The 72,089-nt window shown below is 36.3% G+C and overlaps 1 protein-coding gene across 2 annotated transcripts; it reads left to right on the top strand.

Moving 5' to 3' along the window:
• Nucleotides 1-12,053: 12,053 nt before the first annotated feature.
• Nucleotides 12,054-47,667, top strand: LOC131435224 (DNA-binding protein D-ETS-4). 2 transcript variants are annotated; one of them, XM_058602888.1, is made up of 5 exons: nucleotides 12,054-12,762; nucleotides 39,697-40,528; nucleotides 40,606-40,766; nucleotides 41,228-41,390; nucleotides 45,683-47,667. In XM_058602888.1, exons 1-5 carry the CDS (start codon nucleotides 12,727-12,729, stop codon nucleotides 46,078-46,080), a joined length of 1,590 nt encoding a protein of 529 aa, XP_058458871.1. In that variant the 5' UTR covers nucleotides 12,054-12,726; the 3' UTR covers nucleotides 46,081-47,667. The 2 variants fall into 2 exon arrangements, with proteins under 2 accessions (XP_058458871.1, XP_058458873.1); XM_058602890.1 differs by lacking the exon at nucleotides 12,054-12,762 and adding an exon at nucleotides 39,383-39,613.
• The last annotated feature ends 24,422 nt before the right edge of the window (nucleotides 47,668-72,089 follow it).

Below are 72,089 nucleotides of genomic sequence, written 5' to 3'. Positions count from 1 at the left end.
TGTGTGTGTGTGTGTGTGTGTGTGTGTGTGTGTGTGTGTGTGTGTGTGTGTGTGTGTGTGTGTGTGTGTGTATGCGTATGCATGTGGCTATCCTGGTTCTCGGTTTTCGATTAACGACGGAGGTAATAGTCATATGCTCTAAAGTTGATCTTACTTACATTTCTCAGAAATTGCAGAACCGATATTCCCAATCTTAAGGTCAAATGAAAGGTCTTATAGTCCTACCAAAAATTACTGCATATTTTCGGATTAACAAAAACTTTAAACCGTCGTTTTGAGTATTAATGAAATTACCAATAAGTTTTATAAAAATTTGCACCTCGTTCCGCCATCGCTTGTGAAAAAATATTCAAGAAATTGAGCGCGATTTTCCACTTATCGCGCTGTAATAATTCGTGAAAATCGGTTAAGAAAATTCCAATAAAATTGAATGCGCATTTTCTCATAGATTTGCACATATTAACTTCTGATTCCGGAATGGGTAGTCGGATGAAGATAAATTTAATAGCAAGTTCTGATGGGATCATAAGATCTTTCGTTTGAATAAGTTTTTGAAAATCGGTTCAGCCATCTCTGAGAAAAATTAGTGATATTTTTTCCATTTTTATGTGCATATCACCCGGAAGTCGGATCGGGAAAAAAATCAATGGCAATCTATGGAACCATAAGACCTTTCACATGGGACCATAAGACCACTCACAAATATTTTGTGATCTCGACGAACTGAGTTGAATGGTATATGAATGGCTCTCCAGACCTCCATTAAAAAGTAGATTTTTACAGTGATTGCAAATTGCAGTGATATATCAAATTGATCAGAAGACTTGTCTCAAGTGCGTAAATCTCAGATACCTTAAGAATGACAAAAACGAATCTAAACATACAAACATATATGCAAGAAAAACAAAGTTATTGCTTGCTGGTTTTATTAAAAAATTAATCATAAGATAATTACATTTTTATGCATTTCAGAGGATCACGAACTTTTCTGGTCTCTGTAAACCGCCACAATTTAGATGTAGCTGAGTATAAATCAACTATAACGATATTTTTTATCTAGCTTAAATTTTTCATACGCATTTTTCATGACCATGATTGCAACCGTACTTTTGAAAAGGGCTTAGAATTCTTGAAAATTTTCATGAAAAAATCGGAGCAAATCAAGGTACTACATTCCAAAGCGGAATTTCTCAACATTAAGTTTCTTAAACAATACAATACTTATTATATAAAAGAGCAAATAATTTAACAATTCATACTTCGTGCTCAGAATTTGTTTTACAGTGCCAATTTATTTTATAGTGCCAAATTTAATGACTCCTGCGCACGAGACTGCATCAACACAATCGGATCAAACGTTTCTTAGATATAATTTCTAGTAATATCTCAAGTGATTTTTGGCTAGACCCTTCTCAAAAGTAAGATTAGAGTCAAAATAGTGAACTGATGATGAAAATCGTTTTGACGCAAAATTTGAGCCAAATCTAAATATACAAAAATTTTGTTTGAAAAGTCTTTATTTCTGGTGGAACTGACGGTTAGTCATCAGATCATCATTTCGAGGTGACCATAACCAATCATAAAATTGGAATGAGTTTTCAGCAACGACATTTAAACTATAGTTCTCATAATCCTCCCTTTTCGGTCGTATATTTTCAAAACAGATTGTGTACACCCAGGCCCGTACCCAGAATTTCGTTTCGGGAGGGGGCCAAGGTAAAAAAATAATGTTTCTGAAAACTGCTTATGTACCTAATGCTCGGTGTGTCTTTTACTGGTGTTTTTAACAGACACTTTAAACTTTTCCACTGGATCTGTTATTGTATTTTACGTTTACTGTCTTGTTATTTCTGCAAGACATGCCTTAGACCTTCTAAATAATTATATATCTGTTCTTGATTTGGGTAGGGGCCCGGGCTATTAGTTGAAATTTGACAATCGAGCAGTTATTTTTGACAGTTCGATAGTTATTTTCCGACACATTGAAATAGGTTGAAGTTGTAGTTGAATTTAATTACACGGTTAAGAGTAACTGCTCGAATGTCATACTTAAACTTAAAATAATTCGCGAGATGGTCCACTGGATTAAATTGAGATCTGTCTCTGCTCGATCCATTGACTCTAAAGGTAAGATGAAAATAGGTGTTTTCGTTTCCGGTTTTTGTGTGGCTATAACGGTAATATCGCGTAGATGAATGCAGGTAGTGTGGGCATCCTAGTCTTTATCAAAAAGTGATTGTTTTCCTATTTGACACTTCAGGTAAATAACTTTGTTATTTTTTCTTATTCAAGACAGCTTTTCATTAGTTGATGTATTTTTCTATTCATTACGGTGACATGCGTTATACAAATGACGTGTCACAAGAAGTTGTCTATTGACATGCGGCGATTGGGTGAATAAATTTCATTGACCTAATATACGGACGGAGTTATCAAGACGTGTTAGACTAGACAGTGTGCAGAAAAGAAAAAAATTACAAAGTACAATCAGATTGATATCCGATCACCGAAACAATGTTCCAATGAAAATTTCGAGCGAAAATTGTCTTTTATTCTGTTATAAATAAATTATCTACAACGCAAAACCCATCCATTCACAGTCGTGGCCAATCTGGTATTCGATCAACCTGTGCATTCTTCATTTCACTAGCGAGTCATAAACCCCCCCCACACCCTTTTTTCCCCGCTTTCTTGTTTCCAATCTAGTTCTTGGACCTTAACTGCGGTACACCATCAGCTTGCGCATGTATTCTATAAATCCTATGGCTCTGCTGTATCTTATCGTTCAGCAACCATTTACCATTTTGGCATATTTTGGTTACGTACGTTCAATAGCGGAGTATGGATTTGACGAAAGCTATGAATGAACACGGATACGAGGAGCTGTGAAGTCTAAGGTAATTAAATTCATTGACAGAATGGTCCTATCATTATCAGGCCCGAAAATAGAATCGCGTCTTATCATGCCACGTCTTCGTATACACTGAAATACCCAAATAAACACAAAAGTTTTTTTTTATCAGAATCTTACCACAGGATTGGTTTATTTTTGTCCTGTTGGTGCTGATAATCGATTGTTCCGTCTGATTAGCATTATAAGGTAGATGTCTGCTTGCTTGATATATTGTAATTATTGTAGGTCGCAGTACTATTACAAAATAATATCAACGAAATTAATTAAGGTCGTAGATTTATTTTGACGATTGTAGGATTTACATGATTGCAAAGAAATAATAGATTACGGTGATGGTCAGATAGCTCTATAGTTTAGAATGCTACTCCATTCTTACACGTTATGGGTCTGTCAACTATAGATAATGCTACCCATGGGCTGTAATCTTTTCAAGCACTTGTGAAAATGTTGTAATAGGAGGATTTATGCTGTTGAACAAAATTCATTCATGAAAATACCAGCAAATGTCCACGTGATGCGATAGCAGCAGGTATCAATTGCGTCAGAGGAAATGGAATAATCAAAATTCAAAGTTTTGTTGTTTCATGATTGAGTATCTGGTGATCTGTTAGTATAACACAAACTAAGTCGATTACTTTCGCTTAGAGTAATTCGTAGTATTAACTACAAAAAATTTCAATTAATTTTGAACTAAAGCAATGAGTAAAATTTATTCTCAATTACGCTTTTCAATCACTAATACGACAATACATAATTGTAACGTTTGATATGCTTAGCGAAAGTGTAGTGACGTGACAGTGAAATAATAGAATGAAATGATGGCAAAAGGGTGTAATTAGAAATTATCAATCGTGGCGCCTTTTATCATTTTATAATTTATTCAACGTTGCATCTTCCTATTTGATTTTCTTATTTTATAAATAGAATCCAAATCTTAAATATGAGAAACTTTCTATTATATTTTAGTAGGTAGAACATCCTGGTTATCTATGCTTAACTAATCTTCATATTTTAGAAATATGGCCTATTCATAGCTTTTTATTGTGAAACGTAAATTTCATATTCAATTAACAAAACGCTTAATGTGAGCAAGAAGTAAATATTATTATCAGCGGTGGTTCATTTCTTCGATTTTTTCTTTTAAATTCTCACTGCACATTCCTGAGGCCTCTAGTGGTAAATAAACTTCAAACTAAAACCTTCTTAATCCACCTAGTCGTGTGATAATTATCCCGGGTTGGCGGTTCAATGCATAGGACGCTGGTCTTACAAGCCAGTTGTTGTATGTTCGAGCCCCGACCTGAAGGATTCTTAGTGTCAGTTGGATCCATAGTATGATGATGATACTGTACACTAAGAATCGGCTGCGAAGTCTGTTGAAACAGAAAGGCCAAATTCCACAAAAGGAATGTAAGGCCAGGACTTTGGCTTTGCTCGTGTGATAATGCCTTTCTTCTGTCATTCAAACAGCTTGATTAAAACGTGTGTCTCATTCAATCTGCGATTTATAGAATATGTCATTTATACCATTATTATCCGGAACCATTTGTCAGACGTTTGATTTTCGAACTCTCAATAGTTCTTTTAGCTTTTAAACCTAAGACTGTTGATATCGATTTGACCATCTTAGGCAAAATTGAACGGATAGAACGGATAACTTATACCATTGTATTTTTGGAAGCGAAAGTAACAGTCATTTGAGTCAACGAACTTCAGTTTTGTCATCTCTGAGCGGATAAACAAATTTTTGAATGGTGCATTCATATTCATACATAACAGTTCGGCTGAAAAGTTCGTATCGTTTAATAGAAACACACATTTTTTTGCCAAAATTCGTTTTTATTATTCAACATAATTGCCATCAGAGGCGATACAGCGATTATAGCGATCTTCCAACTTTTCGATACCATTTTTGTAGTACGATTTATCCTTTGCCTCAAAATAGGCCTCAGTTTCAGCGATTACCTCTTCATTGCTTCTAAATTTTCTACCAGCGAGCATTCTCTTGAGGTCTGAGAACAGGAAAAAGTCACTGGGGGCCAAATCTGGAGAATACGGTGGATGAGGGAGCAATTCGAAGCCCAATTCGTTCAATTTCAGCATGGTTTTCATCGACTTGTGACACGGTGCATTGTCTTGATGAAACAAAACTTTTTTCTTCTTCAAATGAGGCCGTTTTTTTTTAATTTCGTCCTTCAAACGCTCTAATAACGCTATATAATAGTCACTGTTGATGGTTTTCCCTTTTCAAGGTAGTCGATGAAAATTATACCATGCCAATCCCAAAATACAGACGCCATAACCTTACCGGCCGATTGTTGAGTCTTTCCACGCTTTGGGTTCGGTTCATCGCGTGCAGTCCACTCAGCTGACTGTCGATTGGACTCCGGAGTGAATTGATGGAGCCATGTTTCGTCCATTGTTATATATCGACGAAAAAAATCGGTTTTATTTCGATATAACAGCTCCAAACACTGCTCAGAATCATCAATTCGTTGTTGTTTTTGATCGATTGTGAGCTCACGCGGCAACCATTTTGCACAAAGCTTTCTCATATCCAAATATTCGTGAATAATATGTCCAACACGTTCCTTTGATATCTTTAGGGTGTCAGCTCTCTCGATCAACTTCACTTTACGGTCATTGAAAATCATTTTGTGGATTTTTTTCACGTTTTCATCGGTAACAGCCTCTTTTGGACGTCCACTGCGTTCATCGTCTTCGGTGCTCATATGACCAGTACGAAATTTTGCAAACCACTTACGAATTGTTGCTTCGCCCGGTGCAGAGTCTGGATAACACTCATCAAGCCATTTTTTGGTATCGGCGGCACTTTTTTTCATCAAAAAGTAGTGTTTCATCAACACACGAAATTCCTGTTTTTCCATTTTTTTCACAATAACAAAAGTAGCTTCCCTCAAAATGCAATATCTCACAAACTAATAATCAGACAGCTGTCAAATTTATACACGTATCTTTTGAAGGTTGGTACTAACTGAAAATGGTATGGATTTAATTCTAGTGGCGCCCTCTCATAGAAACGATACGAACTTTTCAGCCGATCTGTTACTAAGGTTGCTGTCAGAGTACCAGTGTCACGCGAAGCGTCAAGTCGCGCGGGTGTGCTAGTTCCATTCGATCAAAGCAAACATGTCAGAGTGAATGCGTCAACGTTTATGGCGTTTTTCATTGAAAAACACTGGTGGCGTGGATTGCTCTGGTTTTGCACTTTCGAGCAGAAATCGCAATGAAAAACCGTCAGAATGTTGCATTTCAGCTCGAAAGTGCAAAATCAGAGCAATCCACGCCACCAGTGTTTTTCAATGAAAAACGGCATAAATAAGTAAATTTTCTAGGTTCAATAAAGCAAGGGAGAGAGTTTTAGAGCGAGTGAGTCTTCGAGATGGCAAGTTTGAGGAATCCTCTTGAAATTTTGCATTTATATTTACTATTCACAAAACATGAGAACACTTCAAGTTGCCGTTTTTGCTTAATTGTGACTTTTTATTCATGCTTGATTTTCACGATTTTGAATTTCAATAGTGGTTTTATAACAGAGAAATCTTTTTAACGTAAATGGTAAACGTTTGTTGTGGTGAATCGAAACCGTTACTTCCATTTGATTACGAAACGTATCTCAAGTAACAAAGAAAGGGTGCACAAATAAATTTTATTACTGGATCTCGGCAAAAAAATGCCAAGATGCACACAGCCGAGTGCTCGGTAATTGCCTCGGCAAAATGTATAATTATTGAGAATCTCGGCAACCCTAATCTCGTCAACTGTCAGTTATTGCCGAACTTGTCAACAACAATTTTGCTGCTAGCTAGGCAAAAGCAATCAGGATTGAATCATTAATTGCCGAGTCATTAGTATTCTATCGTGGAAAGTATTTTGATTCATTTTCGAAAGCAATAATTATCACAAAAGCTAAGGTTGGGGAAATTGGTACTTTATTTAGGCTTATTTCAATTCAGAATATAACAGTGAATAGCAGACCCTGAAAGAAAGTACCACGGCTAAAAATATTTGTTTCTAGTGTTCCTCAACGCCTCTATCTGGAAATAAGCAGGTATTCATAAGTGAATATGAAAAGTAGATAGTTTTTTAATTCACTTGCCTTTTCACGGCGTATCGAGGTCTTTTTCCTTCATCCAATCCATATACGTTTCAACTCCACGAGAAATGGCGGTGCTTTGCAAAATCGACAGGTGACATTCGATGATAAGGATTTTGCCGAATTTCAGTAAAAGCCAACACTGTTCGAGATATCATAATATTACTTTAACGAATTTCTGGAAAGAGCATGTGGATTACTGAAAAATTAGTTAAATATCGGGTTGCCGATCTAATAGGGCACTTAATTATGCCGAGCTCGAGAATCGATTTTATGTATGTGAGTCGATAATTATCGCTACTTAGTTACTTCGAATTTATAAAACCAGTCCTGAGATCGACAAATCGTTTTTCAATGTAATCTTCTAACCATCCCAAGATAGATTCCGATATGAAAGTACTGGATTCTCTTGCCTCACAGTACTCATTTCGACAAACTGAATTCACCAGTACTAAACATAGAATAAAAGAAAATTGAAATTGAGTTCTGTTTTACAAACAAGTGATGCTGATTAATGCAAACCGAGTTGATTCATATTCAGCACATATTACACTCATCTGAAGGCTCTATTGAAGGATAACAGACTTCATTTCGCGGTCCTGAATTGTTTATTATTTATTTGGGTCTTGAATTATTTATTATTCCTACTAACAATAATCTTGAAAGATGAGAAATGACGAAAATAAGAACAAAATTTTTCAAATGATTTTATTATTAGAAGCTCTAAGAAATAGATTAGCAAAATTTCTTTCGAAAGACCAAAAATATATATTAAGAAAAAAGTTTATCTCCGGAGAAAGATAATAGGTACAATCAATCTTATAGTGGACCCCAGTCCTTACAAAACAAGATACTAGTCAGGTTTGTATACATACAAGGTTCAATACTTTTCACATTGGGATGAACAACAGCACAGTGTTGGGCTAACCATATTCAGAATGTTGAACAGGAAGCTATTGAGCAAGTACATCTGCAGAATTAAGGATATGAAACTGAATTATCAGCATCACTTGAATAACTTTCAGAATGGATATTAGAGGTATCCGAACTTGGTATCTTTGTTAGAGTTGTTCTTACAAGTAACACACTGCAACATTAAGTGAAGAAGTAGTGAAATAGTTCGAATTAATTGAAAATAGTTGAAAATTATGAGTCGATCATTTATAGGATCCACCTGGATTCAAGATTGCGCGGAATTTGCTGCGATGTTTGCGGTGTTGTGCAAGTGTTGAATATTACTCGAATGGTCGAAACAAGGATTCTTCCAGGCAAGTCCTCGAAACTTGTTTTTCAACCAGTAAATTTATTCATTTGTTCGATTTCGTAGTTAGCTCATATGCCAGAAATCAGAACAAATTGACTCGAATGATACGTTTCTCTGGTTATTTGCAAATTTGTGCCAAATTGTTTTAGAGTACATTTTTTTAAAAACGAAAGAATAAAGTGCCATTTACACAAGCGATTGTAACAATCCCGTGACTGAGAGTAAGGTATTGATAGAACACACCGAAAACATTAAATCTCATCTCATTATCAGTATCTCTATTAACTAATGTAGTTTCCCCAAGGATCCGATAATTTTCCATGGTGCTAAGATCCAACGTCACATATTAGTCAAGACGGCGTACTTTAGTCGTATTAGAACAAAATAATTTCCTCGAACGCGTGAGCCCCATCCAGTGTCGTGACGGTTGTAATTTGAATTTACATAAAAGTAACCTCAGGTCGTGGATCACCATAGAGTCTATTTTTATCCTACGCTGATCAACTTATAGTGAGCTCTCAGTACATAGGCGAACGTGATTACTCTTGATGACGTGATTGTCAGTGTGTCATGATAGCAAGTGTGACAAACGCTGGTTTCTCCAGTTTGTAGTGTTGTAATAGTTTGTGTAATAGTTGAGGTAGTTCAATATTATTGTAAAGAGAGCTTAGGTCATACTTATTCATGCAAACATTAGTGGTTTCTACTTTTAGCTTTCTCCATATTGGAAAAAAATTAATAATATAATTATTCACTTGTAACAGTTCGTTCTTCAAATAAGACATTCTACGGATGTGATATGTCTTGCAATGTACCGCTCCCTCCTGTGTTCGATACCATTGCAATGAATTAAACATGTATCGTGTATTGAAAATTCTCAGTAGAGTGGTTAATCTAAATACTTAGTCCTATAGTATGGTGATATTGCATTCCAGTTGAACAGGATTTTTATTAAAGTAACAATGATGTGTGGATTGATGTTCATAACGAAAGTGCATGTGAATACTTTCATTACAGCACAGTTAACATCATATAACGTTTCTGATTGTCTCCCACCCATTCATAAAAGAATATTTGGGAAAAGTAGAAAAACATTAAAATTATGTAGAATCAATATTTTTAACAATTTTTTATAATTATAAAAAGGTAATTTTAGAAAAAATTTTCGAGAACCGGAGGGCCGAGTCTCGTATACCAAACGATTCAACTCGACGAACAGAGCAAATGTCCGGATGTATGTATGTATGTGTGTATGTGTGTTGATAACAAAGATGATCAAAGAGGATTTCATTTGGATCCAACATCTGGTTCCGCAACTATAACGTGTAACGAAATTGAAATAATGTTACTCATTTTTTCATTGATTACTGAACCGATTTCCTCCATCTAAGATTCAAATGTAAGCTCTTGAGATTCCTTAAGAAGTTTGTTTTTTAATCAGATCAGACTTCCTGTTCAGGAGATACAGATATTAGTGAAAAAATGTCAAATTCACATAAAGTAGTAGACCAGTTTTGAAAGTCGATGACCAAATTAACTTATTTTAGTTTCACCGGTATTACACAGAAAGAAAAGATGAAACTTACACGACATGTAAACCAATAGTACTATTAAACAGGCATCGATTGAAACGAAAATCTGATTTAAAACCATGATTGATGTAAAATTACATTGAAATGCATTTACTTTTCCATTGAACAAGGCTGTATATTTACAAATCGCTTAGTTTTGCAATGTAACTTTCCATTCAATTACCTGCTCCAAATATGTGCATGAAAATAAATGTAAATTCACAAAATATTTTTATTTGTGTAGGTTTTCGATCCCTGAAGGTAACGTTCGCTTTAAAAAATGAACGTTTATTCGGATGGTTATAAAAAAACTAAGACATATAATTGCCTCTGATATATTTCCCGCATGGAAGGTAATTTTTGAAGCTCACTTGAAAAAAATCTACACCCTTGCGAGCGGCCTTCCGACAGTTAATCGGAACATTCGCCATGGCGGACGAGAACATGCGTGTAGGCATGTTTTTGAGTTCTTTCTTCGTTTTATTTATCAAATCCTTCTCAGTTTTCGCGACAAAGTTGTTGGAATAAATCTTGGGTACCTCATCGATATTCAGCTCCATCTCCAACTTGGTGTGTGAAATGAACTTTACCTTGGAACTAACTACCTTCGTGGGGGAAGTAAAATACGGCCTACCAGTCGTTGCCATCCATGGCGAGGTAGGTCTCCCCGTCCATCACCAACCCCACGTCGTGATTCGCCGGGAAAATTGAAATTGTCTGGGGTTCCAATGTAAGCGACTTCCGCTTCCCGGCACGCATGTTCATGTTCGCCAGGTACTTTTGCACAGTTTGGCCGGTTTCACCAAGCGCACGCAGTGATGTAGCCACTTTTCACGGCGAGGTGCCGTTCTTTGAACGCGCTCACTACTGAACGCTTCACTGTTTTTGCCATCACGGGTAGAGTTTGACTGATAGAACTGTCTAATTTTGTCTGCTGACTCATGGTGATTGATGCTGCATGGGTCATTTCGTCAATGCAGATGAAGGCAATCCCATGAAAAATCGGATTCATCTTTACCATTATTTTGCGGAATGTACCCTAAAAATAATGAGCCTCATGAGAAAGTTTTTGCCACCCTTGTGCATGTGTGTGCACTTTTCGAAGATATTTTTACCATTCAATTTTCCCATAGATGGCTAAACCGGTTTTAACAATTTTAGGTTGCTGTCAGGGGGAAAGCGTCGGGCGGAACTTGTTCTGTACTTTCAAGTTGTCAAAAGTACCACGCGTACTCTTAAGAAGCGAGAAAGTTCATGCGGAACTTGTTCTGTACTTCGAACTGTCAAAAATTGCCACGTGTTTTCTTAAGCAGCTAGAAAGTTCACGCGGAACTTGTTTTGTAGTTCAAAGTTTTCAAAAGTTCCGCGTGTACTTTTAAGCTAGAAAGTGGATGTTTTAAGTAAGTGTGGAACTTCTTATTGCATGGGTCTGTTTCATTTATTAAAAATTCGTATAAATCAATATTATTTGTTGTCATTGTGCTAAGGAATAAATGCTCTGCGACATTACGCAAGCTAGCAACCAAATAGAGTTGACAAAATACATGTGAAACTTCAAGTAGAGCAAACTAAAAGGAATGTCGGTTAATCATCTAAACTATAGTCTCACCCGTTCCTGGCAAGGATTAGTAAACTAGCCTGTTCGTCATGAATTCGTGTGCCTGTTGTTCGATTAGTCAATCGACACTCCTCACTGCTGAGTAATGAATGGGAGTTGGTGGTGGCATAAAGTTACATGACGTCGAAGAGACACCAACTTTAAGCCATTTTATTCCACGAATAAGCTCACCATCTCTTAGTATCTATCTCCTTGGCTGCTTGCTGGGGTTTGATCTTTCACCGACTTCTCCCCCATTACAGCAGGCGTCCTGGTCTACTCCGAAGCAAAACACACCGCAACAACTACCGACCATTACCGACGGGTGGTTTTCGTTGTATGCGTAGGACTGGAAAACTTGTTTTGTTTTGACTCGGTCTGTACATACTAGCAGCACGCCACCAGAAAGGCTGGGATTTGGCGAAATAATTCATAATGAAATAAAAAATATCGCAAATAAGTAATCACAACCACACTGTAATCGGCGGATCGGTGCGCGGCGAATTACCAACACTAGTGCTATTTGACTTGACAAGCTGCGGTTTGAGGCTGTTGCGCGATCAGCTTTGACTTTATTCACGAGTCGAAAGCTGAACAGAGTGGATTGCTACTTTCGCGAAGCTGCTGTTTTTTCTGTCAGTTCTTTTTTCTACTAGACGCCAGCTACTGTTGAAAATATAAAGATACTAAACACATAACATATCATCGAAGAAAGCAACGGATTGAAGCTAGGACCGAAGAGAGCACACGAACGTGAAATTAGTATTTAGTTGGACAAACTCACTTCAACATAAAGAAAATCAAAAGATTTCCGAATGAAGTCTAGTTTATTTGATTGATGAAGGTGAAAGATTATCTCAGTGAATGTAGAAGGTGTTTGACTGAATAAATAATGCTCTCGGAATTGTTTGTCGTTCAGAGTGGAGTGAATTAACATCACTGACTGATAAGTGTTATCATAGAGTGTGCGCATGTTGCTGTGAAGCAAAACTTTGCGTTGGACCAAAAAAAAAAAAACTCTTGTTAGTGCACACAAATCAAAAGAAATTACATACTTTGAACACATTAAGTGAATTGTTCGAAGATAAATACAAACTTGCGAATGAAAAGTGAAACGTACAATTCACGGTGACGGTGGCAAGTGGTGCATGCAAATTTATGCTACTTATGCAAGCGAAAGTACGCAATTAAAAACGTTTTACTGAGTTATTTATTTATACTAATTAAAGTCTAAACGGATTTTGAAAACTCGTATCAGCTAAAATGGCGCAAGAGATGATGTTTTATCCAAAGGAAACGGTATGTACTTCAATAGCAATTTTTATAGACGCTCATTCCGGTCACTTTGAAAGTTAAACCCTTCCAATGTTTCGATGACGTAACATTCCTCTAACAATGCTCGAAACATGCAAATAGCCGAATACGATCTACCAAACAGGTTTTTCAAATGGTGATTTCTAATAATTGCTTCGACACACCGAATCCTTCTTCTACGTTGTCTTGTCTCATACACTCTGGGAACTCGGATCGGCCATTATATGATAATCAATTTCATTAGTATTCTTGATCTGAAGTACGTACAGCACCTGGGAGGGAACGTAACGAACTGTTTGCTCGAGCAGTTTGTAGTTGGTTTGAGCAAAACCTTTTCTAATCACCTAGTGGTGTATTGATGCCTTTCTCATATTACTTATAATTTAAAAAATATTAGCAGAAAAAAATTTTGTTTTCAAGCTCAAGTCAAGCCAGTGACATTATTTGACACAAACATACACAGCCATTGCTCAGCTCGATGAACTGTATCGAATTGTATAAGACGCTACTAGTTCACTAGACAATTTTCAAATGATTGAATAACCTTGATATATGAGAAAGGCAAAAAGTATACTTTAAAATAATAGATGATTTTGTGATATAACTAACAAGTGGATACAAATCGAATAAAAGGGAATGTCAAGGATGGTAAATATTACACATCACCCCATCTGCTTATGACGGTTTATCTATATTAACTTTTCTTGCAACTATTTTTATTATTTTTTTTTTCTTCACGTTTTCTACAATTTCTTATAATAAGATGGAAAGATGTTGGCCTATTGTTCATTCATTCTTTCACTAGAACTAGTTCTTTTGAACCGTTCGCGAACGAATTGTCCATCTCTAATGAGAACTCTTGTTGGATAATTGTGATCGATTTTATTTAAATTTCATTCTGTCTGTAAGAGATAGACCATTCTGCTGGTCATAAAATTTTGAAAAAATTGGCAACTAACAACTGAGATATAGCCAGTCAAAATGAGTTTTTTAAGAATTTGTTTGGTAATATATTTGAAATCGGTCAAAATATAGCTGAGATATAGCTTTGCATCGTCGTGTTGTATGACGGTTTAAAAGTTTTGACACTCACCGCCCTATGTCGGAAGTCGAATAAAGATGAAATGTAATAATAAGGTACAATAAGATCTTTCGTTTGTGAAAATCGGTTCAGTCATCTCTGAGAAAAGTGAGTTACATTTTTTTTCATTTTTTCGGTACATATCACTCTGTAGTTCCGGATCTGGAAGTTGGATCGGGATAAAATTCAATGACATTCAGTCGGTTCAGTCTTTGCTGAGAAAATTGAGTGACAATATTTGTCACATACACACAGTCATACATACACACACACGTACACATACCCACACAGACATTTTGTGATCGCGACTAACTGAGTTAAATGGTATACTAGTAAAAATTCCTGAAGTGCCCCCCTCCAAAGCAAAGTCCTGGCATTACATTCCTTTTGTGGAATTTGGCCTTTCTGTTTCAACAGACTTCGCAGCCGATTCTTAGTGTACAGAATCATTGCATGGCTAGTACTATGGATCCTACTGACACTAAGAATCCTTCCAGGTCGGGGCTCGAACATACGACAACTGGCTTGTAAGACCAGCGTCCTATGCATTGAACCGCCCCCTCCCTTCCCCCCATTTTTCACGAGGTAACCGATTTTTCGAAAAATCTTACATCTATTTTTTTCTTTTTCAGTTGGTTTATAATGATGAAACGCGCGCGTAGTTTTCATCGTCATTACGATTTCAATTAGATATTGCTGTTGTCTATCCTAAATGTCTCGTTCGTTTATCATGCAAAAATAAAATTCTTCACTTCAGAAGTTTTTTACTTATATGACACTCGTCTTCCCGGGCATCCGTTCAAAATTCGATTTTTACAGTGATTGCATAGCTTTTCTATACGAGATAGGCAAAAAGGAATAAACGATGTAAATATTCACCGGATTGATGAGTTCGTTGGAGTTGGTATTAATTCGTGCTTGTAGTTGAAATTTTTATGACGCATATTGTAAGGAAAAATGCGCAAAAATGTTTGAAACTAAGTGCACAAACTTTTCTCGATGATGGCTAAACCGATGTTCACAAACTTAGATTCAAATGAAAGCTTTTATGGTTCTATACAAAATTTCTAAATTTGTGCAAACAAATCAAAATATGTGTACTAAATTTTCTCACAGATGGCGTGACCGATTTTTATAAACTGAAATGAATGATCTTATGGTCTTTCTTAAATGTCTGAATTTCATCTGGATTTTAATTCCTGTAGCTGATTAGTGTACAAATTCCAATTTTAAATTACTTACTCGCTTTTATCAGTGATAAAGTGACCGATTTCAACAAACATAGATTCAAATGAATGGTCCATACAATACTTCTGAATTTCATTTGGATCCGACTTCTGGTTCCAGAATTATAGGGTACAGTGTTTAAAAATTTGTATACCATCACTTAGAGGGGCGAAACAAAAAAAGAAAAAAAAATCTAAACTGATCTCAAAACTACTTCATTCATACCATAGTGGTCATATTTTCTCAAAATGATCTCACTCATTTTTCTCAGCGATGGTTTGACCGATTATCACAAATTTTAGTTTTAATGGAAGATCCTGTGGTCTTGGGTGGAACTCCTGAATTTCATCCGGATCCAACATCTGGTTCCGGAATTATAGGGTAGTGTGTTAAAAATTTCATACCATCATTTAAAGGGGCGAAACAAAAAACGTAGAAAAAATTCTAAATCGGATTCACAACTACTCCAATCGGTATTCATTACCAGTAAACGGTCAATTAAACCGATTCCGGTAATTCTAGAAACGAAGAAAATTACTTTGAAGAATACCTCAGTATTATATATGATAGTTTGTTTGATATGAGAAAGGCATCATTACATCACTAGGTGGATTAAAACAGGTTTTAAATTTAGTTGTAGTTTTTGAATTGGCCTAAACTCTACATACATTATCGGTTGTCAATTTGAGTCATACTTTTGGGAACCTAATAAACAAGTCCTTCAAAATTTTTGAAAAAATGCTTTAGAGTCATTGGGGATGTATGAATGTATTGTGTTTTTATTTTCGCATGAAGGATTAGACTCAAGTGTTTCCGTCATTCGGTTTTTTATGCTTATTTCTGAAGCTCTGCCGGTTTCTTGTTTTGTCTTAGAAATGCTGGTGTTATTCGATTCAAAATTTTTTCACCTAAATATTCACGTGTTACGTATTCTATGATATGGTATTTATTTGTGTTGAAAACCTACACAGCAATTCAAACCTCATCAGTATTTCAACTCACGATATAATCTTCTCAGAAAATAATACGCCGACGATTGAGTTGATTTGTATGCTATTGCACATAACTATATTAATATTACTTTTTGCACAGTATGACCAGTATACCTTCAGTATCCGAAATCTCACGGAAAGAAAAATTGTACTGAACTTTTAGCACCAAGAACTACCATTTACAATAATTAAAAGGACATATTATTGTATAAAAAAATAATTAAAAAAAGTGTTCAAGTAGTGTTCAACATTATCTAATCCTTCAGGATTTTTTTTTATTAACAGACTTGAAAAACAGTGAACTATTTCAAAATCGCTGTATCTAAAAAACGGTAACATAGAGGAATCTTTTATATTAATTTGGTGTTCTTCCATAAAATCTGATCGGAAATCATTGCGAAGTATTGTTGCAATTTTTTTCCAAAATTTCCTTTTTTAACCATTTGTTTGTCTATCTAGACTCTTTAGCTCAACTTACTTTGTCGGTTTTCAGCTATAAAAATTCAACATACCGTTCTTACGAAAATTATTTTTTAGCCGATATTTTCAAATAACATGCCAGTTGTAGTAGGTTCGAGCCCCGACCAGGAAGGGTTCTTAGTGTCAGTTGGAACGTAGTACCAACGATTTAATAGTCCTGTACGCTATGAATCGGCTGCGAAATCTGTTCCGCAAAGGCCACATTCCACAAAAGGAATGTAACACTAAGGCTTACATTTGCTACATAGCCCTAACATTCTGTGTATGTCTCGGAGATGGGTTGTTCGATCTTCATTATCTTTGGTGGAAGGTTTTATGATTTGGACCGGTTTTAAAACTTTTGGGTCTGGAGTGCTACAAATTTTGACATGTCGATGCGAAGAACGGAAAAAATCTTATAAACTAGTTTTGAAACTATTTCAAAGCTTTTCAAAAAGTCTGACAGTTAGAAGAGGCCTAATCACTCAAGGATTTATCAATTCTCAATTCAGTCAATCCATAGTTGCGTCGTTTTCCTAACCTTCAGAAGAGCTTTCAAGATAGAACAGCTAGTTTTCAATTTAAAGACAAACATTATTAATAGTAAAAAACTACACTTGTTTGTTATGTTTCATTGACTCGATACAATTTTAGCTTCTAAAAGGTATTGCGTTATTTAAAAAAACCGTTCTGCCTAATCAGTTGCTTTTTGGAATTACGATTTCCGAAGTTGCACGATTTTTACGCGGATTTTTTTCACGCAGAATTTTACGAATATTCAAAGTTATCCGATTTTCTTGTTTTGTCTTAGAAATGTATTAAACGTTGAGATCTAGTGTTATCCCTAAAGTTTTGCCTTTCTCATATCGAAAGGTTATGCAATCACTGTGAAAACCGACCTTTGAACCGAGGCCCGGAGGGCCGAGTGTCATATACCATTCGACTCAGTTCGTCGAGTACGCAAAATGTCTGTGTGTGTATATGTGTGTGTATGTGCGTATGTGTGTATTTAACGTTCTTTTGCACTAACTTTTCTCAGAGATGGCTGAACCGATTTTCAAACACTTAGATTCAAATGAAAGGTCTTGTGGTCCCATAAAAAATTCCTGAATATTATTTGGATCCGACTTCCGGTTCCGGAGTTATGGGGTAAAATGTGCAAAAAAATGAAAATATGTATTCTATCTTTTCTCATAGATGGCGCGACCGATTTTCACAAACTTAGGTTCAAATGAAAGGTCCTGTGGTCCTTCCATTCGTAATTCCTGAATTTCATGCGGATCCGGAAATATAGGGTAAAGTGTGTTAAAAATTGTATACCATCACTGAAAAGGGCGAAAAACCGTAAAATTTTTTCTAAATCGACCTACAATATTCTCCAATTGATAGTTTTAATCAATAGACGGTCAAACAAACCGATTTCGGTTATTCTTTTAGGAATCAAAGAAAATTATTTTGAAGAATACCATAGTATTATATATGATAGTATGATTGATATGAGAAAGGCATCATTACACCACTAGGTGGATTAAAACAGATTTTTTTAAGCCAAACCGCCTGCTTGTGGCAGGTTCCAAATTTGATTTACTTCAATTTTTTTAGATTACACCAGATCTAGGCGTTTCATTCATTTCTAAGACATTTGGCATCGAAAAACAAAATGTCTTCAGTTTTACGATTTTTTACCCGGATTTTCTAAGTTACGTGTTTTTTATGCGGTTTTCTTTACTTCCGAAGTTATGCAGTCTTTTTGCGCGTTTTTTTTACGTGGTAGAGGAGCAAATTTCGTAACAAACTCTGGTTTACGTTTGATCTAGTTAGTAGTGTGGGATCGGGCAGTTTCGGATTAGTATCCTTAAACTAGTTTAGTCAATGAACAGTCCTTTATTCTTTTTGATATACAGGACTCCCGTTTCCTACGTCTGTCCGTAAGCGGGAACTACACTCTTCTGCCTTAATATTTATTTTACGCTCCATTCCTACTACTCTACACTGATATAAATGTTCATTTATTTATTGTAGGATATCACAAGTAGTTAAAAAAACTAACTAATATAAATGAAAGGAACAGTTTTTATGCACTTGGAAAAATATACTCTGAAAAAGGTTAGATGAGAAATCAGTCTTGAGTCGAATCAGTCTCTCGATCCGTGCAAAATGAATGGTTTGTCACACTGAAGACATGTGCAATGTTTTACCAAATCACAGCAAGTCGATCCTGAATTGTTAATTTCCGCAATTAACATTATTAATTAATAAATTTAAAATTATATTGCACTACTTTATTTAAGGGTTGTTTGATCCTGAAGTATTTGTTTGAATCAGAAACCTTCCATACATATCAAATGCTTTATTTCTTTGGACACGCTTCTCGACACCCAGCCAGTTGTTAAAGCTATGGCCATCATGGAAAGGTCAAATCAATTAGATTGGACAATAAAATCGATCGATACGAAAGACCAATAAAACCCCCAACGAAAATCAGTAAGCTCCGAGAATCTCTAAAATTGCTGGTCATCCGCGATCAGATTATACGACTTTAGGAGCGAGAGTGTACCAAACGAGTCCCGAAAACCGGTCTCTAGATTTTAAATATTGTTAATACCACGGCAACAGCAGCCAATGGGAAAGCTTGCTGACCGGGTGTGCGAGCGAAAAACAACCAAACAACAAGTCGAAAAACGACCGCGTCAAAGCAGAAAATTTTGCATAATATTACCAGATTCCTGCATATTTAATTCCACACACGCATGCGTACTCAAAAGTCAAATTATAACTATAGGCTTGCGGTTGGATAAGATTTCCAAATTTTCGTATTACGTATGGAAGGAAGGTGTTCCAAACATGTTCAACTAAGCCCGGGTTTCTTATAATCAACTATCCAAACCGTTCGTAACGAAAAAAACATAAAACTTTCGATGAACCTCACCTATTGCTTGCTGCGAAGCCGATATTCAGATGGTGAACTCATTTGTGGGGCGTATATCGGAACTCAATTATGCAAAAGTAGTTTCTTCTCATTTCAGTAATACCGACAGCTGATTACACTGAGTCCGACAAGCAAACAAACGACAATAAAAAAAAGATGTGTTTAAACAGTTCGGCCACTTTCCGCTCATTAACCATTGGAGACAATCGATTGCGACTAAACGCGAATTGTGAGAAAAATAATTTTGTTCTACTTATTCGAAAGTTGACAAATTGCAAGTTTGAAGTGAGGCGAAACGACATGTCACCAACATTAGCTAAAAACAATGGGTTTCCTCTCAATTGTGCAATATTCCACTCAGAATACAGTTTCGATGGGCCAGTTACCAGGATTCATCTAGTCTTCTTGAAACAGCAAACCAATCAAACCTAGCAGGACCGCCTATTTTTGGACGCACCTTATTTCTCGGTTATCTGCTATCTCAATTCCGATTGGTTGTTCCATCAAACATTGTTTCCATTGGAACGGTATTTCAGTTAATGTCTAGAAAGACGTAGGCACGTGTACTGATAACAGCTAGACCTCGGTGGTACCCGGTATCCTATCATATTATTACCTACAACTAGCACACGTGTTTCTCGAAACGCATTTGTTTACTGGACGATTGATTATCGATGGCAATGAAGATTTGTCTGTATGGCGCATACATTCGAATTTTATATGACAGAGAGGCGTGCTTTACTTGATTGAAGTCTGGGCGAAAAGTGAAAGCTTTTCTCCACATACTCACCTGAATTTACAAGAGGACGCAATGGTGCAAACATCGCCGTTGACAATATTTTGTAATTAGGTACTTGCACTCATTTGTGTTTGCTGACTACGAACAAGTGGAAAGCTTTTTTGCTCAAAGACTCTCTCTCCCAGTGACATTTTCTGTGTCTTGATATTTAACGATTTGAAAGAACCATTACCTGATTGGAACATTTTTGAATGAGTAGACAAAAAATGGGTTCATGAGGTAATTGCTAGTCAGCGATTTGTATTAGCAATAAATTATCACCGCTGGCACATTGGTCTGGTCAGGTGAGACGACTTTCCCCTTCCCGCATTCCTTTCATAGACACCCTACCAATCGGGCACAATAAATACGCACACTGGTGACTGGTATGCTTGGCGAAATGCTGCGATGGTGATGTCATCTTCTTGAACCACGTCTCGAGATGAATTTCACGTTATTTTGGCTGTTAGATGCAGACACACGTAAATTTTTAGTAGCATTGGCGTTATATTATAGATGGCAATCACATTCGCGACGTAATGTGCGTCTAGTTGACGAAGAGTATATTTAAGTATTTGCATATTATCAGCGAGTCCGAGATTCGGTGATTGGCAATGGTTATATCTGCAAAATATTGTTTCTATGTGGAAATTTATCAACGCATCTGATTCGCATTTATATTATTAACATTATAGTGAGCATTATAAGAAATCTATTCAAAACATTTTTGGATAGAAATTTTAATTCCTATTAAAATTCGGAATAAGATTTGGGTTCCGATTCAAGATCTGATTTCCGGAACAGACTCAGAATAAGACTCTAAAATATGCGAGAATTATGGTATGAACTGGATTCGAGATTCCAATTCTTGGAAGTTCAAAATCATGTATAGTTCAAAATACAAAAACGACTTTTCAAATGGACCATTTTCCAAAGGTATCTGTATATAAATTTAAAAAATATTCCTTTTCAAATGAAGTGTTTTCTCAACATCGTTGCAGCAATCAAGTTCCACATATTATTCTGCTCCAATAACAGAATTCAAAGTTAGCACCGGTCTTAACGATATTTATTAATGGAATTTAAAATTCAACATTGGTTTGAACTCTTTAGTTAAAATTCTTATGCGAAAAATCCTTCTGCAATTAATCTGGTCTTAACCGATCTTATGCAATCTGGTCCTAACCGCAGGGCTTGCAAATTGAAGCAACGAATATGAACGAAAGGATTTCACCATCTGTGCTATTCACACACATTCGTATGTCAGGTAGAATTCACAGCGCAACCCAAGCCAGGAGAGCTGCATCGTTCGTTCATTAGTTCATGAATATGCCCGCTTGCTGAGACCTATGCTTCATGAGGTTAGCATTTGATGAATGGTTCTAATATTGTAGATGCCTATGAGGAAACTAGTTTCATAACTTTTAGTTCCGATGAATATTAACTTAAAGAACATTGCTTTTAGTGTTTCTCGGATATATACACTGTGTAAACCGCCAAGAAACAAATTGATCTTTTTGAAAATTGGCTCAAATGCAAAACTTCTGCTATAAAATGTTTAAAGTATGTTTGAAATGTGATCAAATTTGGTCTTGGAATGCGAACATTATGTTAAAAATGATTTCTGTAAACCTACTTTTTAAAAATAAACCGTAAACACTGCATATATGCCTTTGCTTCGCGTCTTGTAGCACACCGTGAGGCAAGGTCTTCTTTCTCGTACAATACTAACGAGAGCGAACCCTTCATTTCATTACATTGTCATGGATTGCTTAGTTCATGTGTTAACTTAAACTGAGAGCACAGACAGTTTACTTGGCAAGGGGAATTGGTCTGCTCAGTAGCATATACTCTCACGCATACAGTTTCTCTCTAATATAGGTCTCTCATTCAGCTATGTCAAGCAAAGTGTTCACAGCAGATATTTTTTGTTGCTTCGTTCGTTTGAGGATTCACAATACAAGCCCTGCCTAACCGGCCTTATGCAGATTTTGACTAAACCTAATCCAAGGCGGTTTTTTATGAAAACTATTTGATGAAAAGTCTGGACAAATGAAATTCAATTTATATCCACATTATGGGTTTAAATAGGACCTCAAGCCAAAATACTTGACCTTTCTGGAAGATTTTTGGAAAATTTTCGCATTTCCAAAGAGTTATTACATACAAACTAAATCGCAGCCTCTCATTCTGTTACTAACGCAGAAGGCGATAGTACTCAGTCGACACCGTTTTATTGACCAAATGTCATCAAAGATACACGGGGTGGCATGAGATAGGAACTTACCTTTTGATGACCTCATTAAACCAAACAACAATCATGTCATCAAATCGAATGGTTTTCGACATGGTTTGATCAAGCGACACAAAAATTAGGTTTGGTGTATAATCACAATTTCACTATCAAGCATCTCACAGATAAAGTCTAGTCAAAATGTAATGAATATATTAAATGTTTATATATGTCTTAAGAGCAAATTAATTTATAAACAAATATTCAGACCAGCCATGCATTCTGTATCAAGTTGTTGCTCCACCAGGAACAAAAGGCTTCGAAGGATTTAGAATGAAATTCTGAAAATGATCTTGAAGCATACTACCTTGTATAGTACAAATGAGTTGCACAAACTCAAACATATAGAGCCATTAGAATCAATGCCACATAGTATTACAAGTAAATATCAACAAAAATGAATACAACCTTCAATTAGTGAGCTAGTTTAAATTCACTTTATTTGATCATTTTTGAGTTGTATTGAACCTGTTATTTCATTTTTTAATTCCATTGCAAAACGTGAAAGAACCACCGAACAACGAAAGTTTCGTTTGATAAACTTAAAATACCTCGCTCGACCCAGAATTTAGTCAATGACACTTAATAGCTGAATGAACATAGATTACACACAATTTCGTAGAATTCGGTAATGTTCGGTAATTGAATTGATTACCGATCGTTCGGTTATTGCTGAATTGTCAAACAATTACCGCAAACTGCAAACCAAATAGATCTAAAGAATGGTTCGGTATTGTTTTTGTGTTTGTTTACTTGTAGTAAAATCTGAATTTGAGTAGTTTTAGGGTATGTATGTATGTTAGTATGTTACGTATAAAACAGTACTGTACTTCCATCGCTTTGTTTCTCGTCTTGGTATAGGTTGATTAAACAATTTTGCTATATACAATTCATCTCCAGTGCAGGTATGTACAAATTTCAGTAACCGATTCGCAATCAAATTGACTCACAAATCAGCCTTCTGCGTGGCGTCAAGCCGATTCGCCTAACGGAGTTCACTTCATTAGTGCTGCGTGTCTCATAAATATTCATCTGTCATCGCAGGAGGGATGGTCAATGGTAAAAGGCCCCACGAAGATTTACTGGTACAAAATCTACACTACTAGTATGTAATCCATCAACTCATCATATAGCAAACAGTCTATAGTTTCGCAAAAAAAAAAATCAAAGAGAAAACATTCCTCTGCTAGCGCACCTAGTTTGTTTCACTTATTTTATGGACTCTAAGCCAACACGTTCGTAATCAATGATCAGCTCACGCATCGTTGTGCAAGTTGAAGAATAGATGCGGTTCATGTATATAAAAATAAACGTACAAAAGTCTTCGAGACAATGAAGCAAAAATTCATCGATGCGAATGAGCAAGATGTCGCAAAATAGAAATTCAATCTCTCTAAAAAGTGGCAGAGTCTGTGAACCAAACAACCTTTTGACAGTTTGTTATGTATTATGGATTCTTAAAAAACGATTTCCATATTGTGACAAGCATCTTGAATAGGTGCTGTTTTTAGACTTAAATTGTTCGATCGTCTAGAGCAGTGGTTCCCAACCTTTTTATTTGCACTCTACTTCGAAAATTGCATCGTATCAACAAAAAAGGACACACATATTTTAAAAACGATAACATGATTATTATTTTGGCAAAACAATTGTTTCATTAAACTTGAAGTAACACAAATCATCTACTGCTAGAGACAATCGCTGACACAAAAAAGTTGTCCATGAAAATGATTTGCGGTACCCCCTCAAAATACTTCGCGGACTCGCAGGGGTCCGGGGACCATTTGATGGGAATATACAGATAAAAATATTTGCATCTTTTTTCATGCATATATGTGGAGCAGGGAATTGAATATAAAGTTACTTCTCAGGTCTTTATTTTTCAATATACTGTAAAAACAAAACTTAACGTAGATTCAAATATGCTATGATATTCATTCAAAATCAAGGCATTTAAAATTACTTTTACATTGATGATGGTTTTCAATCAAATATTATAGTCAACTGATGTCTATTTCATAGTATCATTGATTTACATGTCGTGTAAATTTCATTATTTTTTTCTGTGTAGCTGATCTAGAGCTCAGTTCAGTTTAGCGCAGACCCAAAACGATCTAGGCATCAATGAACCGACAAACACTGATTTCCCATTTCCTACGGTTACAATCTTATTTTCCCTTTTCGCTGGACTCTTGCCCACTCCACGATAGAGAAGGAAATAAAATGAGAAACAAGCTATGTGGTCAGTTGCCCGTATGGTCGATTTGACACTGGTTCTTCCTGGTTTGGATTTCCGATAGAGTAGTGATAGGGAGTTAAAAAACAAACAGATCTTTACAAATGGGTGTTCCAGTTCGAGTGCTTGTTATCAAGGTTGTTTTTCTCCAACTGCAGAGAAATGTATCGACTCTATGAATGGAACTCGTCTTCGTGGAAGAAATTAGTCGCGGATGAAAAAAAAACAAAAAAACCTTAGTCCATTGCGATTTCTTGCCAGCTCAATTGGTCAGCATTTCATCTGGTTTGACCACAAAGGAAATGAAAGTAAGTTACTGGTCTGGTGTCACGCAAAAGAAAACATAGCCACTTGAAGAACATTCCAATAAATAGCGTTAACCTCTCGTACAGGTCAGACTATCAACCATATTTCAACTATTACCAAACCAGCTTTTTGTGATTGATCATTGGTCCAAGGTGAACCGATTGAATACTTCTTTCGTCGAGTATGTGCTCGTGTCTCATCTTATACCAAACGTGCCATGTCTTGTTGTTTAATTTGTTCTCTGGGTTTTTCCCGCCCGGGTTGGATTTTCGTTTTCTTACCTACGGCAGTAAATTTTATCAACACTTACCCATACCACTCCACCGCATACACGCAAAGTATGGCTGCAACCCGGTCGAACGAAGTCTTGTGCTTCGCGTTACATAAGCTGTGTCGGTCGAACGCAAAAAAAAAGACAAGGGTTCGTCTCTTGTTGCAGCACCGTGTCTTTTCGTATGTGCGAGCCACCAATCGGCTTCTGCTGGAGGCTTGGACTGTGCAGCAGCGTCATGGGTTTTATGAATCATAGCCATCCTGACGGATAGTAGCGAAGTAGATTTTGCAACCTGGTAAAATCCAAACAACAGCTCAGCTGCATATGCTTTTTAGTACATGAGTGCGACAGTGATCGTGCGGCCTTGGATGATTAGTTCGAGTTTGACGTCCTCTAGATTTCGTGATTTACCGCGATCCTTGATGTCGTTGCTGTTGACGCCGTAGATAGAAATATCGAACCATTTGCCCTTCATAACTGTTCAACTGAATATGTTGAAATTCTGATGAGTAGTTTCCCACTACTCATCTTGTGAAACGCTTTCACCTTGGATCTGGTCATTGCAGTCAAAATTAGGCCACCTGACTAATCAGGTATGAGTACTGGCAACGGTAAGGTAGGCGAAAGTGCGCAGCTCGTATAACATAACATTTACGTAACGCCTACGGAAATCAGGTCGTCGAGTCACTCTGATTTCACTTTCATAGTGGGTATTGGGATGGTTTTGCTGTTGCGACGTAATTTGCACAAATGTGTAAAACTACATCGTCACTTCGATCCAGGAAGTCATGGTCCTTTTGTTGCGATTGTCGTCTGAAACTGGATGTCATTGAGAGTTTGACAGCAGTACATAAATCTACTGCATATGCACGAACGGCATCGACTACTAAATGGAGGCCTCAATTGTAACGATTGCTGGCTCTCACGGGGACCAGTTTCTAATGTGTGCGAAACGTGACTAGTTCTAAGATCAAGATCATGTTCTAGTTTACGAGAGACGAATGGAAGACTCCGACGGATCGGGTGTGCTAAGGCTTCAAAAGAATAGCGCATTCGTTTCGAGTGTTAAGTCTAATTAGCTGCGGTGATGTAATTTATTGTTGCTGACAGTCGTTTGCGGTTTTTAATGAAACAAATTTAATTTCCTTTGAGACTTGCAGATTCTAATAATGTGTCTATTGGTTCATTTAAATTTTAAAGCAGGTAGCAGAATACACTATGGACTGAAGAAATGTTCATGTTTCTGAAAAGTTGTAAATGGAATCGAGAAATTTTTGCAGAAGAAGTTGAGAATCATGAACAATAAATAAAAATACAAGTTAGTTGCAAATTCTACACATTGTTCAACAAATGGCATATAGGTCAAAATTTGAAGCATAAACACCATGTTTTCAGTTTCAGTTCAATAATTTTAGTTTCCTTTTGTTTGTTTGATATATAACATGAATTTGGTCTGCTAAGGCAGTGTACCATTCAAAATGAAAATAGTCCTGGACCAAAGATAAAATTTATACCACTATCTTATAATACACACAGTATGAAATATTATGATTTTACATTTTCTGAGATACTCATAAACGAGGCGTCTCGGTTTATTAAAATTTCCATTAAAAAACATGTGTAGTTGTGCGGAATAAAGATTTTATGGATTAAAATTTTATTGAATAGAATACAACAAACGACAGCGGCTGCAACCTGAACCGAGAATCAATAGAGCCCAAAGTACGCCCGTTATCGATTGCGCCGCAGAAGCACATATCTACTTGAGAGGTAAATCGTGCATATAAATGCATGCAGTTGAGCTTGCTAACCGAGTGCAAATTATCAATAAAATTTATTCTAATGCAACGTAAAATCATTACAAATTGAACTATTTCATTATTTGTCACACATTGAATTGTTCATGTAAAATCCTTTTCTTTTGACTTTACATCTTACGACACGTACTCGAAAGGATCGTAACAGTTCACGAAAATTTACATTCAAGAACATATACATTTGCGCGATATGAAAATGAATGAATATCGTCGCAAACTACATCCGTTGGAAGAACATATATGCTTGTTAAATTGTGCAAGTCATACAAATGCAACTTAAAATCGATGAGAATGAATGACTGTTATATGTCACAATTGGAAGTCACTTTCGAAAATTTCGGGTACTTAAAAAGTTAGCTTTGAATAAATTGCATCGTGTGTCGAATTAGGTCAACTGTACAATACTTAAATTTTCACTCTGTATCTCATTTACACGTAGGTTGCTACTTATGTATTTACCCTTGGCAACACTAGTGGAAAGTGTTGCCCGATGGATTTGACGTTTCCATCGTCAAGTCTTTTTTAACATTTTTAACCATTACCATTACCATTCTGTATTTCGCTATTTGTTTTGTTTACATTGAGTTGGAAATTTTACCTGCGCGACTCTACAAAACTGATATAACGAATTCAATCGTGGTCGTAGTTCGCTTGCTGATGCACTCAAACAACTTCATCCAAAATTCATAAAACTTTTATTTCGACTCATTCACTCTTCCGCTTAACGTGGTCGTTAAACAATAAAAATATGATAATTATTTTTTGCCTTTCTCATATAGAAAGGTTATCCAACCACTGTGAAAACGAAATTCCTGAATTTCATCCTGATCCGACTTCCGGATCCGGAAATATAGGGTAAAATGTGTTAAAAATTTTACACCATTACTGAAAAGGGTAAAAAACCGTTCGCTAAATCGACCTCAAAACTTCTCCAATTGATAGTTTTTATCAGTATACGGTCAAACAAACCGATTTCGGTTATTCTTTTAAGAATCGAAGAAAATTATTTTGAAGAATACCACAGTATTATATATAATAGTATGATTGATATGAGAAAGGCATCATTACATCACTAGGTGGATTAAAAAAGGTTTTTATTGTTGGATCTCGTTGTCATCTTTTTTCTTGACGGAGAGGCGTTTTCATTGCTATCCAGCGAATGTAGGGGAAACAGTGGTTCGCTATTCATGTTCCCGTCCATTGGTACGATGTCACTGCTATTGACGAAATCATCGTTATTCCTTACTTTTTTCCAATCGATGGGTGCGTTGTTAGTTGTAAATGGAGCGCATTATCCTACATAGGGTACAACTGGTATCGTCGAGGAACAAGGATCATTGTTGTTGATGGCTGTCTCCGATGTACTGAGGTTTTTTGAGATTGGTATGGACGGAGCGCTGTTGTGCAGATGTCTTCTTGTTCAGTTTTTTACATGGCTTACCATAATGAACAGACTTTTGGGAATATTAACATGTGGCCATCTGCTAAGTTAACAAGTGATTTGCACGGAATCCTTGTATATTTGCTGAAATTCACATAAGAAGGTATAGCCTTTCTCAAGCGCATGAGTAACAAACGTACGCCATTTAGTCAAAATGTCTTCCACTTTTCTTATTCGATGGAAAGAATCTTTCCGTACTTGGACATAGTTTTGCGAATATAAGGATCGCAGACGCACTTCTATCCAAATGCACTTCTGTAGCACTATCTTTCCTATACACTGGTATGTTGTACTTGATGTTTTCATGCCCCGCATAGTGCACATTGTTATTGTCTTTACCGAATTGAATTCCACACATCTCTTTATAAAACTGGAAACAACATTACTTGTCTTGTTGCATTAAAGTAAATGCACACGTTTGATATCAAGATGCAGTTGCTCCTTAAGCAAACCTCAAAGTTCTCGTATCGAAGGTCAAATTTAGCAGTGCCTAAAATCAACAATAATTGTATTCTTTCGTAGTGGCGGCGGTAGCTTTTGTTCGTTTTGTTCACTCATTTCGAAATCGTTCTATTATGCACTACACAACACTTACTTGGTTTCTTCCTTCCCGAACGTAAGCGGTTTTGTTTTATCGACTGACTTGGATGAGATGTGAAAGCGAACCGTTCAAAATTAGTTATTTTGCCAGAAAACATCGATGCTGTGGAAATCTGATAATATAAGATCGCGACGTACTGTGAAATGAAGGCAGCCTTGAGCATTAGTGTGAAAAGCTTATAAGTTATTTTGCATGAACATTAAGTCGTGAGAAAAATTTGTTCACGTTGGATCCACATAGTTTGACAATCGCTCAAAAAAGATCCGTGTCGATTGGTGCAAAGAAATGCTGAAAAATTCAATCGTGGTTCTTCAAATTTGGTGTAAACATCTACTCAGGTGACAGAATATGAATTTACTCATATGAGCCCGAAACTAAACAGCAGTCGGCTGTATCCAACAAAAGTTGTTCGCGCTCGAAGAACTTCAAATAAAATGGTGGCTTTTTTCAGTATAAACGGACATATTGCTACCGTTGCCTTAGAGGATCGTAAGACCGTCAATTCTGATTGGTATACCACCATTTGTTTGCCAGAAGTTTTTCGTGAAATAAGAAAAACAAATGCAAGACGCAAAATCATTCCTCATCAAAGGTTAAAGCCGGGGAAAAATAAATGATATAAAAAACTAACACATGGGCTCAAACATGGGCTGGGCCATCCGTGGCATAGTCCTGACTTGGCACCTAACGAATTCTGTTTGTTTCTTTCCGTGAAAAACAAACTGCGTGCAGAGCGATTCAATACTCCTGAAGAAACTGGTAAAGCACTCTAAACCCATTTTTGGGGGTACCTCGAGAAGAGAACAAAAAATGTTATGCAAATTGGTTTTCAGGCTGAATATATAAGTAACAACCCTCGTCTTGCATTCATGAAAATTTACGCTACGCACACACAGTTAGAAAGAAGCCTGTGAAATTCCATTGAATCTGATGTAACAAAATGTATACTATATATAACAGAATTTTACGTGCGATTCGAAGATTACATGACTATTGAATTCAATGGAATAAAAACCAAAGAAATTGATAATGAGTAGGACTTGAACCGATGATCAATAGATTACATAGAGCGTCCATGGACTGAGCGACATAAGCCACAATTGGACAGGTAAATGGTACATATAAATTCAAACAGTCGCATTAGCTAACCGATTGAAAGCACAAGCTGAAATTACTTAATACACTGAGGTCTTTTTTTAAAAAAATTTAATTACGCGGATATATAGGAGAATAGAGTTGGTAGAAGGAAATCTCGTTGCAACCATTCACAACTACGAAAATATCATATGAATTTACGTCTTCATAGATGCACATAAAAGAAGTCGCATTTCGCAGAAATTTATAATTTAAAGCATGTAAAAGTGTTTATCATATTATCAACTTTATTGCTAATTGAGCTGAATTGGCATCGAAACCGACACAAATTTATTTTTAGTAAGAAATTAAGGCATGTATGAAATTACCTCATGAGTAAGTTCGGGGCTACCACGTTTGGCATAAAGTCGTTTGGCATAATACCGTTTGGCATAACGCCGTTTGGCATAATGGTTATTTGGCATAATGGTTATTTGGCATAATGGTCATTTGGCATAATGGTCATTTGACATAACAGTCATTTGGCATAACAGATTCACATGCTGCTTAATAGAAATTGTTCTAATTCAGTGCAATTTTGAAAGGTCTAATGCGGCTACGCCGCATCGTTTGTAATGATCTGGTGTCCGACCTCGCTGCCGCTCGTTCGGACTTAACTGAGAGATTGCTCCTAGCTTTGGGTAATCCGGGCAAACGCCCGCAACTAGACAGAGGTGATTTCTGCGGGGGCGCTGCCCCCCCGCAGTGGCCGGCGCTTCCGACGGCGGGTCGCCGGCGCACTCGCGGCCTTCGGCCGTCTTGACCTGAATCATCTATGACGAACAGAATATTGTGCTGGCACTAAGTGAGTTGCTTATGTAAAAAGGTTTCACATATTTCGTTGGAGTTTCCCTTGCACAACATCAATCGATCGAAACACATACGAAAATTTTCATTAGATTAAAATATTGCAAATCCCATTATTATTATGCCAAATGGCATTATGCCAAATGGCATTATGCCAAATGACCATTATGCCAAAAGACCATTATGCCAAATAACTGTTATGCCAAATAACCATTATGCCAAACAGCGTTATGCCAAACGGTATTATGCCAAATGACCTTATGCCAAACGGGCCGCCCCCAGTAAGTTCACCTATTTCTAAGGGTGCTGATGCTACATGAAAAATAGAGAAAACGAACTGAGCATTTGCATAATATACATAAATAGCCGGAAATTTATATTACATTTAATGTTACGAAATTTGCTGTTTATTGAGCATATAAATTCCGTATTAATTATTTTTCAAAAGTTTTACAGTGCACTTAAAAGATCTTTTAATTTTACGTCAGCTTCACCATTCCAGCATCAAAATCAACATATGTTTACAGTTGATTTAACACATGATTCGTTTTTAGAATTAAAACATCAAATTTTACGTGCCTGCGAAAAAAACTGGACATGTTCGCCGCAGATTTATGTCATTTTATATAATCCAGTCATATAATTACTTGAGTTTTTATTAATCACGCCATATGCGGATTGTGTCTACACTTGACTGACTGAATTTTTGAAGACTCAAATTGATGCCAATCATATCCACACCACAATGAATTGTTGGATCCTTGAAAGAAGGCTTTTGCAGTTAATTGTTGTAGATTATAATTGCCACGTATTAGATGCGAATGATGCACAAAGTAAATCGGTCAATTCCAAGTTATTCATGGTTGTCTCATAGTACTGCAATTTTTTATCATAAAATGCTGAACATATTTTCTATGACATATAGCAAGAATGATATTGTTAAGCTCAGTACAACATGAGATATTCACCATAAAGTTCTACACATTCTTTCGCAGGGCAAATTTTAAGGAAGGCGCCCCATTCTTCATAGTAGATATAGACTTATTCACGTCAAAAATATATTACGATCTGTAAAATTAGTTGTAACAGTTGTCATCAGTGTTGGTGATTGCTGAAAATTTGACAGAAGCTGCTCGATTTCTATCTATATTGTATACAACATTTTCAATCCGGTAGAAGATGCTACAAGAAATCGAGTCTCTCAATGCATGAACCTCGAGAAAATTTTTCTACATTTCTTCGCTCCACTTCATACTCTGAGTATTTCATGGCCCTTAAAAAATCAGTCTGATAATGATCGCCGCTGTGTGGAATTTACTAAGAGAGAATAGCAAGTTGACAGTTATCGCAGAAAATCAAATCGATGATTCGACTTGATGATTCTCATACTAGGTTGCAATATTTCAAAACCCTTGTGTGGAGCATTCACATACATTTTCATAGACACAAATCATACAAAGGTTATATGCACATAGTTAGAATAAGCGGCAATAGTATAATCATTCTATCGCAATTATCCACTGCCCATACAGAATCGGATCGCGAAACGAGAATAAGCGACCGTTTGTTGCTTCAGAGAGAATCCCCACAGCAGCGTGCTAACCGTTGATTCTAAGACGGTTTACCGAGAGAAATTCGCTCTCGCACTAGTGTCTATTCTATGTTAAATGTACCATGCGGTTTTTTTGTTGTTGCGATGATTTCCGTTTCTCTTTGATGGCACTGATTCAATTCATTTCCGACTTTTGATTATGTCGGTCTCAGAGGACGTGCAGCATATGAAGCAATGTCGTAAAATTACAGGTAACAGTCTATCTGAAAGTATGATGTTTTGAATCATCTGTATTTGAAAGTGTATAGAGTGAAAGAATACTTACACGGTTTGGCTCTGACATTAGCCCGGTTTCACTAATTGCAAAATTTTATTATATTATTGATGATTTTCAAATTTTAAAAATTTTTATTTGAAAACTGTTTCAAATGAACCTAAAGTACTCGCAGACAAAAATAGTTTGTAAATTTACAACAATTTTCTTGTAGATATTTGGATCATGAAATTAAATGCAGATTTACTTCATAGTTCTTTACATTTTCGTCTCCTTTTAATCTAAACTAATATAAACAGTTTATGTATGTATGTATGTATGTATGTATGTATGTATGTATGTATGTATATATGTATGTATGTATGTATGTATGTATGTATGTGTGAAGCCACCATCGATTCAAGGCATTACCAGTGTATGCGGGTAGACTTACAGTAGATCCGTATTTGATTATTAGATAGCTTTTATATAACTACTGTAAGAAGGCCAAAATGGGTTTTGAGGAACCGGCGCCTTCCAGCAAAACATCCGACCATATAATAAAGAATTTCTCTATACCAGCTCAAACCCGCCTGATGGTTTGTTTGTTAGAAGGGGGCGTCTTAATCATTTCAGACCTTCAGGAGGAAACAGAAAGCTCCTCCCGCGTGATTCGGGTTGGCAATCCTCTCCATCATCCAGTTATTCACTTGTATGATACCCTGATTCACTCCCTCCCCACCCTGTTGTCGATATAATTGAGCATAATGCAATATTATATAATATAGTATAACATAATGAAATATAATGGAACATAATACAACACATAATTTAATAGAATATAATTCAATATGATATAGTAATATAATATAATATAATATAATATAATATAATATAATATGATATAATACATTATAATATAATACAAAACAATAAGATATAATGCAATGCAGTATAATTCCATACAACCTAAAATAATATAACATAAAATAATATAAGATGATAATATATGAAATAATATGCTATGATACAATATAACAGTTAATGTCGCAGTGCAAGTTATGCTCTTCTTTTGTCGCCATACTGTAATCTTGGTCACAAGTTTTAAAGTTACAGCCGATGTGAACCGTCAGGTAATTCATTAGTCAAAATCAAGACATAATAAGAAGCATTGCATTAAATACAAAAAAAATTGAAAACAACCTTTTCATTAGCTCTGGCATTTAAGGAACAATTCACAATAACAAAAAAAAAATTCTTCTGCAATGATCTCACCAAATAGGAGGCACGTTTCTACAAAAAGTCAAAAGAACCGAACGAAACGAATGTAACAAAGAACTTGATCCATTCCTAGAACATATACTAAAAATGGGCTTGTCCCGCGAACACCATCACGGAGCTAGCACGAATTCCTGAGTGTGATACTTATAAGTACACGGAACGACCGAAATTAGCTCTGCGCCTAATTCGTATTACTGTTTTTGAATTAGTTGATTTTAACAACAAAATTTCCAAAATAACTATAAAATTAGTTAAAATTTAGAATTTACTGTGCTGAAAAAACTCTTATTTTTAGAGAATGTGTTTAGTTGGCGAATATTCTGGACACAAACCAGCAATATTTCAATCCAACACGAAATTCTCATTGACAACTAATTTCGTTATTAAAATCAGAAACTTTGATTCTATTTATCTATCACCGTCATTACTGAAGGACAGTAGTGTCAAAGCAAAACAATCCATTAAAAGCTAAGAGGGACAGTCTTGTTGAAACTGCTCGCAAATTGTTTAGATGTTTTTCGCATGTGTTACGATATATCCCTATATAAATTTTTAAACCGATATGTAAAAGTTACGTAAACTGTTAGTGGAAAGTGTATTTATTCAGAATGTGTGCGCAGTTGAAGCGATTGTGGGTAATAATGTTTTTACGCGAAACAGTGAAGTGAGTTTCGATTGCACTCTAATTGTACACGTCAAATGATGTTTTTTTGTATCTTCTCATTCCGGGCTACGCCGTCCGGTGTATACTTGTATTCGGTTTTTGTTTTCCGAGTGCTCAAAGTTTTCAGTGAGAGAGTCGATTTCGCGAAGTCGAATGAAGAAAACAGCGATTTAGAAGTAAAATTTTTCAAAAAGAAGTTTATGTTTCGCTTATGTCTTTTTCTCCAATACAACATCGTATTTATACCTGCAAATATAGAAAAGATAACCGCGACTGAAATTTTTTTCGGTAGTAGTGTGCCATCTAGTGGCTAGTAGTCATTACGATGTTAACGAGCGCCATATAGCTGCTAATTGCAAAAACCAATTTAACCATTTATGTTGGTTGAAAACAACGTTTTATTTCTCTAATTCAACTAAAAAATTAGTTGAATGGATATGAAGCGTGCCTTAGCTAAGAAATGACAGCACGTTTAATTGGTGAATTCAACTAAAAAAAATAGCCATTTCAACAAATATTTTATTATTATTAAGAGAATTAGAATTAAAAAATCTAATTTAGCAAAAGTAAGATTTTTTTAGTTGTCTCAAAAAATAACTAACTAAAATCAGAAAATCAACTAATTTTTTCGCCAAAATGCTAATTTCGGTCTTTCCGTGTAATGATAATTTGTCAAGCCGATATGTCTTTGAAACGGCAATCACAGCAATGAGGAAGAGAAAGATTAAACACAGCACTCGAAGTAAAAAATGGCAAGACCAACAACATAAGCAAACGCAAACTATCTTAAAGTTTTTTTTCACGTGGAACGACGCAAATCCGACAACCTCCCAGCGAAATCCAGTTCACGATGCTTTGTAAAACTTTTGATCTTTTCTTGTCAGGGGAAGGGAACCTGGCTGCGAGTCGCCGAGCGAATAATAAATAACAACTCGACGGCTGGGACCAAGCTTACCTGTCAAGGTTGACGGGTAAGCACACTACCGAGGTATTAACAGTTTATTCGATTGAGAGCATTCGCGGTCGCAGTGTTTTAGAACTTGGATGCTTGGAAGCAAAAAAACCAATGTGTGAGCGTCGGAGGTGGTCTTCAAGTAGGCCATGTGTCGCGTTGTTCTGTTGTTAGATCGATTGTCTTGATTTTAGAGGAATTTTTTACATAGAATTTTTTACTACGCGCAAAAAACCCAGAACGTTCAACAAACTCTTCTACGCACCGGTTTGATAAAATATGGGTACCAGTTGATCCTGAATCACCCAACTTGTTAGTTATCAATCTGGTAAATTTAAATTTTATCCGGGATAGCATATATGTGTTGGAACCAGGATATCGCCCGTTTTCGAACATTCAAAATTAATTCGGGTATTCAACTAGCAAGTTATTCTTCGTAAACTTAGCACCTCATTCGAATAAGTCGTTGTTACGCTAATTATGACGGAGTAGAACGCCACTTGGCATCGTTTGATTGACGTCATTCCACTGTACACGCCTGCCCGAACGAAACGATACTTTATTTGAGGCGTACACGTAAATCGGGTATCGATGCTCATCTGTTGATGTTGCTGTTACAGGAATCTATCAATGGGGAGCGGGGGTTGAATGAAAGCGTTTTTTTTTGTTTTGGTTGTGAGAAGAGCTGGTGGGATTCACAACATCACGCCGGTGCGATTGTTGGCGAATGACGACATTGAGAATTATTTTTGTCTAGGTTGTCTTGTTGAATCAGATTGAATCCATTTGTAATTTTTAGATAAACTTTGAAGTTGCATGATCACCAAAAATGCTAAAAAAGAAGCGAGCCTTGATTTTATTCATTTTTTTATAAACATCTGAATCATTTCATAATACTAAAATTACCTACAAAATAATCCGCGCGAACAATTCAAATTTTTAGCAGGAATGTAAGACAAAAAACTTATAACAGACTCAAATATCCGTATTTACTACCGATTCAATTATTCATTGTTATGGAGTTTCATAATACGTTCGCTGGACTGCAAAAGTTACGTTGATTATTCGCAATCGAGCTTTGTATTTTATGATTAGGGGAAAGTATTATAAAGCGTCCCTGCTGACTAGAACGCTCCTCCTTCCTTTTTTGAAGCATTATATGCTATGCATATACCCATTTTGTTTTGATTTTACATTTATCACTAACAGGCCCGCGCGTTTCATAACCACCCTTTTTCAAGTAAAATTCTGCATTCGACAAATCATCAACTAACAACGATAGATGGCATATAAATGCTTGCCCCGTTTGTTGATACACACATCGTTCCTTTCTAATAATTGCTTTATCATTCCGGAAACATTTTCTTGGAGACAAGCGGCAGATAGCAATTTGCAATCATGATATGTAGTTACTCTCCCAAAATAATCAGGAAATGTTTATCTCCGTTCCTTATCCATCGATACTTTGTTGCGTTTTTCAGTCTTCAACAAGAGGTCGATAGCAATTTGCAATCATGATATGTAGTTACTCTCCCAAAATAATCAGGAAATGTTTATCTCCGTTCCTTATCTACCGATACTTTGTTGCGGTTTGCAGTCTTCAACGAGAGGTCGATAAAATACAAATTTTGAAAAATTGTGCCTCCAGTTTGACAGAATCAGCGAGACAAACCGGTCTTCAGTAGTAAACTAACTTGAAACACTTGAAAAGTCCCACCGAATTTGAACATTTATTCCCACAAACCAGCATGTTAAGTTCCCTGTTGCAGGTAATTGGAACAACCGATCAATCATTCGTTCGTGCGCGATAGTTTCCAAGAATTCTCACGGCTGATACTGTTAGAACAATTCCTCAATTAATGTGTTATAATCGGGTTGTTGATACTACAAATGTGATGACGTTCATAATGCTTCAGGCAGAAATGATTGTGAATCACATCGAAACAAGCTTTTGAATTCAGTTTTTCTAACTACGTACTGGGATGGAAATGGTCGTCCGGTACACACGTTCTGCGCTGACCACGTTCATCACTCAGTGCGTCTTCACCTGTGCCGTTTTATTATTCGTGGTTTGGAATTCCCCGCACGGAACGACCGAAATCAGCATTTTCGCGAAAAATTTAGTTGATTTGCTGATTTTAGTTAGTTATTTTTTGAGACAACTAAAAAAATCTTACTTTTGCTGATTTAGATTTTTTATTCTCATTCCCTTAATAATAATAAAATATTTGTTGAAATGACTATTTTTTTTAGTTGAATTCACAAATTAAACGTGCTGTCATTTCTTAGCTAAGGCACATTTCATTTCCATTCAACTAATTTTTTAGTTGAATTAAAGAATATAATGTTGTTTTCAACCAATATGAATGGTTGAATTGGCTTCTGCAATCTGCAGCTATATGGCGCCCTGTCACCGAAACGGTAACACCGTAATGACTACTAGCCACTAGATGGCACACTACTGCCGAAAAAATTTCAGACGCGGTTGTCTTTTCTATATTGGCAGGTATAAATACGATGTTGTATTGGAGAAAAAGACATAAACGAAACGTAAACATCGTTTTGAATTTTTTTCTTCTTAATCACTGTTTTCTTCATTCTCACTGAAAACTTTGAGCACTCGGAAAACAAAAACCGAATACAAATAGTACACCGGACGGCGCAGCTCGGAAGGTTTGAAGATACAAAAAAACTTCATCACAATTAGAGTGAAACATTCGAAATTCACTTCACTGTTCCGCGTAAAAACATTATTACGCACAATCGCTTCAAGTGCGCACAAATTCTGAATAAATACGATTTCCACTAACAGTTTACGACATTTTTACATATCGGCTTAGAAATTTATATATGGATATATCGTAACACATGCGAAAAACATCTAAACAATTTGCAAGCAGTTTCAACAAGACTGTCCCTTTTAGCTTTTTAATGGATTGTTTTGCTTTGACACTTCTCATGAGTTTTTAGCTATTAAACTTGTTAATAAAACCAATTTCATTTTTGTTTTCTTTGTCCTGTCCTTCAGTAATGATGGTGATAGATAAATAGAAACAAATTTTCTGATTTTAATAACAAAATTTGTTGTCAATGAGAATTTCGTACTGGATTGAAATATTGCTGGTTTGTGTCCAGAATATTCGCCAACTAAACACATTCTCTAATAATAAGAGTTTTTTTCAGCAAAGTAAATTCTCAATTTTAACTAATTTTATAGTTATTTTGGAAATTTTGTTGTTAAAATCAACTAATTCAAAAACAGTAATACGAATTAGGCGCAGAGCTAATTTCGGTCGTTCCGTGCGTGGTTGTTAAAAATCCGAAAGATCGATTTTTCTGATCAGAGTGGTACAAAATGAATGCTAATCGGTTTGTTCTCTGTTGGTGAATTCGGTGTGTTTGCCGAATTTTTTTCTAGTGGAAATTGGTTTTAAAGGCACTATGTTGCAGATAGAAAAATCAAAGTCGTCATCATCGTCGACATCGTGCGACTTGCGCGAACAATATAATGAATTTATTCATTTGGCTGATTCGCAAAGGTGGCTATGGGCACCTTGATTGGGACTTCGAGTGTATTAATAAATTAGTAGGAATTCTTGATCGCCGACACTAATACTATGATAAAAGAATCGGAGGAGGGGAGTTGGTTTGCGAAGATGCTATTGCTAGAACAAACATCAATGTGGTTGAAACCGGTCCTCAGTCATAGATATGTTGCGGAAGACTTTGAACGCTGTTTCGCGTGTGATTTCTTGACTTGTAAGCGTCATTGGTTTGTGGCCGGAATTAAAATGCAAATGTTGACGGTAAATTTGAATTCTAATCGGTGATTTTCTCTTTAGACTCCACAGACCGTTCCGGCTGGTGATTTTACGTCAGACTTCTTCGCCTCATACGCAGAGTTGTTTGATTTGTCACTATTGACACCAAGTGATAGTGAGGTACCACTAAGCCCACAGTCCCAGCAAAATCTTCAGCAGCAAGCGGCTATTCAAACTGATGCTAATCAGTCACTCGAATACATCCCGGCAACGATTTTTCATGACGTACCGGCATTGGTGCAACAGACGTTGCAGCAAATGAAACAGGAAAAGTCAGTATCCTGGACGGAAAACCTCGAGGAATCTTCATTGAAATCCGCTTTGCAGGAGCAGCTGCAAGCAGGTCCTCAGTATCAATACTATACTAGTACTTTGCTAAGTACTCCCCAGGAACAATACGCGGTTTATCCGCCATCGCCGACACCCTCTATTCCGGATTTTCAGAGTCTCAGCATTCCGCAGCCATCTTCCAGTGCTTTAGTCTCAATCAAGCAAGAGTACTGTTCACTCCCACCATCTCCACCGGATTCTAACGGAGCACCGTCACCGGTACACTGCACAGAAATTAAAACCGAGTTTGACGTTGAACCAACAATCGATATTGACTCCTTACTTGGTTCACCGAGGCAAACAGTAAAAGCAGATTTCCCGATAAAACAAGAGTTTCAGATATTGCGCGAACATCTCCAGGATACTAGTTTCCAACGTAAGCATAACTTAAAACCACTTGAGCTGGAGTCGTTGATCGGTGGTTTGACGACCCGTGCCGACATAGGCTCGGTCTTTGAACTAGCCCTGCAGGATGTTCAGGATGGAATACAGGCTACTTGCAACGCACTGGGAATTTCGGTTGGTAAGTACATTCGTATAACGTTTGCATCCAGTATATAGCTTAGTCATTTGAACTGTTTCTTTCCTGAACCGTTTTAGATCCTCGTCAGTGGTCAACCGGTCAGGTTAAACAGTGGTTGGGACTGGCGTTGGCCAAATACAACCTGACCCCACCGGTAAATATGGCCGTTTTATTCCCGGAAAATGGTGAGCAGCTGGCACAGCTCTCGATCGACGAATTTGTGCGACGCATACCACAGGTAAGAAACTGGCAAGGCCACGATTTCATAAGGCCTGCTTAATCCTGACGTCATGATCAAATTATCTGTTCCACACAATATAACCCAATCACCACATCCATGCTCCCCACAATGGTACTCGGTTTATCGCGCGCCTCCCGCACGGATTGTGAACCGAACACCGATCTTTGCGGTTTTCGTTTACCGAACACCTTCTCTCCAGCAAGTGAGTGCCGGACTGGGTTTTCACTTTCGCCGATTGTATATAAAATTATGCTTTTTCATTCGTTCGTTTTTTTTCTTTTTCGTATTTCTGCCTGCTGCTAACGATAAACATGTTTGTTTATTCCAACATTCCATTCAAATGATAGTGTTGTGGGTTGTAGTGCGCAAAACCGCAATTACGACGTTATGGTCCAAAGTATTCCAAAAACTAACCGCAAATTGCTTTATTTTTCTTCTCTTACTCGTCACAATTACAGGGTGGTGACAAACTGCATGGGCATCTCGAGCTTTGGAAGCAAATCTACCGATCTACGATTGTCACCGGCGCCACGTCGACCGGACCGGCGGACGAGATCAATCCTTCTGCTCAGGACTCCAGCTCCCTTGATACGGAATCACTCAACGGAGACAACAGTGAGGGTAAGTTATTTGTACTTTTGTTTGGCTTTCAACTGAAATTTGATTTTTGCGCTTAGTGAAAAAGCAGGATCTCAATTTCTAATCGCGTGAAGTTTTAATAGTTGATTTACATGTTACAAGTAGTTTAACGGTTTATGAAATTTCGCAACTCCCAACCGCTGCGGCCTGGTTTTGCTTTGTGCATAGGTCACGATGACAATCGGATTATTGTTGACATTTTCATCCGACTTGGGCCGAGTGTATTAGATCACTGCGCGCCAAGTGTGCGAACGCGATCAGCTCAACATGTAAACAAAATTGATTTGATAATTGCTTGATTACCTTATCTCCGGTTCAAACCTGTGTCGACGGGAACCACTGGACTGGAGCATTTGGAACGAAGGAACAGCCAAAAAGAAATGCATTAAAATTATCATAATCTTTTCATTTCTTTTCGATTTGTTCAATCACTTAAATCGCGCAACCAGTTTGCGCAGTTGCAACTCCAAAAGGAATACACAAACACGAACACACAAAACATCAACCGAGAATACATGAGGACAAAGAAGGGAAAATTTTGCTCTGCGAAGCAATGCAGCATAAACACGTTTACCACTCTCTTGGCCGGCCGCCTTTCATTCGATGCATGATTATGTGGCTAGCAAACGTCCTTGAGGTTTACATTTATCGTGGCACGAAAATCGCTTTTCTCTTCGTCGAGGTCGTTTGGGGCTTTCTCCCCGACAACGGACCGGTCGACAACGGCGACGGAGCCAACTTGCTCTGTCGCAACCAGCGTAGAGTGGTTATATGTAATATCCAATCGAGTCTTTGTTTGTCCTCCTGTAGTATAGCGTCAACCGAATGCAGCGCGCATAAGTGGAAACAAGACTCGAACAATAATAAAAAAATGTATATGCATTTATACAAGATCACCTTTTACTTTGATTACGTTAATTATACTTCGCGGTTGAGTTTTATCCGCGATTTAAATATTTTTTGTTTTGTTTTATTTTATTTTCTGCCTACACTAGTTGCCCTATGTTACTGTCATGTACGAGATGTAGTGATTTATTTCAGTAACTGTGCAACACCATGTTGATTGACCATTGTGCGGTTTGTAGCACAATGCCTTTTACTCTCAGTTATCACCTGTAGCCTTATTTGTTTGTCTCCAGAATAGAAACGGCAACCTTGTGGCTCAAGATTACACTCTTAAAAAAAAATCGCATATACGAGTTGAATTAACGCATTATTAATGCATCTTTTACCTATTGAATAGAGTCGTCCACTAAAGAAGATCATTTGTAAAATATATCGAAATGTTTACATAGAGCTTTAGAGTATGATAAATTTTGAAGAGAAATTTGGTACATTTTCATAAAATTTGAACTTCGAACTGAAATAGGCTATGATGTGAGTTTCATGCGATATATGAACGGTACCAAGCTTATCAAATTCACTAAGCTTTTATTTGTTCAATTACAATAAGAACTGAATCTCCCGATTTAATTCGGGACGATTTGGGCGTCGTAAAATTAATTTATAACGTTGAAACATAAAAATCACAAGTCTATCAAACGAGATACGACTACCCAAGTAACGTATGCAACTTGGGGAATTTTAAGATGTTGTGCAATTGTTGCTGTATTGTTATTTATGTTGGGGTTTAAGGTAAGAGTGCACACCAAAAAAATCTGAATTTTGCAGGTGACTTAATCCCTCCTACGATGTAATTCATAAATACCTAATTTGTCAAATGACGGAAATTTTCATTTTTAATGACTTAATGTTAGATTAGCTTGAATTTTACTGGTTTCGACTGTAACTTGCATTATGTTAGCAGGTGCGACTGTATGAATTTAAATGCACCTTTTGACGAATGCCAAGCAGTTGTGTGCTTCTGTGGCTCAGTCGATTAACAGACGTGCTTTGCGATCCAATGGTTCTCGGTTCAAGTCGCGACGCTCACTATCAGTAGTATTCATTTTTTTATTTAAATGAATTTCATGTTATGGAATTTTGGATACAATATTAAATATTCTTTCACGTAAATTTGCGTGAACTGCGACGTTCCATTTATGTGGATCTAATAAGATGTAAAATCACAGGGTTTTTCGAAGTGTGTGAGCACGGAACGCGGAGCAATTCAATATAATGCAGGTTTACTTTGATCAAATATATCTAACTCGCACGCGCGTCTTGACGCTTCGCGTAAAAAAATGAACTCTGGCAGCAACCTTAGCAGTGTTAAATACTGAAGTCTTTATGTGGGGAATACACTCTTAGAAAAAATGAAATTTACGCTTGACGTAAAACCAAGTATGCCGTAATTTCTTCGGCGGTGACACAATATTACATCTACTAACATGTGAACATAACTGTTGCGTCTGTATCGATGTAAGTTTCAGCTAAAACAACTGTGAAGTTAATGATATGACTTATCTTTACATGCTTTGTATTGTGAATGTAAGTGAATCGCGACGCTCCTTTTATGTGCATCTATAAAGATGTAACATTTTCTAAGTGTGTACGTCCAGTTTAACTTCGGAAATCCGCAGAAAAATAGCTAATTTTCAAAAATTCACATAAAATAATGAACATAATTTCGGAAATCTTCATAAAAAATACCAACAGTTTTTGAAAGCAGAGTACTTAGATTTGCGTGAATCGTCGATATTTTGAGTTATCTCGGAAAACAAAAATAATTTAAAAAAAATCGAGTCTGGGATTCAGAAATTGTCCAAGTCTAAAAGAGTGCCAACTTTTTTGATTTTTTTCCTCTAGATAAACTCAGTTGATCTTCCATTTCATGCATTTCCAAGATACCTGGCATTAAATAGTTCAACAGACTTATAAGACATTGATGAAGAACGTAAAAAGCGTTCGAAATACCGGTATCTGGTGGTTCACTATTAAGTTAGTATCATAACGAAATATTTTTTTTTCAAAGCGGAATCCAAAAGAAACTATCATTGTTTTAAGACGGTTTATAAAAAAGTTCGATTTTAATTTTAAACTCCTAACTAATAATTTCAAACATAGTACCAAGTACCAAAGCCGATTTTATTGAAAGTTTTTATTCGAAGTAACACCTTGTCTTTCTAAGACTCTGATATAAAAAATAATTGAAAAAAATTTCATAACTTCGGAAATCTACGCAAAAAATCGCATGGCTTCGGAAATTCACACTAAAAATCGAAAACCACAATTTTACATCGATTTTACAACTTATTAATTTAAAAACTGAAAATCGAAAAAATCAAAGAACAAATTTGTAAATAACTTTTACAATTGTGCAACAGATCATCAATTTTACCAATCCATGTATAACTTTATTATGTTGAACTAGCAACAAGAAGTTTCGCAAAAAAATATTCATTCTCAGGTTCATAGCAACTAACTATAACAATTGTGTAGCAGATCGAAACCTCGTTATGTCTTAGTTGCAGTCTGATAATTTTGAAATGGCTGTATTGATTGTATCAGAAACAATATATACTGAAAGTGCTACAAATATCTTGTGGATATAAAACTAAGCGAAATGATGCTTTCCCTTCACTATGGCGAACCATTGATTTGACATGGATAGAGAGACCGATTCTACACAAGATTTAAAAAATGACGAATGCCTACATTTACTTCAAATCGTTGTTAGTCGGAAACTGTTACTTGTACAACAATGGTGTTCAACTATCTACTTTTTTCAGTGTATAGTTTTTAGAGTTCCCAATTGAATTTGTATGACTCCTTCTTTCACATTATTTGAGTACAATTTACATTTCTGAGTTACAAATCATACGCGATAATACATCCATGCTTTTTGAAAACCAGTCTTGAGTTGAATTGATTTATATATTGTTTTGTCATACTGAAAACGTGTGCAAAATAACGTTTTGTCATACTGAAAACGTGTGCAAAGTTTCACCTATTTCGAAGTATGAGTTGTCTGATGACTTGCTATCCATTTCTGGAATTTCTCTCCAGCTTGGATTACATCACAATCAGTTGTAGACCGTTGTAAATTACAAAGTATGAAATTTGAGTTTTCAATCATTTTTCGGCAATTATCAATCGATAGTAATTCATTTATTTTTTGTTATATTTCAATTACAGCAGATCTTTGCGATTACGAATCAGTCATACGCACTTCAGAACCACTTTTTGTGTTCGACAATTGCGTTTTATCATGATTGATGTATTGTGTATCTAGTATGTTTTGCCAAATTTTGATCGATTGATGAATTTCACCAAATGGTGTCAAAAGTTTTTCTCTTGTAACATTGTCCAATATTTTCAATCTCAATTTTCAGATGAGGACGAAGAAATGGTTCTGGATAATTCAACGGCCGACTCTACATCGTCGATTGGACCCTCTGGATCAACTCCAATGGTCGGCAGTTCCACTAGCACCTCCAAACCCCGACAAGGTGGATCCCATATTCATTTGTGGCAATTTTTGAAGGAACTTCTCGGCTCTCCGGACCAGCATCAGAGTGCCATTCGATGGATCGATCGAAGCAAAGGGGTGTTCAAAATCGAAGACTCGGTTCGCGTGGCACGTCTTTGGGGAAGGCGTAAAAACCGACCAGCCATGAATTACGACAAGCTGTCTCGGTCGATTCGACAGTACTACAAAAAGGGCATTATGCAGAAAACTGAGCGATCCCAGCGACTAGTTTATCAATTTTGCCATCCGTATTCATTGTAACGCGGCAGTTCGTCGTAGATTGTTTGCATGTGCATATGTTTGGTCGAGTGTGTTTATCGCGCAGGTACCGCGCTGTGAGATTCAGTCTGTTTATTGTTTATTCTAGGTTATTTTGCGTTATTTACAAACTTGTGGTTGCGTGGTTGAGTGGATGTGTATTTAACGTGTAGAATGTGTTGGCAGCATAGCGTTTGAATCCCAACCAGTTCATTCGAAATTATTCCGAATAGTTGAGATTTACCCATTCTATTTCAAATTTAATAATAAGTACCCAGCAATCACTCTTTTGTATTATCGTATCAAGTTTCGATTGGTGACAAGTGGTATTAACTTGTCCCGCGGAAGATAATATTCTTAAAATGATGTGATTTATAAGACACCCGCAAATATTATCTTGTCATCTCGGGTTGCCTTGGTTAACATTTCGTTAGTATGACGGAAATTGTTCCTAGGTGAAATCTCTATTATCAGAAATCTTCTGGATTATGTTCACAATTCATCATATGGTGAGCTCCTACTTCTTTGGACAGTCATAGAATTCTTCTTAGCAGGAACCAGATATCTCTGCAATGCACTGAGGAAGGTAATTTCTTTTAGTGTGAGTGTATAATCTGGGATAAGAAATATGAATTTCAGGCTGTCTGCGAAGTAGTGTTCTCGGTAGCCGTATGGAACGAAATCGAATATAACACGAGATCTGATTTTTTTTTAGTTTTTGCTGTATTGCTTACCGTGTGATCCAACTGTGATGGTTTCTTGATCTCCATGGTGGCTAGACAAGATCCACAAGTAGGACGCCGGTAATTTTGGTCCCATATATCTATGATATATTTTTATTGTAAGTTCTATGAACGATACAATTAAGATGGTTTCTTTTTCGAATAAATACAATGATTTCTATAAATGATTTTAAGTTTATTATTGTTAGCATACAGTAATTAATTCTTAGTTCGTAAATGTACATATAAATTTGTTAGGCTATCGTTGCAATATAGTTAAGCTATCCGATCGCACTACTGCAAAGCGAATCGACATAGATTTATTGTTACTTAATATGAAGGAAAAAAAGTCTTCGATGAGAAACAAGAGCTCATTTTCTTATCGAAGACTTTTTCGTAAACCCAATAAAACACTCGATATAATAAGTTTGAAATCTGTAATGTTTTGAATAAGGTTTTTCAATGTATTGTAATGAAATGGTATTTATAGTCATGTAGTATGGTGGCAGGGTACTATTTTAGAATGATACAAATTCAAAAACAGGATTTTCAAGACCTAGCTGTAAGCACTCCAAAAACGATTAACTAATTGTGATCTAAGTGCCTTAATCAGATATTTAATAATAACATATATACCTACTTTTTTAGTTTTACGATCCGCTCAAATTAATGGTGGATCAAAATTATTCACGTGGACAGCTTTCCGTACTACGAAATCATTTCAAACGTGTCACAGACACCTATTAAATTGATATTTAGTTAAGTTAATCATGATATGCCTATCAATTTGATATTTAGCTAAGTTAATCATGATATGCCTGTAAATCTATTTATGATATTAAATAAACGGTCTAACCACAACTCCATATTTTCAAATTATTTGATTATTTTATGAAAAAAAAAATCTTCAAAATAATGACAGTACTGCGATGCTACAGTTTGCTATGATGACATGTAACATGTATAGAGTGATAGCTAAGTCGATGCCTTACAAGCAGCCCGCCTGGGTTCGATTCCCAACCTCGTTCATAGGATCAGAAAGTTTTCATGACCCGAAGAGGTGAATGTCCTTGAGGTTAAAACCTCTATAATTGAAAAAATGGTTGAAGTTGATCAAAAATTTCACGTTTGATCGATATACTTTGGTTTGATCGAAAAAAAGATTTTCAATTATTAAACATTTAATATTCAGTTAGTTCAGTCCATTCACATGTAATTTTTGTGAGTAAAATTCAATTTCAAAAGCTTGTAAATTTCATCAAGAATTCAGACTGGCACTTTATAAAAAATCGATTTATTTAAAATGCTTCTATTATGCAATATATTATCAGAAAACAGAGTTGCAAAGTTTGAATGCTGTATTTCGAATAATGTCGGAGATGTAGTTCTTTGAATTTACTCGCACTATGCCATGCATTTCAAGCGCCTAAACTTTGTAACTAGTTTTCTCGAAACTGCCCGTTCACACAATAAAAAGAAATCTGTTGACACGAATCTTTTTTAATTTTGAAGATGCTGAACAGAAAAGTGCGAAAACCTCTAACATGTGTGCAACAATTTGTTTTGATGTTTTATTTTTAATAAAAACAGCAAGAGAAAACTCTGGTTTTCGTGGGTTTATATATTTGTATGTTTATATGAGGCTAAATATTCAACATTTATACATCATCTTAGGTTCACGCACTTGAAACAAGTCTTTTGATAAACTTGATACACTATTTGGAAGTAACGGAAAGTCGATAGTTTCGAAACCAGTCTCGAAAGTTGCTCGATATGTCCGCCATATCGAATATTTTTTTTATATTTATTTATTTATTTTTTAAAATGGAATTTTTCTGCCTTTTGTTCTTGTACAGTAAAATGAAAAAAATGGCATATTTCTTAACGTTTCATAGAGTGCACTTCTTGAATCGAATATGGTTTGAATTGAATTTTTGTGGTTCGAAAATCATTCTTCCTGCGTTTTATTTTCATTACATTTCTATTCATGTATTCGCACACAAAGTAGAGGCTACCGCAACCCACAAAATGGAACCTGATGCATAAGGCCACCAACCTAGTTTAAAAATTATTTGTTCCACATTTCAATCGATTGTTCGTATTTTATATTACAGTGAGAAAACTTTCTTCATCGCACGAAAATACTTTGCGGCATATTTTATGAAGTTGATTCAAGTTATTTTTTTGTACATACTTTGTTTCGAATAATTGTAGAAAATATAAAATCCCATAATTTTGTAGGTTTATTCTTTTCTGGAAAAGTTTTACATCATTTTACCTAGGAAACCTTGTGCCGAAGCGATATATGTAACTTAATGCAGCAAACTTTTACAGCACTCGTAGGAAAATATATTCCCAATCCAATTTATTTTCCAACGAGAATATCTTGAGTACTATTCGTGTGACTCATTTTCACTATGTGTTGAATTTTTCGGATTTTCAATAATTAAAACTAACTTTGAAAAAGCCTAAAAAAATTGCATCGTGTTCTACTTAGATTTTTCCTAATATGATTAATTGTCAAAAAGTAATCAAAATAAAAAATTACAACAGTTTGCTTAAGTTACGCGTGCAGGCATGTGCTTGTTTATGCGTGTTTACGCGCGTCCAGACTCTCTGGTTTCGCTGGTTTCACTCCTCCTCGAAAATCGGAAAGAAATATCTTTCATATATTTGCATACATGCATAGTATGTATAGTAATAATCTATATAATTATTATTTTGTTATACACTATATTTATTTGAAAGCTGAAAAAGAATTGGAAGCAATTGATATGCTTGGACTTACAACAGAACAATAAAATACAGAGCAAGAAACTAGCGACACAGAAAACTCGGACGATATAGCGTGACTGATACTGATTGATCGAATGCAATGCGACTAAGTGATATATTGTAATGATTTATTAGGTAACATTGATTACCTAATTGATTGATTAGGTTGTGAAAAATATTGGAAAAAGTTACTTATTTAAATGCTATCAAAAACTTTGTAGTAGATACTTAGGTAATAGAGGTAGATTCTACGTAGATAAATCCAAAAAAACTGATTAAAATAAAGCGAATATATCTCAAAAATAATTTTTTACATTATTTATATCTTCAGCAAATATACTCAAAATGTTTTTTTTCTTCAAAATAAGATAGAAAACAGATTTTTTGTGAAAAAACTTTTTTTTCGAAATTGGTACTACCCTTAACAAAAATTAAGGTGCCACTTTCAAAAGAAGCGTTATATAATCTTGTAAAACTTCTTCGAAAACACGTGAAAGTCAGTACAGACTTTTGACCGTCTTTTTCCAGTTTTGGACCACTGTGCATCGAAGAAAACAGAGCTGTTGAGATTTTCAAAAAGGTAGGATTAACGATCGCATCGGTTTTGACTTTCAATTATTTATTGTTAAATTCAAATTGCACCTAGGATCTTGGTGGGGTGCTCATCTGAGAAATCTACTGTTACATACTACGATACTTCTAACTATCAAATATGCTTTCGTAACCCGAAAACCACCGATTCTTTCATTTATATATTATTTTAAATTACATGCATTCGACACATACAACATCTAGTTGGAATAAAAAAATGTTGAAACAATCCACAACTTCAATTTGAAGCAGTGTTTTTTAACTACATGTTGTAAAAAGTCAATCTTTCCAGATGTACAGTCTGTTACATAAGAGCGTGGTTACGATTACTCCCGATCGGTAAAGTGGAATGATGTGACTTTTTTTAACACATAGAGTAGTAGTGTCTTTTTTTGTGCTCGCACCCAAAAGGTCCCTAAATGACCCAAGCAGCCGTGGCGAAATACAGGCAAAAGTCGAAACAGTTTCGACTCAAACGAAGATGAAACTTGGGAAGAACCGACAACTCAATTTGAAGCAGCTTGAATACGCGCAAAATTTCTCTTAAAGTATGGCTCGAAGGTTTCAAGCCATTAGTAACGCTGAAGTGGATTGGACTTGCTATTAATGTATTTGCATGTAAGTTTTTAATCTAATAGAACAATTATTATTATTATTATTATTATTATTATTATTATTATTATTAAAAGAGAAATATTATATTTCTTTCAGTACTGCGAAAGAAAAACATAACTTATACTGCGACATTAACTGTTATATATTGTATCATAGCATATTATTTCATATATTTTCGTCTTATATTATCTTATGTTGTATTATATTATATTGTATTGTATTATGCTCAATTATATCGATAACGTGGAGGGGAAGGGAGTGCATCGGAATATCTTACCTTTCTAACAAACAAACCATCAGGCGGGTTTAAGCTGGTATAGCGAAATTCTTCATTATACGGTCGGATGTTTTTGCTGGAAGGTGCCGGGTCTTCGAACCCATTTTGATCTTCTTAACTGCAGTTTTATGAAAGCTATCTGATAATCAAATTCGAATCTACTGTAAGTCTTCCCGCATACAATAGTAACACATACATACATAATAAAACAGTATTCAAAAGTATTTTCGTGTTGAGTCTAACAGACTGTAATCTTTCTTGTTCCTGTGTCGATGTTCTGGAAACTTTTTAATTCATTTTAGTTTTTGGCGTATCAATTCATCAGATCTTTTGGAGGGCCTCCCACCAGGTCTTCGTAGCGTGGGGGTGTTTCTCTCGGACCCACACGGACCAATATTTACCAACGTCGTCAAGAAGACTCTCATGCTGTATTCAATTCACCGACCATTGCAGATCGCCACCTGAAAGCTAGATTTTCGAGAATCTGCGACCCCGATACGACATTACGTGATGATACTATTCTAGTTTTAAATTGATCATTAATTAAGATTAGAAAATACCCTTGGGATCTTAGAGCTTAAGTAGTGTGCCTAAACATTATATTATATTATTGAATAAAAAAAATCAGACCTGGGAATTTCGATTCATAAGAAATATTCTTCACAAACGCGTCACGAATTGAAAATTTCTCTGTTTTTAGCAAAAAAACTTTTTATTTTATTCACTTTTAGTGAGCACCGATTATTCCGGAGTTTATTTTCAAAGTCAATGTTGATGAATGATTTATTGGCCGTTATAACGAAAAATCGAGCACTACTTAGGGTTAGTGATAGACGTATGTCTCGTTCGGCAGTCGTGAGTTGAAGGAAGTTTTTATTGACTATTCTTGCCTACCACTAAATGTAGTGCATTTATGAGCCTAACTATGAACATGGCATCATACCAGGTACTGACAGCGCAGTACCAACATGTGCCAATTATATATTGATATACTATCTCCCAATGACTCATGGCCCTCAATAGAGCAATGTCTTAATATCCATTGGTTTGGATGCATTGCTTCACCGACCATTACCATCCAGGATATCGTTATCAAATTCCGGATACCAGTATGTTTAGCATTCGATTAATCTAGAAAATGTGGAAATGGTTTTATTGCAATGAATTACAAAGCAGCGAAGGGTGAATATTTCGTTATGTTCTTGAAATTTGTTTGATCGTAATATGTCAAAACTTTTAAATTTTTACGGTTTCTGTAACGATTCGTATGTTTTTGCCTTTCTCATATGAAAACCGATTTTTCAACCGAGGCCCGAAGGGTCGAATGCCAAATACCCTTCGACTCAGCTCGACAAACTGATAAATTGTATGTGTGTATGTAACAAAAATGTACACTCGATTTTCTCGGAAATGCCTGGACCGGTTCAGGAGTTATGGGGTAAAATGTGCAAAATGAACTAAAAACGTGCAATCGATTTTCTCAGAGACTGCTCATCCAATTTTTATAAATTTAGATTCAAGTGAAAGGTCTCACGGTGTCAGACGGAATTCCTGAATTTTATTCGGATGCGACTTCCGGTTCCGGAGTTATGGGGTTAAGTGTTTTAAATGTTGTACACCGTCACTTAAACAGGCGAAACAAAAACCGCAAAAATTTTCTTCGGGCCAGAAAATTTTTCTGACCCTATGTGCGGGGTTGGGAATCGAACCCAGGCAGGCTGCGTGAAAGGCATCGATTTACCCATCACGCTGTACCCGTCCCCAGTGTGTTAAATATTTTACACCGTCACTTAAACCGGCGAAACAAAAACCGCAAAAATTGCTCTATACTGGACTCAAAACTCCACAAATCGATAGCCATTATCAGTAGGCAGCTAAACAAACCGATTCTGGTTATCCTGGTTCCTGGTTTTCGATTAGCGATTGACTCACTCACTTTTCTCAGAGTTTGCATAACCGATATTTCCAATCTTAGGGTCAAATGAAAGGTTAGGTCTTATAGTTATGCCAAAAATTGTAGCATATTTTAGGAATCAACAAAAATCATCATTACACCACTAGGTGGATTAAAACAGGTTTTTTATTGTCATTTGCGGAGACGGTAGTATTTCAATAATATTCTTGATTGCTCTGGCTAACTATTATTTACTACAATTCTACTCACTCCTCCGGTACTGTTCAGGAATCAGAACAAATTGGCTCAAATGGCACGTTCCCCTTGATATTTGGAGATTTGTGCCTGTGAGATTTGTGGTACTGTTACTAAAGCTAGTTCACGAACGAAAAATTTCACAAAAAATAAGTTTGCTTGTTTGGTAAGGCTTGATTCAAGAAATTTTATGTTCGATTATTGATTTCGGAAAAAGCACTGCCATTTTCGTAAAGTCGCCCGTGACAAGTCTTTCGTTACTGGTTGCATAAGAGATTTTTACACTTGCGAATTTTTAATGCATAAAATGCGCATACTGTTACGCAATATGTCAATTCTTAGAAGAGGAAAGCGTATCCCAAGTAGCACACGTTATTACACTTCAATGACAGTAACTTATATAACACAAATTCATGGAACAAGTTGAAGACTTTGCAACGTGCATTATAACTGCTATGTAACCTGAAAAGCGTAAGAGGCGGAGCTTGTGCGACTTACCAAGGGTTACCAAACAAATTCTCAGTAAAGAATATTTGATTTGATTTGAACATTTTCGACCAGAAATTTTCATCCGATTGATTATAAAATAAAAAAATATAGAATTCATTCTTCTTTAAACTCTTTCTATCTACTCAAAATCTAAGTGTTATTCGATATCTATGGTGAAGTTGATCATTGTACTTATTGAAACCGTGCGCGCCTTCGATATTTTGGGTTTCAGAACATCGTCATACGAAATAATATACATATTTTTATTCTCGTCATATGAAATTTACAGCTGAAAAGTCGAAATGTTTTCAGATAGAACTTTTTTGTGATTAATATTAGTTTTTCGTATACCAAAGTTAAAGTAGTTGACCAATTGCAATTATTAAAAATTGCTTTTTTTTAAATTTAATGAATATTTCGACGAATAGAGGAAGGTGTCCGGTTACCGGCACCCACAGTAACTTTTGACAGAAAGCAGATAGCGTCATTCCGACAAATGTCATGTGTGTGTAATAGCAGCACGTTCTTTTTGTGCCGAAAAACGAAGCAAACAGACGCTAGTACTTTTTGCTGCGTTCAAAACAAATTTTAATTGCGCAAAATCAACACAAAAGTTTTTTCTGATATTTTTATGGTATCATAAATTGAAGAGCATCAATCGAAGAGGTGAGTGGATTGAATATTTATGCGGTGAAATCGATCTATATTGTGATTAAATACCGGATGCTATCAAAATTTTCGCACCAAAGATGTTTTTTTTTGTCATTTTCAAAATGTTCACCGTTTCGGTTACTGGCACCCCAAGGTGTTCTATTACCGGCACCCCATTTTTTGACAAATCGTGAAAAATTGTAAGTGATATGCAGGCTGCTGTCGAGACAAAGCAAGCCATAGTTTTGGCCAAACATCTAGTTGCTCATACAGCAGATGCTCCGACTAAGAAAAAACGTGGAGACCGCCCAAATCCACACCAAAGGCGTCACCATCCAAATCATCGACCAAGAGAGCCAAGGTGAAGCCATCATCAGACAATGAAGACTGTTGTCCAAAACGCTTCCAAAAAGAAAAAAAATCTGCTTTTTCTTTAGATAACTGTAGTCTTTACATATATTTTTCCATCTTTAGTGAAATTGGTTGGGGTGCCGGTAACCGAACACCTTTTTTGAAATGGTCAAAATTTATCGCTTTACTAAATTGATAATAATTTTTGGTCAATCAAATGAATCAACTTAGTTTCTTAATCAGTTTTTAGCTGGGGACTTTAGTTTTCCATTGATGTATGGATGTCCGCATACTGTGCACTAAGTTAGAAGTTATGCGCTTAAAGTAAAAGGCACATTCTTCCCTACACTACAAAGTGTAGAAATATTCTCTTTGGTAGTGAGAATGTACTTCCCAAAACGAAACAAGTTTGCTTCGCAAATGTACCGGCAAAAAATTAGCGTATAAGCGCAAATTTAACTATAGCCAATTGTTTTAAACTGAAGGAATTTTGTACTTATTCTACTTATTGATTTAATAATATTGTCCGGAAAAATGTTCGGAAGCATCACGACGGATACGGTAACCGATATGAAATCATTACTTAATTTTGTTTTGTAGTGTGTTACTTTTGAATTGTCACATTTTGTTACGGTGACCAGTTGGCGACTAAAAACAGTCAATGCGAGCACGTCGTAAAGTTAGATTACCGAAAAGTTACGTTGGAACTTATTGTAACTTAGTATGATGAGATGTCAATTCGTAACATTATTTTGAATCCATTGTCACCATCATAATACGGCTTGTTTCGTCGTGTTTGTCATGCGACCATTACGCAGCATCTGTTTTATTTTATTTTTGCCTTTCTCATATAGAAAGGTTATGCAATCACTGTGAAAACCGACTTTTGAACCGAGGCCCGGAGGGCCGAATGTCATATATCATTCGACTCAGTTCGTACGCAAAATGTCTGCGTATGTATGTGTGTGTATGTGCGTAACAGATCGGCTGAAAAGTTCGTATCGTTTCTATGAGAGGGCGCCACTAGAATTAAATCCGTACCATTTTCCGTTAGTACCAACCTTCAAAAGATACGTGTATAAATTTGACAGCTGTCTGATTATTAGTTTGTGAGATATTGCATTTTGAGTGAAGCTACTTTTGTTATTGTGAAAAAAATGTAAAAAAAGGAATTTCGTGTGTTGATGAAACACTACTTTTTGATGAAAAAAAGTGCCGCCGATACCAAAAAATGGCGTGATGAGTGTTATCCAGACTCTGCACCGGGCGAAGCAACAATTCGTAAGTGGTTTGCAAAATTTCGTACTGGTCATATGAGCACCGAAGACGATGATATGATAGCTGACACCCTAAAGATATCAAAGGAACGTGTTGGACATATTATTCACGAATATTTGGATATGAGAAAGCTTTGTGCAAAATGGGTGCCGCGTGAGCTCACAATCGATCAAAAACAACAACGAATTGATGATTCTTAGCAGTGTTTGGAGCTGTTATATCGAAATAAAACCGATTTTTTTCGTCGATATATAACAATGGACGAAACATGGCTCCATCACTTCACTCCGGAGTCCAATCGACAGTCAGCTGAGTGGACTGCACGCGATGAACCGAACCCAAAGCGTGGAAAGATTCAACAATCGGCCGGTAAGGTTATGGCGTCTGTAATTTGGGATTCGCATGGTATACTTTTCATCGACTACCTTGAAAAGGAAAAAACCATCAACAGTGACTATTATATTGCGTTATTAGAGCGTTTGAAGGACGAAATTTAAAAAAACGGCCTCATTTGAAGAAGAAAAAAGTTTTGTTTCATCAAGACAATGCATCGTGTCACAAGTCGATGAAAACCATGCTGAAATTGAACGAATTGGGTTTCGAATTGCTCCCTCATCCACCGTATTCTCCAGATTTGGCCCCCAGTAACTTTTCCTGTTTTCAGACCTCAAGAGAATACTCGCTGGTAAAAAATTTAGAAGCAATGAAGAGGTAATCGCTGAAACTGAGGCCTATTTTGAGGCAAAGGACAAATCGTACTACAAAAATGGTATCGAAAAGTTGGAAGATCGATATAATCGCTGTATCGCCTCTGATGGCAATTATGTTAAATAATAAAAACGAATTTTGGCAAAAAAATGTGTGTTTCTATTAAACGATACGAACTTTTCAGCCGAACTGTTATGTGTGTATTTAACGTTTTTTGCACTAACTTTTCTCGGAGATGGCTGAACCGATTTTCACAAACTTAGATTCAAATGAAAGGTCTTGTGGTCCCATACAGAATTCCTGAATATTATTTGAATCCGACTTCCGGTTCCGGAATTATGGGGAAAAATTTGCAACAAATTGTGAAAATAAGTGCACTAACTTTTCTCAGAGATGGCTGAACCGATTTTCACAAACTTAGATTCAAATGAAAGGTCTTGTGGTCCCATACAAAATTCCTGAATATTATTTGGATCCGACTACCGGTTCCGGAATTATGGGGAAAATATGCAAAAAATTGTGAAATTATGTGTTCCGATTTTTACAGGTTCAAATTAAAGGTCCTGTGGTCCCATACGTAATTCCTGAATTTCATCCGGATCCGACTTCCAGATCCGGAAATATAGGGTAAAGTGTGTTAAAAATTTTATACCATCACTGAAAAGTGCGAAAAACCGTAAAAAGTTTTCTAAATCGACCTCAAATCTTCTCCAATCGATAGTTTTATTCAGTACACAGAAAAACAAACGTATTCGGTTATTTTCTCAAGAATCGAAGAAAAATATTTGAAAAATACCACAGTATTATATATGATAGTATGATTGATATGAGAAAGGCATCATTACACCACTAGGTGGATTAAAACAGGTTTTTATGAACAAGTTACATGTGCTTCTTGGGCGTACATCATGTGTGTTGGACAGAGCCTAAATTGTCACGCATTCTCAATGGAAGAAACCATGCCAACAAACTCATTTTCAATATTTTACTGTCTCATTCGAAAATGACCGACACCAGAACAAACAAAGAGAGACGAAGCATTTTCGTTTCTCATTGAAAAAATGAGATAGTATAAATGCCAACGTCACTCTTTCCTCTATATGAAACCAAACTTACGTCTGCAGGGAGCATCAGCAATTTCAATTTTCATTCTTTCATCGATGTATTTAAAATCTGTGCTGCTTGGCTATAAAGAGTGACTAAAGATGACAAATCGAAGTAATTACATCCCAAAACCTCTCTGGAAATCAAAACTAATACAAATTCGAGCACCAACCAGTAAAAGTCATTGTGAAGCCTTTTTCTATCATTTTCGATTCTCAAAGCTTAGGTTGAATATCGACACTATGGGATTTTCACTGAAAACAGCAAATTACTTAAATGGCAAATGAAAGAAAGAACACAATTTTGAAATTACTGTTCCGCTTATGTCGTTGACTGGACATGGATTTCGTTCTCATAGACTCATGCAAGCGAAGCTGAGAGTGACATCAATTTCTCGTCATTTTCGTCTATTTTGAGTCAATGAAAATGACTTTTATTAGCTCTGGTGTTGGATTCTGATCTTTTCAGCAGCAGTTGTATTCTTGAAAGCCAAAACCTATACATATACATCAATTGTAGTAAGGTTTTTTTGGAAGTCCATTCTATCATTCTCGTTATAGTTGAAAACTGGAAAATACTTACAGCAATGATTATTTTCACGTTCAACGTGAAATATATGATGTCGTAAGTATAGCACATCTTTCATGTAGTGATACACTCTTATGCACACTACACGGAAAACCGCTCGAACGCAATACAACTAAAATATTAGTTGTTTTTCTGAATTTGATTAGTTAAAATTTGGTGTAACAAATCGATTGTTGTTTTTGTCATTTTCAATTGATAATGCAATGGCATACGTTCCAATCGTGCTATGAAACTCACCACAAGTGTGTAATGTAACGCTTTAGCTGAGCAATAACACATACACACAAACGGAAAGTAAAAGGCTTAAATAAGGGTATCTCAGTTGTTTTAATTATTCATTTGATTAAACTGAAAATCCCACTGCAAGAAGTTTTTTTTACTGTTAGTCGAAATATGCCACGATGTATACAATTTCTATGAGTGAAAATACAATTTTCGCTTATTTTATTGTTTCATTGATAGAGGTTTTAACCTTAAGATCATTCGCCTCTTCGGGCCAGAAAAACATTCTGACCCTATGTGCGAGGGTTTAAAATCGGTTGGCTGCGAGAAAGGAAATTGACTAACTCATTACACTATACCGTATTGAAATATCTGATCAGTATTTTGTATGTAGTTTTATATTCATTCACTGACATCACGTAACAAGTAGATAACTTACATAAGCGATGGTTAAATGCCATTTAAATTCTCAACATGCCACATTTCTAGTGCAATTAAGAAATTATTATTTAAAGCTTTGCTATTATCATTCTCAATCTACAGACAGCTCTCGAAAACCACAATTTAGTTTACTGTTTGTTTGTTTTGGTTATGAGAAAATTATTACAAACGTTATTGATCGGCAAATGCACGTGATGGAAAAGATTGTTATGTTATTGTTTGCATTTTTGAGATCTCAACTGTTGCGACAAAAACAAACTGTTCAAATTTAAACACATAAGAAAGAAAAAAGTCAAAAACAAGTTTCCATTTGTTCTGGAAAGCGCAGTTTTGAATACGGTGTGAAGATAGATTGCAGAAGAATTATTTTTCGGAGCTAGAATATAAATCATGCTGCTGCTCTACCAAAGAAACTATTGATTTGGAAGAGTTATCTTTTCGTTTTACTTAAGAACTTTGACGTGAAAAATTGAAACACGAGTTTCGTGATATGGAATCTAACGTTTGATTCATGAAATGTGTTTTTATAGCTTATTCCGTGCTAGATCAACTGTCAAATTGAATGGGCATGGAATGCAAGAGAAAATGACATATCGACCATGACGAAGCTATTCACCACCAGAGGTATTGTATAAGTAAGCTGCCAACCTAAAGAAAATAGAAAAAAAGTGACAGCACTGTAGAACGTAACACACAAATACCAACAAGCGACGTTCAAAAGTACACCAAAATAAAAGGGAAATGAAACGTCAAGGAATAATCTACCAAATCCAACAAAACATTAGCTCGCGCATACAGACAAACGGCGAGTGTTTTTGTTTTTTCTGAGTGCATCGCTTGCTTTTAGTTCACTTTGTGTTGCATCGTGCGATTTTATCTTGTTTTTCGGTATTTCCTTTTTGTTTTAAATTTACTATTAGTTACTTCCTGTTGTGTTTATTGTTTCGAACAAAAGTAAGTAGTTTTTTATGACTCGTGGGCAAATTTATTTATTTAATACTGTCAACTTATCTAATGGAGTAACGAGCAGTTTGTGTGTATTATATTGTCCTTATTTTTCATTCGGCATTTATTTATCATACGACTGAGTCTAATTGATTGCTCGAATCCGCTGAGCTAATTCTTCAGATGCGAATTCAGCATTGATAAATACGCGAACTTATCGTAGTGGTGACATCATGGAAACGGACTGAATTCCACAGGTGCGAGATTGTGTATTGTTTCTCGGTTAGTTAGAAGGGCCTTGTGTACGGGGGAACCAACGTCAGTGGTTCAGATCCGTGTGGTATCTTTCGAGCTCGTTTCTCTATGTAAGGCATGCGACTAAAAACATTACGATAGATTGTAGGTACAAAACTGTGTTTAGTTGGTTAGGTTTTCGGTGTAAACCTGCTAAGTGGAGTGTACATATACGAATATTGTGGAAAGCTCGCTCGTTACAATCGCTTACGGCACGTCTCAAATAGGTAGAAAAGTGTCCAAACGAGTATCTGTGATTTTTCTGGTTAAAGTGCCTTTCAGTGCCGTGCCTTTTCTTCAGTGTTCAGTAGTTTGGTGATACTATTGTAATCAATTAACCGATAATGACCAGCAAAGGTCATGTGTCTTCGGATGTTGATCCTAGTAAGCTTCTAGAAGCGGTTTTGCAGCAGATGGACGGAATCATCTTAGGTAAGTTTGGTTAGTTATTCATTTTCTTCCGTTATATGGAGATGCACTTGCTCACGTACAATAATTAGCAGAAAAGAAACAATCTTCATTGACCAAGCAATTTCGACCTATGGAAGGCCGGTTTTGACGGTGCGCTCGGTGCTGTCTATGATTGAGGTCAGTATTAACGTACTGAAGTGTGTTTCGTTGTTTGGTTTTGAATGGTTGCGAGTCCGTGAGAGCCAATGGAAATAGTGGTTTTTCTACTTATTGTATAACAAACTATTAATGATTGGTTGTGCTGTTTTTTAAAAGATAAAAACGAATTTTTTATTCCATCGATTGTTATCGACTCGAGGTTAACAGTGACTCACACATGTTATCGCCCAACTGATAACGTATTTAAATACCACCACAAGCTGCCTTCATTGCAAAACCCCGATTGTCACATATCTGGGAAGGTTATTCTTTCCAGAAAAATTACATTTGTGCAGATGTGGATGGTTGGTAAAATGGAGTTAATGAATAATTAATGCAATTTAATTGATTTTTTTTTATATCATATATTTTACCCCGGTTTTAACCATTTTGGTCGTTCACCGGGTAATTTAATTGATGATTAGGGTAACAGAGGTGTTTTGGCCCACTTTAGGATTGATTTTATGTTTGCCCACTTTGTAAAAATATCCACCAAATGTTGTAATACTTAAAATTGATGCAACATGGGTTACTTAACATTGATTAATTCCATAAAGTTTGTTAGGTGGGCCAAAATATATGAAGTGTCCAAAATATCTCTGTTACCCTACGAGGAAGTCGATATCGCATTATAAGTATTATTCTTCTTGTCATTGTTCGAAATAAAATCACATACTGAATACAGTACACAGATCCATCTCAATGTTATTCCTTTTGTCTATTTATTTATATTCATAAACGGAATAGATATATCTGCTTTATGAATGAGTTTAATTGATTAAATGATTAGTCGAAAATTAAAAAATGCATTGAAATAGGTTGATTAAAAATATTCATTATGCTTCAAGGATAACATTACGCAGTAATCAAATAAAATCTGAGCCCGAAAAAAATATGTTGGATAATTTTTTATCAGGTAATTATAAAATCTAATATGGCGTCGGGGTAAAATAAATGATATAAAAAAAATAATGTGGTTTGAATTTTGCATTGAATTATTGAAAGACTATTGCATGGTTGTCCGATTATTAAACCTTTTGAAAAGAATCTTGTAGACTTAAACAAGCGCTTGTTTACCGTACAAAAAAAATCGTCGAACATAAAACTCTTGAAAGCATTTTGGATTCTGGCAAATTATTTTTTTAAATAAAACTTAACTTACCCTCGGCTACATAAAGTCTATATCCATTACATTTCTTCGTTAAGCACAACGCTGCGACCTTCGTCGTCTTTGAAGAAGTCAAACTCAATGATGTCATGATGCATTTCCGGGATGCATTGGTAAAATTTGGCATTTAAGAAGTGGCATCAAATCACTAGAACTACACCGGACTCTATGTGGCGAAACCCGACTATAAAGCACAGACTAACACACAGGACACTCAAATTAGATTCTTCGATCATTTTAACGGTCATTTCGAATATTCCTTTATTTGGGACAGTACTCACATGTGTCATGATGGCGCCACGTTACCCTATCAAAAACATCCTATCTGTCATCTAGACTGTGTTTATTTTTTTCATTTACCAACAGAGTTGCCATTCATACAGAATTACCTGTAATGTATTGATTTGTATACGTCCATGCGAATTTCATGCAGGATACAGATTTAATACATATTGCCAAAACTATATACATAATTGTGCCTACTTCTCATCCTCCAACGCAATACAAAATCGAACCCGTTTTGTTACAATGTTTACTTGCTTCTGGTTTGCCGCCACTTAATTTCGGGTGAAAACTACCAACACAATTAAAAATAGTCTAGATGAACAACGTTGAGTCAAACTTCAACATCGCGAAAAAGTTAAATATATTATCAACGTAATTCAATAATTTATTGTGACGATTCATTTTCAAATATTTTGATGAAATTAGGCATCCCTGCGAGCAGCTGATCGGTGTTAACAAACGAGGGAAAACCAACTAGTAAAAAACTTTTACATAACACAAGGGGTGTACAGATAGTAAATAGTTCGTGCAGTACAATATAGGTGGAACTAGTGCATCACGAAAAATTATTTTTATAAGAATTTACTCATACTGTCATGTCTGTTAGTCTGTGTATAAAGTTTCACATAGAAATGAAAAACAAATACAGTAGCAGTTGAAGGAGAGCGGGTCATTTCTTCGAAGGCCATTTCGCCGAAAGTCGTTTCGCCGAATGACATTTCGCCGAAAGTCGTTTCGCCGGCAGGGGCATTTCACCGAAAGGGTCATTTCGCCGAAAGGGTAATTCCGCCGAAAGGGTCATGTCTCCTGTATAACTGATGTGGCGCAGTCACATAACCGAAGCCAAGATGGCTCGGCGGCACAAAGCCGCCGAGGCGACGTCAGCTGAGTCAACCGCCGACCCGATAGCAGAAGCGGCGGCTTCTTGCATACAAGTCTACTCAAAGCTAAGTTTATTTGTTTAGTTAGGTCCGAACGAGCGGTAGCAAGGTCGTACAGCGGTAGCAAGGTCGTACAGCACCAAAATGATATTTTCTCATTTTCACTTAATAAACGGAAGATACCACATACATTTGCCTGGTAGATATACCTATGCAATTGCTTTGATGCTTAGTAGCTAATAGTCAACCAGTTTTCTTTGGAACTACACGGAACCCCTCGCGATCGTGAAACAACCAAAATACTAGCTGTTTTTGTGAATTTGATTGGTTAAATTTGGTACAACTAATCGATTGTTGTTTTTTCGATCAACAGAAACGATGGTTGAAATAACAAAATTTTTGGTTGAAAAAAAAAAGATGCTCTCAGTTAGTCAAGACACACACCTTTCAATTTCAATAAAGATTTACACCAACCGACGTTGTTTTAGATTTAACAGTTATGTGAGTTGAAAAACAAATCGGTTTAGTTGTTTTAGATATTACGATTAGTTATTTCAACTTAAGCAAAAATATTGATTTTGAATGATAATAAAATATTCCTTATTGATATACGTTCTGATTTTTTTAAGGAAAATTCGGTATGTTAAGATATTACCTTCCATCTATCGGTATGATAAAACCTTTCTCAGCCCTTGCTTTATACTAAATGAATTATTCATTGAGGCCATTTTTATTTTTGTTTTTAATATACTGTCTCTTAGTAGTGCTGGTGTCAACGAAACGTTCTAATTGTGACCACTATATTACATACGAACAAAAAGTCGAACCGAATGCACTGATTTTTATTTTTTGAGCTATTGCAACCTACAGTTTCAACAGATTATATGAATGAATATTAAACATTTTCAATTTAATCACTTTGTTCATACAATTTTTGTACATGACTTGAAGATAACATGATGCTAATTCTTTAACATGCATTTTACTATGGAGAATCAAGTTGATTTTAAGACCAAAATTCATACGCATACAATTCACTGGGTTCTAGTTTTGGTTAAACACGTTTTGTTAATTGATATATCTCTAATGGCTAACAATTCTGTGCATAGCACTTTTATATCAATCGTTTTTTCTTGTAACATCAGAGCAGTAAAGATGTAGATAATTTATCACCACATTAATATTCTGATAACTAGTGTTATGATAAACATTAATTTACTATCATTCAAAAGTTACTCTTCACGTGTTTTACAAACGTATAATGAGCGAACAACAACTGCAAAAATAAAAAATTGCGAAATTTTTTTATTTGAGGGTTTTTCGTGTACGTTCTTAGGTTCATGAATCAATCTTTATTCAAGAGTACAAGAATCAATCTTTATTCGAGAGTACAAGAACCAATCTTTATTCAAGAAGTAGAATTGTAGGTCAACAAAACGGGCGTTAACGCTATCATCTTTCATTTGTCTGTATTTTTAATTCAACTCCAATTGCGATTTTAAGACGATTTCAGGATTCGGCGAAATGATTCTTTTGACAAAATGGCTTTCGGCGAAATGGCCCATTCGGCGAAATAACCCTTTCGGCGAAATGACTTTCGGTGAAGCGGCTTTCGACGAAATAGCTTTCGGCAAAATGACCCTGATCCCTCGTTGTAGTACCTATCTAACAAGCCTTTGTTTGTTCGAATCCGTCTATTTTTAATGGAGATATTGAATATAGAATATAGATATGAAAAAAATCTGATAAAGCGATGTTTGGAAAGAGAATCACTATTTGCAATACCCACTTGAAAAACGGTGTACAGCGCATAAAAACAGTATCTTTTTTCGTGACAGTTTTTGCAGGAAGATGAAACCTTTTTTGCTTTTCTTATATATTTAACGTTAAGCAATCAATGTTAAAATCAACTTTCGAATCGATCGTCATATACCATTCGAATCAGTTCTTATAGATTACCAAATGTAAGTTTGTAGGTTTGTGTGTGTATGTGCGTGGGTTGCAAAAATATGTAGTCGCTTTTCTCGGAGTTGGCTGGAGGAATTTCCACAAACGAATTTTTAATAGCTTGCTATTGAATCTCACCCGCATCAAACTTCTCAATTTTATCAAGGACTGCTAAACCGAGATTCAAATGAAAGTCCTATCTAAAACTTAGATTCATATGAAAATTTATTTGTTCCCATGCAAGACTGTTGAATCCTTTGGGATCCGACTTCTGGTACCGGAACTACAGAATAATATGTTAATGAAATTAGGATAATGATACTCGCTTTTCTCGTAGATGGCTGAACCGATTTCCTACATCTAATATTTCAATAAAAGGTTTTAAAATCCCATGAAACTTCTTATTTTTTAATCAGATCCGACTTCCAGTTTAAGAGATACAGGGTGATAAGTGTTAAATTATCAATTTCACATAAATTAATCGGGCTTATCGGGTTTGCTGATTTTGATAGCCAATGACCAAATAAAGAAGGAACCCAATAAATTAATTTTTGGAAGGCACTACGGTTTTTCAAAGATGGTTACATTAATTTTCAAAAATTTATGAATTTAACTGACTTCGGTTACAAGATTCCGTTTCCGAATATATCGAGAATCGAGCAGCTCATACGTTTTCTCATAAGAAGGCCAAATCGAATTCCACGAACAAAAAATTCAAACTAAAACTTACCAAGTCGGTGAATTGCATCCGATTCCGACTTCCGATTAAGGAATTACAGGGTGATGAATTTTCAAACTTCAAACCGTCATAGAAGATGTGGAGGGAAAGTCGATGCCTTTCACGCAGCCCCCTGGGTTCTATTCCCAACCCCGCACATAGGGTCAGAAAGTTTCTCTGGCCCGAAGAGATGAATGTTGAGGAACACTGATTTTCAGATTAGACTGATGTAGTTGTAGACTTGAAAAATACTGATGAGTTCGAAAAGTAATTCTTTGGAGGGAACGGGTGTAGCATGATAGGTAAGTCGATGCCTTTCACGCGGTCCACCTGGGTTCGATTCCTAACCTCGCATATAGGGTCAGAAAGTTTTTCTGGCCCGAAGAGGCGAATGACCTCAAGGTTAAAACCTCTTTGAAAAATAATTCTGTGGGTAGTTAATAGATCAATTTTGATATTGAAAAAGCTTTCTTAGCTTATAATATAATACTTTTATAAATAGCCCTGTAAAAAGACTTAATAATTATTAGTTTCAACTTGTTAGTGTTCTAGGTAGCTTTGAAAAAGATTGTTGAAATGAAAGCAATTCTAGACAGCCAAAAATAATTTTCAGGAGATATACATCAAGAGTGTTCAATACCGACTCGGCTAGCGGTTTAAGATGAACTGCTGTGGCGTACTCTATAGGATTTTTCAATGCGTTCATAAAATTATATCATTCAATATATGTACTTGTTACTCTTCATTTGGATTCCTCCTGTGTGGTTCTTGAAAGTGAGATTCCGTTCTTTACGGCGTATTAATCCGCTGAGAGCCTAAATTTACTATTTATCAGTATCCAAAAACAAACAGACTGGAAAAAGACTGGTGAATGAGAGGCCGGAAATGAAAATTTGTGATAAAGTTATCTAAGAGACGGAATTTAAAAAAAAATCTCACAGAAAACAATAAAATTGCACATGAGTCCGAACATTTTCAACTTTGAACGGCTTAAGTGAGGTTTAATTATTTCGAAACCTAATTAAATTTTTTAATCATTTCCCAGTTGGTTCGCCTTTGAAGTTAGACAATATTTTTTACAAATTACAAACAATTTACGCGAAAAAAATCTAAAAAAATTCTATTCAATCATATCGATTTCGGCGAACCTTTCAACTATAAAATAACCTTTCAAATGGGCACACAATAAAATTTCCCATATTTTGGACAAAAAACTTCGAGTAAATTTCTTTTCGCTCTGTCATGCGACCCAGCTTCCGATGAAAACGCGTCAAATTTTTACCGGTAACTACACAGGTTTCTTCTTTCTTCTGGTTGGCGCCACCTCACTTGAGATGACACCAATTGATGGCACAGAAACTTAGGCTGGCAATAATTAATTTTCGTTTATAGTCCAATGGACTTTCTTTTCATTGGACTACAAGTGAAAATCTCGTTGTGTGGCTACGTCGAGTCGTCAAAGTGCGGATAAAAATTCTTTCTTTCTCTGGTAATACTCGAATTTTCATCGCACTAACACGATACAACGTGATCACCCGTTGAGAGATTCACCGGAAGTGAACTATACAGGCTGGATTTTTTCCCTTTTCCCAAAGCCTCACAGCAATAAAAAAAAACGTCAACACAAACTACCGTTTCATCCCGCGTCAAACTTATCGATGTTTGTCGCTAGTGATAACAAACCGGAGTGCTACCGACAAAAGCGAATCTCATTCGGAAAAAAGCTCTCTCGCATTTCTCTTCGATTGCTCACGCATGTGCCAGGGAAGCTTTTTCGGTCTTCTATAATCAACTTCATCATCCGTGTAGTCTTAATCGCCAGAAAAAAAAATCATTTGATATCTCAGTACAACACATTTGGATTTGACACAAGGAGGATTACACACAGGGCTCCACATTCAGTATGCCGATTCTGAGGCAAAAGAACACGTTCGAGCAACAGTGATCGTGGATAATTTAGAGCCAGACCAGAAGCAACTGGTAGCCAACTTTGGACCTGTAGAGAAATTAAAACCAAAGCCGGCACATATCATCATCGTAAACAAACTGTCATCACCATTACAATCATTACTAATTCTACTGAATTGTTATCTTACCTCTCAGGATGCCGATACTGGGCGAAATGAGCTTTTATGGATCCGGTCTACCGAATCGAACCGGGCAAAATGGATAAACCAGGCTGTCGTGTTCGTGTACGTGAAATTCGAGAGCAACAGCTTGGTAGTAGTCACCATCAGCTTCGTGTTCCTCAGATCTCGTGTGCTTCTCACATTTCGTGATTGCACTTCGGTCGTACCAGTCGCAGTGAACGCGCACAGTGTATCCACATATCCTTTGTAGATGCACAGATTCTTTTGAAGGGATCCTTTCTGTAGAATAGTCAAGTGCTGAAATCAGTCGCGGTGTGCATATAAACCACATCCAACACAGCGTCGGTTGTGGTTGTCGCGATAGTCGTCGAGCGTAGCAAGATTGGGCTTATTTGGAATGGTCCATTGAAGCTGAAGTAAGCGTGAAGTGGTCGGTGTTGATTGGTTCAACCACTAACATCAGGGGGAGGAAGTATTGTTTGTGTTATTTTATCACGACGATGTTGGTGGAATAAGGAAATGCAGTGTAATTAGTGTGATTGAAGTTTGGATTCGGTGAGTTCTGGCGGTTTAGTTCGGATCAATACTCTGGGATGCAAGTTTTCTGATTACGAATAAAAAGTTGTTTTGTGTGGAAATTATTTGCTCGGTGCCTTGCTCTAAATGTGAAGTGTGTCGTTTTGTGATAAACCGAAAGTTGTTGTAATAAGCATTGAAGGAACGAACAGTTGCTTCAATTCTTTGCGGAAGTTTCGTGCACAAATGACTTTGACAATTGTGACAAGTTTCGGATTATATAGAAATCGTCTAGTGTCGAACGAACCGTGGCGAAAGGCGTGTAGCAATGACATGAGGATTTATGATTTTTACTTTTTTTTCAACATAAGCATAAAACCACATTTTTACGATTGGTTTTTCGCAAGATTAATTTTTAAATATATTTTTCGAGTTGAAACTTGTACGTTTACGTGCATGCGTGTAAGGCTGGGTATATTTACCGTAGATCTAAATCTTTCACCTGAAAGTTTTATAATTTTTTCATGCGTGGCTTCCTGTTTTTCTGATGTCAGAAAATATACTTCCTGAGTTTGATCATTTCTGCCACTGCCTTTTTGGATAATTTTCATATTTGGATTTGAGACGCTGGTCGTGTAAGATATCTCAAAAGACTCTTTTCAATTAGTTTCCGAAATTAAAAGTAAAATGGTGGTAAAATCAGGATCGGTTAACTCCGATTTGGATAAAACTTCGCACACATCTTCAGTATGGTAAACCATTTGTTTTGTACAGATGTGCAGACCAATTCGATTCAAGGTTGATTTCAAAAAAATGTAATGTATTCTTTACACATCAGTACTAACGAGCAACAATGGAAGAGAAAAAGTGAAAAAAGCATGAAACAGCGAAAAATAAAAACATGTGTAGAACTCTCTCCAAAACGCAACAGATTAAATAGCGTTGAGCTTGTGCATGATAATGCACACAGCTTGAACATGACTTAATAGTATCTCTTGAACGAGACGAAGCTTGTTAAAAGCGTTTCTGTTGTCAGAGAAATAATTGGGCGAAAAAGGAGCGTTTTGTCGGGTACGTCATTTAAACTCTTTGAGCTTGATCAAAAATCACAAGAAATCTTTCACATGAGCATTCAAATCGGTTCAGGCATCTCTGAGAAAATTGAGTGACAAAAAACTCGTTTTTTTCGGTTAGGTCACTTATACCATTAAATCTGGTGACGTCTGGTTTCGGAGATTTATTGGTATAAGTGACGTAACGTGGTCCTGTCACAGGCATTTGAGCTTCGAACTTGATCGAACTTGTTACTCCACGGTGTGGAAAATTTTGCGAAAGAATTTGGTTGCAATACAGCTGGTGCAAGAATGGAAGCCAAACGACCTCTCACAACACCTAACATTTGGTGAACGAGCGCCTGCAAAGTTGGAAGAAGATCCACTTTTTATCGAGAAATTGTGTTCATCGACTAAGCTCATTTCTGGTTGAATGGATACGTCAACAAGCAACATTGCCGCATCTTGAGCGAAGACCAGCCAGTGGCATTGCAAGAGCTACCAATGCATCCCAAATAAGTGACTGTTTGGTGTGGATTATAGGCCGGTGGTATCATCGGGCCGTACTTCTTCGAAGGCGACGATGGGTTTGCGTTACTGTGAATGGTGAGCGCTACCGTGATTGACGTTTTTTCCCTAGATGGAAGAATTTGACATGTCTGATATGTGGTTTCAACAAGACGGTGCCACATCCTACTCGGCACGCGAAACAATGACCAAATTACCTTCGGTGAACAGTTTATCTCACGTTTTGGGCCCGTCAATTGGCCGTCTAGATCGTGTGATTTAACGCCTTTGGATTCGCTTAGGGATTCGGTACGGTAGGAAGAACTTGGCACTTTGGTGCTAAATACAGGGTGATTTTTTAAGAGCTTGAGAACTTTTTTAAACAATAAAACGCATAAAATTTGCAAAATCTCATCGGTTCTTTATTTTAAACGTTAGATTGGTACATGACATTTACTTTTTGAAGATAATTTCATTTAAATGTTGACCGCGGCTGCGTCTTAGGTGGTCCATTCGGAAAGTCCGCTTTTTTATCGACAAATTTTGTTCAGCGATGAGGCTCATTTCTGGTTGAATGGCTACGTAAATAAGCAAAATTGCCGCATTTGGAGTAAAGAGCAACCAGAAGCCGTTCAAGAACTGCCCATGCATCCCGAAAAATGCACTGTTTGGTGTGGTTTGTACGCTGGTGGAATCATTGGACCGTATTTTTTCAAAGATGCTGTTGGACGCAACGTTACAGTGAATGGCGATCGCTATCGTTCGATGCTAACAAACTTTTTGTTGCCAAAAATGGAAGAACTGAACTTGGTTGACATGTGGTTTCAACAAGATGGCGCTACATGCCACACAGCTCGCGATTCTATGGCCATTTTGAGGGAAAACTTCGGAGAACAATTCATCTCAAGAAATGGACCGGTAAGTTGGCCACCAAGATCATGCGATTTGACGCCTTTAGACTATTTTTTGTGGGGCTACGTCAAGTCTAAAGTCTACAGAAATAAGCCAGTAACTATTCCAGCTTTGGAAGACAACATTTCCGAAGAAATTCGGGCTATTCCGGCCGAACTGCTCGAAAAAGTTGCCCAAAATTGGACTTTCCGAATGGACCACCTAAGACGCAGCCGCGGTCAACATTTAAATGAAATTATCTTCAAAAAGTAAATGTCATGTACCAATCTAACGTTTAAAATAAAGAACCGATGAGATTTTGCAAATTTTATGCGTTTTATTGTTTAAAAAAGTTCTCAAGCTCTTAAAAAATCACCCTGTATATGTGTATTGCAAATAGCAATAACTTTACGCAGTGTTGGTGATTGCCGAAAATTTAACAGAAGCTGCTATATTGCTATCTATATTGTATACAACATTTTCAATCCGGTAGAAGATGCTACAAGAATTCGAGTCTCTCAATGCATGAACCTTGAGAGAATTTTGCTACATTTCTTCGCTCCACTTCATACTCTGAGTATTTCACGCCCTTAAAAAATTTTACAGTCTGATAATGATCGTTGCTGTGTGGAATTTCCCAAGAGAGAATCGCAAGTTGACACATCGCAGAAAATCGAATCGATGATTCAACTTGATGATTCTCATACCAGGTTGCAATATTTCAAAACCCTTGTGTGGAGCATTCACATACATTTTCATAGACACCACTTATGCAAAGGTTATATGCACATAGTTAGAATAAGCGGCAATAGTAAAATGATTCTATCGCAATTATCAACTCCCTGTATAGAATCGGATCGCGAAACGAGAATAAGCGACCGTTTGTTGCTTCAGAGAAGATCCCCACAGCAGCGTGCTAACCTTTGATTCTCAGAAATGTCATCGAGAGAAATTCGCTCTCGCACTGGTGTCGATTCTATGTTAAATGAGCCATGCCGGGTTTTTGTTGTTGTGATGATTTCCGTCTCTCTTTGATGGCACTGATTCAATCGTTGAAAAGTTGCCAGTGAGCGTTCTTTGATACGATAAAAGCCATCCTTGACTTTACGTCTGCTCAGCGGTTTATGTTGAATCGTTAGGTGATGTTA

This window comes from Malaya genurostris, chromosome 3 (genome assembly GCF_030247185.1).
Source record: "Malaya genurostris strain Urasoe2022 chromosome 3, Malgen_1.1, whole genome shotgun sequence".
NCBI classification, from domain to species: Eukaryota; Metazoa; Arthropoda; class Insecta; order Diptera; family Culicidae; genus Malaya; species Malaya genurostris.
Note: the sequence above shows the minus strand (reverse complement) of the source record. Positions and strands in the feature narration are given on the sequence as shown.

What these genes read in the sequence shown, in the direction of transcription:
- LOC131435224 (XM_058602888.1), top strand. Translation starts at nt 12,727, where the DNA reads ATGGCGCAAGAGATGATGTTTTATCCAAAGGAAACG. An exon ending in TTGTGCGACGCATACCACAG is followed by an intron (nt 40,767 to 41,227) that starts GTAAGAAACTGG and finishes TCACAATTACAG; the next exon opens with GGTGGTGACAAACTGCATGG. An exon ending in CAACGGAGACAACAGTGAGG is followed by an intron (nt 41,391 to 45,682) that starts GTAAGTTATTTG and finishes CTCAATTTTCAG; the next exon opens with ATGAGGACGAAGAAATGGTT.